This window comes from Ceratotherium simum, chromosome 2, assembly GCF_057802395.1.
Source record: "Ceratotherium simum simum isolate JZ-2026a chromosome 2, ASM5780239v1, whole genome shotgun sequence".
NCBI classification, from domain to species: Eukaryota; Metazoa; Chordata; class Mammalia; order Perissodactyla; family Rhinocerotidae; genus Ceratotherium; species Ceratotherium simum.
In genome coordinates this window covers 63,855,076-63,927,164 of record NC_141901.1, presented here as the reverse complement: position 1 = coordinate 63,927,164, position 72,089 = coordinate 63,855,076, and the positions used below count along the sequence as shown (strand labels likewise).

Here is a 72,089-nt window from a genome sequence, read left to right as displayed (position 1 = left end):
TGTTTATATTTGCAATAGTCTAATTTAATTTCCTTTCCTTTCTCTTAGAGAGTAAAATATTAAAATCTTTCCTGGGGGGGTAGGGGAAGGTAAGGAAAAGAGTGCGTGACATCTAGAGTCTGATCTAAATCATTCGTGTAGACCAGCCTGTGAAATACAGTTGCTGCTGCTTCCAGGCAGTTTTACAGACACAAGAGATCTAAATTTTACATAACTGTGAAAATAAATTAGGGCCTTCTCCAGATGAGGCTCCCTGAACTATAAATCTCCTTTGCAGTTTCAAATTCTATCTAAACAACTTGGCATTAAAATTCATTCACTAAGGTAAGCTGGGCTAGAGCAGGTGCAAGCAATGATCACGATTAATATAAAGAGGCTAGAGAGAAAGAGAGAAAACGGGAACAACAGAAACAGAATGAGGAAGCTGGAGAGTTAGAGGACAAAATGAAAATGATGCCTGAGAATGATCTACATGAAGAATTTGGTTAAAAAAAAAAAAGATAGAGATGAGAACTCACAGTTTTAAATCAGATTTCCTTATATGCATCACAGTGAACATCAAGGCCCTTAAGAGGGATTTCAGCTAAAAAAGTAGACAATGACAGAAGAGAGTTTGACAGAAGGTTTATCATTGTTTCCAAAATTATTATTATCTCAACAAAACACTCATTTATTGCATCAAGACCAAAATTGAGGTACTTGAAGCAAAGACGAGACTCAGAGCATTGAAACCAAGCTTTACCATCTAGCTCTCTGAGCTTAGACTAGTGGTTCTCAGGTTTTAGCCCAAATTGAATCATATAGAGGACTTTTAAAAAACAAATTCTCAGGCCTCAACCTGGAGTTTCTTTTTTTTATTTATTTTTATTTTTTATTTATTTATTTTTTAATTTATTTTCTTTCCCCCAAAGCCCCAGTAGATAGTTGTATGTCATAGCTGCACATCCTTCCAGCTGCTGCATGTGGGACGTGGCCTCAGCATGGCTGGAGAAGCAGTGCATCGGTTTGCCCCCGGGATCCGAACCAGGGCTGCCAGCAGCGGAACACATTCACCCAACCGCTAAGCCACAGGGCTGGCCCCGGAGTTTCTGATTCAGTAGTTCTTGGGGAAGGGCATGAGGATTTGCCTTTATGACAAGTTCCCATGTGATGTTGATGACTGGAGGCCATACTTTGTGAACCATGGGGTTAGGTCATCATTGGGACCTATGTGAGGCTCATTTTTCTCAGGCATAGAATGTGACTGAAGACTGTCTACCACCATAGTATTTATGTCTGAGAAGTCTTTTAGAAGTATAAATTTTTTAAAAAAAATTTCTTTCAGCTACATTCTAGGACTATTCCACTGATTTGGCCTACTTTATTGGGAACATAATCCAATTATTCTAGCATGTCAAGACTGTCACTGGTAAATTCTAGTGTCTTCCTGTATGTTTTGTATTATCAAAAAATGGACATAATTTTTATTTATTTATTTTAAGGAGGTGGAATATTGGCTCTTATGCCTTTTATGATGGCTCATCTCTGACTATGCTTTCCTCTTGCTTTCTGATATCTTTTGACAGGAAAATGGAAAACATTTCCTTTTGAAACAAATTCTGGAAATAACACTTCCACAGATCGTTGATAATACACTTTTTTTTTTTTGCTGAGGAAGATTCACCCTGAGCTAACTTCTGTGCCAGTATTTCTCTATTTTGTATGTGGGTCACCACCACAGCATGGCTGCTGACAAGTGGTGTAGGTTTGCATGCAGGAACGAAACCTGGGGCAGCCAAAGTGGAGCCCACTGAACTTAACCACTAGGCCCTGGGGCTGGCATCAGGAATACACTTTTCAACTTCTCAGAATTCCAGGTCACCGACAAGTAAGTACTACCTCTTTCTATAGTGTTATGTTTTATACTCATATGCTAATTTGTAAGCCCAAACACTTTACAAATGACCCATGGAGACCCCTAATTTAGAGAGTGGCTAACCTGAATTATGCGCAGTTCTAAAGGACAAAAATGTTATTAATCAAAAGTAGTGGTGATTTGAATATTTTATAACTCAGTCCTCAATCTTCTACATAGTTACATAAATAAGGAGAGACATTTCAGACTTTGGGGAAATTAAATTATTATTTGCCATTTTGGAGGAATCTTCTACATGTTTAAACAAACATTTTGAGTCATACTATGTTCTAGGCACTACGCCAATTGCTGGAGAAACACATTTAAATGAAGAATTGATCCTAGCTTTTAAGAAGCTTACAATATATGAGGAAGACAACGTACAAATAAATAATTACATATATTGCAATGTGAAATGTTGCAATGGGAGTATGTATAAAATAGTATGAGAACAGATACAAGAGAATAAAAAGTACAGTATAAGTGGGAAATCATTTCTAGAAAGACATACTTCATAAGTTACCAAATAAGCCTCTAAAATTATTTAGGCTATTCAAAACCATAAAGTCTATTACTTTGGTGAGGCTAAGCAGCAGAAATTTCTAAGGGATTCTTATTTTGCATATTATTGAGGGCTAAATTAGGATACTCATACTTTGATTACTGTGTCTTTGTATCCATCCTTCCATCCTTCTAAATAATTTTAATGATTCACTGTATTTTAAATACATGACCATTTGCTGATGAGTAAAAGAAGGATATCCTGATGGTGACTATAATTTACCACTATTCCTTAAATACATATATTGAAGTGCTCATAATCTTTTAGTCATAGATATTCTTGAATCTAGGTTTAATAATAAAAGTTGAAGCTGGAAGGGAAAGAGGTTATATGTATTTCTTAAGGTTATATACTGTCATTGAATGTCAGAGCTAAAACTAAAATTTTGATTTATAATATGAATGAAATTTCTCCCATATGGTATTGCTTCCCTTTGAAGGCTGAAATAGAGCTGTGTTTTGAATATACTCAAAGAGGAGTGGGCTTCAAATGAGGAGTTTCCTAGGCCTGCAGTGACAATTGTGTTGGTAAATGGGTCTGGGTGGCAAAGTAAATTGAAAAGTGGAACTTGAATTAATGTTTAGCAGTGAACCATGGAATTAGCTTCCTTTTAAGGTAATAAAGACTTTTTTTTATTTTAAATTTATATGTATTTTTGGAATGTTAAATTATATGTCCTTTCTGATCAGAGTCATTCCTGTGTGTATGGGGGTTCCTGGACATGTCAGTGGGTCTTTTTCTTCTATTTCATTGACTAAGATGGAAATTACTTGTTATGGAGTGAATTGTGTTTCCTCAAAATTCATATGTTTAAGCCTTAACCTCCAATATGACTGTATTTGGAGGTGGGGTCTTTAAGTTAAACAAGATCATAAGGGTAGGGCCCTAATCTGATAAGACTGGTGCCCTTAGAAGAAGAGGAAGAGACACCAAAAATCTCTCTCTTTCTATGTGTGCACAGAGGAAAGGCCACGTGAGGACATAGCAAGAAGGCAGCCATCTGCAAGCCAAGGATGGAGAGGACAGAAACCAACCCTGCTGGTACCTTGATCTTGGACTTCTAGCCTCCAAAACTATGAGAAAATAAATTTCTATTATTTAAGCCACCCAGTCTGTGGTATTCTATTTATGGCAGCCTGAGCTGACTAATACATTACTTAACAATAAGAAATAGCCTAATCTTGATTCTACCCACTTGACCTTATTGGTCTCAACATTTATACATTATGTGATTAGATGGGACTAGAAGTTACTTTATTCTAAATGGATTTTTCTAAAAATATTATTTTTTACAAAGGTTTATAGGCCCATGGTAGAAAAATTAGAAAGCAATGCTAAGAAACTGCCTTATGGCAAAGCTGGGATGATTCTATATAATAATTTAATATGTTAATGAGTTTTTTGCCCTTGAAAATGTCTAAATAATCATCCTCTGGAAATGACTATTCTTTGATATATTTTAACTTTGTTTGCTCAAGACGCTTCTTAAATTCGTGTAGGGCATGTACTGTGACTAATGCAAATAGAGCAGCCATCAGATCCATTTCATTAAGAAAAGATTAGGTAGAGATTCTGAAAATTTCCCATGAAACTTTGATGCACAATTCATTCCTTAATTAAAAGCAAACAGTCTTGCTTTCTGAGATTAGGCTACCTAATTATGTAAAAAGAGAGAAAGAATATGTTGATAAAGAGCATTTGAATAAAAAGGGAAGAAAAGACCACCAGAATTTGCCCCAAATGAATGTCATCCTAGAAAGTGGGATACAAGAATGAAAATCAAAAGCATTTTTGAATAATCTATACTTCAAATTACCCCAGCTTGTAAAGAATTAAAATCGCCAATATTCCAGTGACAAGCAGGAGTGGAGCTGATGAGACTTTGGGGAAAAGTGCAAATACTGAGATATTGTTGATCCAGACTGTAGAGAACAATCTGCCTGAGATTTCAGAGTTTATTCTGACCTCTACTACTAACTCACTGTGTAACCACAGGCAAGTGAGTTAATCTTTCTGTGACTTGTTTATGCCTTTGTCAAATGGAAATAATAATACCTACTTCATGGGAGTATTTGGAAGTTTAATTAAATTAGTGCTTTGAGCTTCTGAGATGAAAGTTGCTATAGAAATGCAAAGGGCAGTTATTGAAGTCATTTTTCCTTTTCCTGTATGGAACATGATGACTGAAACACATTTATTTTAATTGGAAAATTGACTAATTGCCTAAAGAAACCCTTCCTCCTGGCATGTGATACATCTGACAAGAGGTCAAACCTCTTTAAAATAAATTGGATCATAATCTAATTCTTAATTTAACGATAGAAAATCTAATCTGTGGCAAAAGATATAGTTATTTCAAGAATCATTCAACATGTAAAATTCTAATACCTTGAGGTAACAGCAATGGAATCTGGTTTATAGTCTGGTCCAGAAATGTAGTGTCTCTCATACCACCATCTATAGGTTTGATTCAGTTCCTCAGTTCTTTTTATGGTGAATTCATTACTTTTTGGTAAAAAAAAAAAAAGCAGTACTCTTTAAGTAAGGAGGATACCAACTTTCTAAAGAGAGAAAGTTTCCACGAGAAAAACAGTTTGTGTATGCACACTCTTTGTATATACACACTCTTGTCTGGAGTATGACCATGTGAGCACGTGGCTCAGGATAAGGTCCCTGGTAGAGAGGAGGTCAAGGAATTGAGAGGCTCCAGTATTGGAAGGTCATCTACAGTAGTAGTGGTGGGGAGAGTAAAGATGAGCCAGGATGCAAAATGCTGAAAAAAAGGAGTGGGATCTGAGGGTCTATAGATGATTCTACAAAGAGTTGCAATGAGTGGTGAAACTTGATGACAAGAGATTCAAAACTGAGTTGTACACTGTTAGGATGAATGGACAATAAGTGGCAATGAAGAGCAGAGATGACCCAAACTGACCTGCACACCCAGGTGTATGAGGGTCATTGGGAGAGGAAATCATGCTCTTTTGACAGGGGAAGTCATGTCCTTCAGGAAGAACTAGGTTTCCATTAGACTCAGCAGAGGTTCTCAGCACTGACTGTGTACTAGAGTCTCCTCAAAAACCTTAAAAGCAATTCTCTTGCTGGGCCTCATTTCAGACCAGTTGAATCAGGATCTACGGGGGAGAATCCCAGAGAACAGAATGAAAAAGCAAACGAAAAACCAAGAAACATCTCTCCAAGAAATTTAGCTGGGTTTAAAAACTACTACTGTGGGCAGGTTTCAATAGATCAAGAAGGCAAAGGGAGCATTAAGAGTGAAGGTTAGAAAGGTAGATTTTGCTTGTGAAGGATTTTGAGTTCTAGAGCAAATTCTGAGTGGGAGTCAGAAGTCTGAAAGTGGATGTGCAATGCCATAATGGATTAGAGTGACCTACGGTCCTAGGCTTCTTGGACCATAAAGAGGTTAGACTTGATGACCTCACACTGTAAACTTCGGATAGTGGGATGAGGAGTCACGGAGTTCTTGTCATGAGCACACAGAATTATCTGGCTTCCCTTTCTTTACCATTAGATTCAAGGAGGACAGGAGAGGGGAAAAACTTTATTCTTAGCCAGAAAGGCCCCCTTTTGACCTGGTCTAATTGGAGTAGTGATGAGTATAAACCACAATCCAGATTACATTTTTTGTTTGCTTTATTTTTCATTTTTTTGGATAGATACCCAAAACATCAGCCTTGTTGTGTATCACTGTTTTTAAAAATATCATTGGTTAATAAATCTTATAAAGGATTGTGAATTCGTGTTTCATGGTCATTTCTTATGCTTAGAAAAACCTGTATCTGATGCAGGTGAACACCTTAGGCTTTGATGAATGAGGGTTCAATACTAACTAGTTTGTAGATGGCATTCAATAAAAGGAAAATAGTCTTGACTCAGCCTGCTTGTTAATGACGGGAAAGGTAGAAGCAGTTCTCTCTGCTGGGGACTAAAACTCAGCATGATTCTCCTGAGGATTAAATTCTGCAGACTGGCCACTTGAATATCTGTAAGTTTCTGGTAAAATGAGACTTTACAACTCCTGTGGGTCTGAGGGTCTAAGTTATAGAAAAGAAAAATCTACAACATCAACATGAACTGAAGACTCTATATGGTTTGATTTAAGAATTTGGAAGTCAATATAGTGAACATAGCAATTATAGGTAGAGGATAACTTTTTGGAACTTAACTTTTCTTATTCTCTTTTTATACTGTAATACTTCTGCGGCATTTAGGGAAAACAGAACTTACACAGAATGGGAACATCAACAAGTGGCCCAACACATCTAATTTAATCAGAATTAGTGACTATGACATTTGTAGCACTGCAAACTTTATGCCTTCTTTTCTCAACTGTATTCTGTTCCTTAGACCATTACATCACTCTCACAAGGCATTTATTTTATTTTTCTAGTTGAAGCAGTGGGTGTAGGCAAAGCTGTGCAGGATGTTCTGGGAAGGCTCTAAAGGCAAGTTACTTATGACTGCAACAGATGTTGATGATTTTTAGGGAAATGCTGACTTTATTGTGAATCTCTCTCTCTTAGGGAAAAATAAGGAGTTTCCAATTGCCTGCTAACTATAAGAACAGAAGGGCTAAATAACCTAGCTATAAAAGTGGAACACTGAAATTCTTACAAGGTATAAATAATACTGAAGAAATCTCGGTTCTTATTAGGAAGCAAATTTCTCTCTCAATAGTTCATTATTTGGTTATGGCTCCACAGATATGATTAAAGGAATAGATAAAAAATTTAACCCTAAATTTCAAAATACTTGGCTCTGTTATCTGATTTAGAAGAAAAAAACGGCTGACCACAGAAGTGCAAACAAATATCATTAATTAATCTTCCCTACTGTGGTTAGTCTAGCATTGCTAGCAGTAACAGTAGTAGTTATAGTAAAAGTAGTTATAGAAAGTCTTATAATAAGCATACTGTTCCACTATTATCTCTTGACAGGTAAAAAATTGAGATATTTGGCTTGTGTTACTGGAGACTCAAAACTTAACCAGCTACTTAATCTCTGTGTTTAAACAAACAAATATTTAATCCTGTTATGAATATAAATATAAAAATATCCAAATCCCTTCCAAAGCCAATGAGGAAATGAGCAGCTAAACATTAGACATTGAGATGTACAATCTGGAGTTCTTACTGAGATAATTATCGATTCCTTAACAATTGATTGCTTCATTCATTCAACAGTTATTTATTGTGATACTACTATATTCCAGGAACTAATTTAGGCACTGCAGATAAAATCATGTGTAAGACAACTATCATCCCTGAAATGCTGGAGCTTACTTGCTGTTCCTCAGTGCATGAAAGTTAGAGAAGATAAGCAGATTCCCTGACATGAAATTGAATCTTGCAGCTGAATGTGATCCAAAAGCATTTAATAAAGTGGTCAATGTCTGCCTCCTGCTCTTATGAAATTCAAGGTGCCTCGTCAAGTACTATGGACTGCAAAGTTCATAAAAACAATCCCTAAGTCTGCCTTTAATTAATTTCTGTGTCCACAGTTACTAGTACCTAGCTTATTTAGTAGATATGCCTGGTATTTCATAGATATACCATAAATATTTGCTGAATGAAGGAATGGATTGTCTCAGCTCAGAGACAACTTGTGTATAACCCTAACTTCTTGTTTTCTCACTGAAATCTTTATCTTCTCATATTTTGGTTTCGTTCTTCATTACACATTCTGATCCAAACTGGTCTCTGTTGTTTTGGGGGAATTGAAATATTAGGGTTTCAAGAAGTTTTCATTGGACATAAGAAGTTTCAAAATCAGCCTAAAGAAAGCCCCTGGGAGGTTAAAGTCCCCAAGGAGGAATTTTAGTGTAGTCCAAACCTTTTTGTACTGTAACAAATACTCCAATTTCCTTTGGGGATTTATTAGAGGAGGTTCTATTTCTTAGAACCACTAGAAATGTATCATTCCTTCAGAGTAACATACCCAATGTGAGTTGCAACAAAATGGTTCAAATATGGGGTTTATTTGAGAAGATTTTATAGCATCATTAGTCAGCTTCCGACAGAAGTTGGTCTAACAAAACAGCTCACACATGTTTGGGAAAGTGATTAATGGGATAGGGTCAAGGGCAAGGATTTATATCTGTTTGTTTTATAAGTGTGTGACCTAGTTCTTCTCCGAAAATCATTTCACCAAATCAGTATATACTCCTGCAGAGACAAACGACACGTTTCCTTGCAAATTTGTCTGACTCTTGTTCTCCCTTACTTTTTGATGTTGGTGTTCCATATGGAATTATTTGGACTGAGTAGACTTTACATTGGGCCAAGAAGCATAAGCAAAGAATTTGGTAACAAGAGAGGAATGAGAACATTCAGAATGTTGATATAAGCTTAGAGGAAAGAAGGCTTATATATATATTTTTTTTAAAGATTTTATTTATTTATTTTTTCCCCCAAAGCCCCAGCAGATAGTTGTATGTCATAGCTGCACATCCTTCTAGTTGCTGCATGTGGGACGCGGCCTCAGCATGGCCGGAGAAGCGGTGCCTCGGGGCGCTCCCGGGATCCGAACCCGGGCCGCCAGCATCAGAGCGCGCGCACTTAACCGCTAAGCCACGGAGCCGGCCCTCTCCCTTACTTTTTGATGTTGGTGTTCCATATGGAATTATTTGGACTGAGTAGACTTTACATTGGGCCAAGAAGCATAAGCAAAGAATTTGGTAACAAGAGAGGAATGAGAACATTCAGAATGTTGATATAAGCTTAGAGGAAAGAAGGCTTATATTATACATGTAAATTTGATGACTGGACTAAAGGAATTAGGTTGGGTAATAATGGAAAAAATTTTTAAATGTCAGGTGGATTCAGTTGCAGAAGCCTGAAATTGATGTAACAGAAAGCTACGGTTTGTTAATGAACAGGGAGTGTTATAATGCTTTATTGAGATGAACCTGATGGAAGAATGCAGGTTAGATTTTACGAGAAGATATTGGAGACAGTGATACCTGCCAGCAGCATTTTGCGATACATTTTGCGTGTAGAAAATGGTGAGACTTTGTATCACTTGTGGCAATGGGGTGAGTCAGTAAGATGGAGGAAAAAAATCTTTTGAAAGAAGAAACAACAGATTTTTGCATTTTAGTGAGAGCTTGGACATAGGGAAGGGTTAAATATGTCTAGAAGAGTAGTGATATTATTGATGAAGTACAGTGGTTTGGCAGATCAAGCCAGCAACATAGAGAACCTACAGTTTACCAGGGAATACTATGCTAGTATAGTGACCCCAGGAGACTCATAGTCCAAGGTGGGAGGCAGAGAAGTAAACAGATACTTACTTGTAGCAGAAGTGCTATGACTAAGGCAAGTACAAGGTAATAAGACAGCACAAAAAGGCAAATAGCACAGCTGAGGGAATAGTTAGGAAAGCTTTCCAGAAGTAAAATCTAAGCTCATCTTTGAAACATGGGCAAGAGTTAACCAGATAAGAAAGATACTACAGATAGTGCTATAGGTAGAAGGAATTGCAGGGGAAGAAAGATGAGGAGTGAAACCTACCCATTTATTTATTGAGGATGATGGAGAGCTGTGTGTATTGTGTTAAGGAGATTAGACTTTATCTCCTAGGGAAGCTAGTATAAAAAATGATTAGTTCATTCATGGATATGTTGCCTTTAAATTGATGGAGGCTTTGCATATAGATGTTGCTTAGATAGCTAGAAATTCTGAACTTGAAAACATGAAATGGATTTGGAAGTCATTCAGTAATAGTTGAAGCCATGTGAGAGGATGAGTTCTTAAAAGGAGTGTAGAGAGGAAAGGACCATGGATTTTGAACTGAGTTATGGAGGGTGGTATCCCTAGTTAGGTAGCAAGTTTTAGTCAAGTAATAGAGACCAATATGAAATGTTTGTCTTGGTTTTAACATAATATAGGTAACTCGCTAGAAACTACTTGAAAACTGTTGGAAACTGAAATCAGTAAACTTTCATTTTATCTTTCCTTTCCCCCTGGTATTTTCCCTTTCCATCTGAGCTATGCAAGCATCTGAGTCCTAGTTCATGCACAGCTGTTATTGATCTTTTAGAGTAACAGATTAGGAGAAGGGTAGAGATGAGAGAACCCTTGGGGACTATCTAGTTAAGTGGTTTTCATACTTCTTTTTTTTTTAAACAACAAAAAATATTTTCTGACATTTAATAAGTAGATAAAAGTGAGGTTGCCCTCATTGGAGGTGGTGGGGCAGAGTTTGTGGTTCATTGTCCCACCTCAATTAAGCTCCTCTATTTCTTTGTGGTAGATTCTGAGGGATCCCTGTAGAACCCTCAAGCTCTAAAGGGTGGCTTTTGAAAACTACTGATAGACTCCAATGCTTTCGTTTACAGAAACTAGGAAACTTGCTCAAAGACATATAGTTAGATCTAATTTTAGAACAAATATTCTGCCTTATGGAAGAGTTGCTTGCACTGAAGAACTGATCTTCACTAATGTTACTTAGAAGGCATTACCAGCTGCATTCACTTAGAATCATTGACAGGTTAATGAACATCAGATTTCTTGTTGGTGTACCCCTTGAAAACACAGGGTAAGGAAGGAGGGTAATGCATGAAAGGGGGAGGAATGGCTTCTATATTTTTCCGTGGTCTGGTAGCACATGCCCCTTTGATAAAACCCTGTCTGTGCTGCCAAAGTATATTTGTAAGAGAAGTCTTTGCTTACAGGGGAAAAAAGGCAAACTAGGGAACCAAAAGTTGAATGGGTGAACATTTAAATGCTTTTTCCTTTTAAAAAATTAGTGTTAAGGAAAGAAATAATGCAAATAACTATGGTAGCTCTTCAAATAAAATTTACTGTGGAATAAGTCTGAAATAAAATTTACTCTGTCATGGAGAGACTAATTTACTCAGGAGAGTAAATAAAGCCCAATTTTGTCTTCTTGACACTTTTTATATTTAGAATCTTACTTTAGTAAGAAATTTATTTACAGTAAAATAAATTTGAAAAAGTTAATTTCTCATGACGATTTCAGAATGGAACAGTTTTTAGTATTTTTAGATATGGAAAGGTGTTTACTTTATCACTCGGTCTTACACTTTGGTTATTAACGTTTACTGTGGGATTATTCTGTGTCAGACACTGTGCCAAGATATATAAGGAAAATAACTCATTGCTTCTATTCTTGAGGAGTCCACATTAACTTGGAGAAAACAAATAATTACAATGTGATGTGATGATTTTGACAATACAAGATCAATACTTTGGGAACACAAAAGAATGAGTTTTTTACAGGCTTCAGAAATAAGGTGATATTTTAAGTGAATTTTGAACGATGAATAGGAATTTAATGAAAGCGAGTAAGAGGTCAACCTTAAATGTGAATTTTGAGGGAAGGTATAAATCCTATCATTTAATCTGATTTAGAAAGTCAGGTCTTTCTTTGTCAGAGAACATTCCATAAATCCATAGCTGGTGGAAATGGCCTTTGGCCAAAGCAAAAGGTAAAGCTGATCATTTAGCAGACAAACCAGAGGTCAGTAAACAAAAGAAACATTTCCAAATGGGACTCTCAATTCTGGGCGTAGAGATGGAGATTAGAGGGTTGATTGAATACAGCAGGAAACAGTGAGTGAACAGAACAAATTGGAAGATAACCGTTGAGAACAAATATTTGGAATAGGCATTGATTTAGATGTTAGATATGATTAGATGTTATTTATTTATCATGAAAATCTGATAATGGGAGGGACGGTACGTTTAGAGAGCCAAAGATGTGGTAGAAAGCAAGGCTGAAAATGGGATGATATTTTTGTTAACTGAGGTTGGAAGGAAACGTAGATCGGGGGGCAGGTGAGGGAAAGATAAAGATTTTGGTTTGGAATATACTGAGTGTAAGGTGCCTGTGGAATATCTATGGAGAAATATAAACAATGAAACATAAATGTTCTGTTTTCTTATTTATAAAATAGAGATGATAATATTTGCCATCCCTACTCCGTAAGATTGTTGTAAGGCCTTAACATGAAAGAATGTAAATGAAATAGCTTTGAAAAATGGAAAGCAGCATACAACGGAAAGAGTTCCTTTGGTTATATTTGTTTAGTGCACATTTTCTAAGGAAGAATGGCGAGAAAAACTAATTATAAATTAATCATGCATTTTAACCACTTTGCTGGGCCAAACTTTACCTGAGGGGCGAGAACGTTATTTGAATATAAGAACTTATTACTTATATAAAAACATGTTCAACTTCTTTTTCAATGCATACTTCATATCCAAGAGTAGTTTCTAATGGAGTGTAATGAAGACACTGGAGAGAACATGAAAATACTTATTTTTATTATTTTTCGTTCACATTGGAGTGGAAGCTAATGAATGTCTTCTCAAGTTCTTTGGGGGAAAAAGAAATCAAAGAAAATATCACTGACAGAAGCAGCCTCAATTCTTTACTCAGCATGACCTCATCTGCATAAATGTGACCAGAGTTATTTTTTTAACAAAAAATCTTTTTATTTATTTTCTGCAGCTGTAGATTACATGCATATCAACTGCAATAGGTTCTAAACCAAGACAAGTGTTATAACCTTTCTTTTGGCTATTGATGTGTTGCCACGGTAGCTACTGTCAGAAGAGGAGTTTGCAGTTAAATTTGATGGAGCACACCACATCTGCTCAATTCCAGTCAGATTCTAATGGTGCTGCCAAAAGGTTGTGTTAGAATTATAAGAGAATGTTCTCTAGGCTCAAATAGATGTGAGACAGGCCTCATGGTAGAGACTCTTGGGTCACCGAATCTGGCAAGAATGTACCCTAAAGACTGGATCACAGAAAAATAATTGGACTTGGTACAAATATAAAAAAATCCCTTTAGAGTTTTTTACAGGGGACAACTTAGTTTTGAGTTCCTCTGAAGAAAAAAATTACTTATAATACAAGGATGTTAAATTCTTTCCTCTTTGAAGCAAGCTGAAATTCTTGAGTATTACAAGACAGAAGACAGGCGTTCAGTGCTCGTCATAAAGATGTTTAATAAATTTGGGATTAAAATAGATTGCATTGACTTAGTGGTGATCTTTTGGGTCATGGCTTTCTTTGAGAATGTGATGAAAGCTGTAAATCCTCTACATGAAAAAATGTACAACCACATATACACACTAAATTTAGCATATATTTTCAGGGAGCTCAGCCATCCTTAGAAGTGTATCCTTGAACTCCAAGTTAAAAAAAAAAACACCTCTCCAATGGAGAAATATTAAGAAATATTTGATTCATGGATTTCTAGGAACAGAAAGAAAAAGGTCAAATTTTTTATGTGGATCAGATGGTGATATTCCATTCCTTGATTAAATTTACCATGGAAGGCTGCTTCTTAGAGAAACTTCCCTTGACATCCTCTCTAAACATTGGTTCCTACCCCACTCTGCCCCTAGCAAACGCCTAGTCACTCTTTATGATATAGACTTGTTTATTTCCTTCACAATAATTAATACAATCAGAACTTATTCTTCATTAATATTTTTTGTTACAAACTGTTCTCACTAGAATGTAAGCACATGAAGACCTTATTTATCTGTTGACAGCTATATTCCTAGCATGTAGAAATCTTCTGGCACATAGTTTTGCTCAGAGATTACTTTTTGAATAAATAATACAGTATTATCTAGTTGGAAGGCCCATCCACTATCCAGTGGTAACATACATGAATTCAGAAGTCAAGAATGGCATAGACAAAGAGCTGGCTGGATATATATTACCAAGATCAGCAGTATGATATATTTCTATAACATGCTTAAACTTAAAATGGCTAATGCTTCTTTTAGTCGACTTGTTTCTTGCTCCATTTTCAGGACCTTTGTTGTGTAATATTTATTTTCTGGAAAGTCTGCTGATTTGTGATATTTCCAAGTCTGAATTGTGATAGGGAATGATATATTATGGCAGTATTTCAGTTACTTTTTAAAAGACGTATGCAAGCTCTCTGGGCACACTATAGCTTTGGTAGGGATACAACTTGGAACTCAACTACATGTGTGTATATAGTTTACCAGCAAACTTCTGCAGCACTAAAATATTCCTGAGAACTGTTCCATATTCACGATATTGCTTCACATCTCTAACTAGGAATAATGTTTTAAGATGCTTATAGTTATGAAAGGTACTATGTACTTTTGGCAAGGTACAACTTTTTGTCTTTTTTTATGTATTTTCAAGTAATATTCAATAATAAACATTTGTAGAATGTTTTAGCAATTGATGAACTGAGCTTCAAAGGGAATAAGTTTTCTGCCAACTGGTTTGACATTTTGGAGAAAAGGCAGGCTCCAAACAGGATTAAAATTCCACTAAGCCTGACAGACTAGTTCAACCAAAAGGGATAAACTGTATAACATAATTTTAAGAGGTGAGTCAGATAAATCAGCTTGGTAAAGTCAGTTTGAGGAGTATTTCTTTCTGATTGGTTAAACAGTAGAGTCAACAGTTTTCTATTCTTTATTCAAGAGATTGTCATCAATTGAATTCATTATTTCATAGAAACATAATTAAAAGAGTTTGGTGAAGTTGGTTTTTCTTCCATAAGCTAATGTTTTCATTGTATTTTTTCTAATACAAGTTCAATAATTCAAAAGAACATATTTTATTAATCCCGATACCTTTTCTGAAGAGTCACTGAATATGACAAATTATTAGCTAGGAGATTTACACTGAGCTTACTTAATTTTAGAAACAGAAACCATTCCATGATCTTGATTTCAGTACGGATACAACCTATATCGAACTGAATGATATTTAGTGCCTCTGAGTCTTTCTAGATATGACTGTTTCTAGCTATGAGCAGTCAGAGATTACGGCTTTGTGTCATCTTATAGCATCTAACTTTTAATTAATTTTCCCTGCCTATAGTGCTACATAGACAACTTTATAGTAGCTCTTCTCATGGTCCGCTTGCTATGTGATGATGGAGAAGGCGAAGTATGCTTTGTCTGTGAATGCTCATTCTTTTATGTCATAGGAACTCATGTTGTATGTTTAGTAAAGGATATAATCATACTTACCTCATCAATCAGCAAGATGCCATTTTTGATTCTGTTTTCATAAGTATCTATATTACTAGAAGGCTTGGCTTTTAGAAACTCTGCAATGTCTATAATTTTTCATATTTGCTCTTCTTGAAGGGATACTTTTAATTTTGCTATCAATTGCATTCAAATTTAGCATTTGCAGAAACAATTTGGTAATCCTGAGTGCTAAGGAAAACTAGATAGTGTTTTTTTTGAAAATCTATTCTTGAAGGAGAATAAAGTTCAAGGATTATTATATGTAAAACTTACTTTAGTAGGAAAATAACTGGTTTTATTTTTAGCTTGAACATAAGTACAATTTTATATAGTTACATTTTAAAAGTAATTCTTGTGTTTGAAAAATTTGTACTTGTAATTTTGGTAGTGATTTTCAGATATAAAGACCATTTTCTTATTAAGACTAAGAATCAATTTTCTGAAGATAAGATTTCATCAGAGAGAATTCTACGGTTTATAAAGATGAAATGACTTTATGAGTATAGTGATAGGAACCAGGGATTATTAATTTATGGTAAATCTTTAGGAACCAGGGATTATTAATTTATGGTAAATCCTATCTAATCACCTGTAATGTTGCATATAGACATCTGCCATTATTTTCTCTTTTATCTCTACACACTGGTAATGCATTGAAATACTATCATTTTCTAAACTCACAGGTATAAGTGTAGGCACAAGTAATAAATATTGTGATTCAAGTGCCACAAATACAAATGTCACACAAACACAATCAGACCATGATCATACTATTATTTGAATGACATGGAAGTTTGCTAATGATCTGGTTAATTCTCAAAATACAAGTTATACAGTTCACTTAGGATTAAGACTTTCTGAGTTTGGATGTCTTTACTGATTGGATTATGTGGATGATTTTAAAATGATTATTATTTTCCTGCTAAGATTTATTTTATTTGTTTGAGATTTAAAAAGAAAACAGTTTTTAGAGTAAGTTCTTATTTATTTCAGGCACAAAACTGATAATAATTTATTAAGAAAAATGCTTTTAAACTGTAAATGTTTAATGCAAGTCACATTTTTAAACTCATGTTACCCCCACTTCTGGTGACAATAATAAAATCTGTTCTTGCTCTAGCAGCACATACACTATGAATTGGATATGGTGATGAAACCTTACAGAGAAAACAATCAAGTGCTTTACAAGCTGCACATCTCACAAAAAAGCTGTGATCATCCAGGTTTTGAATGTACGTGATACCATATTACATATTATTTTTTAAAAATCAAGTAATGAAGACCCAGATATCCATTAGAGGCCATCTACTAAAAATTCATTCATTTCTGAAATTGACTTTCTTTCTTCATAGAAACTCTTGGTATACAAAGTATTGGCTGTGGTATTATTTCTGTGGTGTGTGTAAAATGAGAAGTGAATCCCCTAAATTTTCTAACTCTCAAAAGCAAAGGAGAACTTATATAAATGTTTTAAAAGGGAAGACAACATTACAAAAGGACACAGAGTGGTCATTAAATCATACTAACTTTTTGTAGGCAAAAAAAGAAATCTTTGTTAAACTTCTTTAACAATTTCAAGATTGGGTTATTTAATTCCACAATTTTGATGGTGGTGAGATATTTGAGAGTGATGTTTTACTTGTCACATTAGAAATGAATTACTCTTACGTATAAGTATTTCTTTACACAATGCTTTATCTGAATTATTGTATCCTTACTTTACAAAGGAAATCATGATATTATGTATGCGTGAAACTAAACATTTATAACAATTTAAGTCATATAATATTTATTATAGCATATACTTTTTAAATTATAAAACCGACCCATACTAGTTTCTGTAAAACTGCCTTAGGTAAGTATTTTTAATATATGGAAAGCACATTCAAACCCAATGACATGTTTGATATATACTGAATATATATTTTTGGGTTTATTAACATAAAATATTATTAAAGCTTTATTTTTTGGTTACTTTATTTCTGCACACACAATGAATCAGGGAAAAAAGGGGTTGCTTTCCCATCTTGTTTTCTGAATTGGTTATTTGCACATTTAAATCCCACAGACAACGTCCAAGTTTTCCTATCAATTTCTTTTGCACAAATCTTACCAATAACACTCTAGAGTTTATAATATAAATCTAGATGACATTACGGAAATTTTCAAGAGTTTTTATATGTGCTTCGTGTACTTTAGAGTAGTGACACAAGGAATTACATTATTGCAAGTTGTGTGTAAAATATAAGTTAAAACACTAATATACTTAATTATGAAGAACAAAATTTGTTTTGTTGTATAATAATTGAGTAGAGTCAACTCCAATTCACTTTTTGTGACTCTCCTGCATCTTTGCAAACAACTATATGAGTTGCTTTCGGTGGAGTGAGCAGACCAATTCATCCATTCTAAATAAGTTTTAGCATTCAGTGTCAGTGGTCCAGTAAACTTGGGGCAAAATAAAGATTCTATATAAGGGATCTGGTTTGAGTTTCTTTTTAGTTTGTAATGCTTATGTAAAGGGGTAAGCCTAGAAGATACTTCCTTCTTGATCACACTTGAAAATTGACCCATAATAATTACTGACATTAAACTTCAGTGTATTTTATAAAAAATATTACTTACTTTCACAGAAGTGAAGAGATACAATTGTACAATGGTGGTTACAATGGTAGAAATACATATTGCCAATAAAATGTTAGCAAGAGATTTAAAAATGACTGTACAGCACCGCATCAGAGAATTGTATAACAGCAAAATGATTAATATTATTTTTTCATATTAATAAAATCTTTAAATATTTTTTAGAAATAAATGGAGGGAAAGTGCTTTTTTTTCCCTAATTCCTACCAAAATATTTCCTGATGTGGAGCAAAAGACAGTTAAAAATGACAGATTTAAAAAAAAAGACATTCATGCATTTAAGCCACCATTAGTCTCTGACTCTAATATAAGGCAGATCATTAATCTTTTGCAAAACCATGACTTTAGCCACTTAAGCTCTTTTTAGTGCTTTTCATGACAAGGACATGATAGGCCTTGTAAATTTAGGAGTTAAGATGTGTTTCTGACACGTTAATTTAGACAGGCTCAGCTGTTTTTGAAACACTAACTTTATAATAAAAAGTGCTTTGGAGAAATGATGAAAGTTACAATAAAGAAAAAACAGAAGGGGTTCTGTAGAGTTTATCACAAATGACACTGTTTAGATCAATGAAAACAAATTACACTTGCTTATGTGTCATCCTCAGTCTTAATGATATGGAATAGGGTGACATTGAAGAGGACCTGGTGACCATTGTTCCAGGCATAAAGAGCTCTATCTCTTGCATTGTAGTCAAGCATAGATATGTGAAAGTATTGATTATGAAAGGGAATGTCTGTGTACTCATATGTTGAGGTTTTGGTGGAATAGGAATAATACACCTTGGCTCCAGTTAAGTGAGAGTTGGTAACATACAGTGTCCCACAGATCATGAAAGATTCCCCTGCACTTCTCTTGGGATAGCCAGTGCTCCAGCTCTTCATCACCTCCAAGGTATCTTGGTTGAGTTGGCTGATGACAATATTGCCTGCATTCTGGTTAGTTGCATACACAGCCCACAGCCCAATTTCATCAGCCATTAGGTCGATGTCAGAGAATCCACCCCACGTGTAGGGGTAAACATTGTGAAAGCCAGCATACTCCAGGCTTCTTTGGGCAAGCACTCTCCCCATATCAAAGCTGTATTTGATGATGATATTACTCTGATATTTGTTAAAATAGAGTGAGCCATTGTAGACAACATGGTTAGTTCCTGCCCATTTGAAAGGGAGGTTGTATGTCCTTGATTCAGCCCCACTGACAAAGTCTGCAATTGATTTGTACTCACGGACAATTTTATTGTTAGTATAACTGTCCATGTACCAGACCTGGAAAGAAGGAAAAAAAAAAAAAAATGGAGTGACTAAATGCTGTACTTTTCTGAGAATTCCAAAATAAAGACAGTGAGAAGCAGCACGTATTAATATCACCATTCTCAGGCTCTGGAAGCCACATTATCTTACAGCTGACCTGCTGCAATGTGATAGTACTGCAGGCTTTTGCAAAAATAGTGTCATGGTCTATGTGGAAAGGAAACAACTAAATTTGCTGCTTTGAAGTTGATTTGCTTTTTGTCTTCTCTTTTTCAGTTTTATATTTTTGACCATTCAGTGCACATCACTGAGTGAACCAATCATATATCAATGCAAATCACATCACTTTGTTCAGTCACCTGATAGATTGATGCAATCAGTGATAACTGCAAAAAATATCACCTTCAGCAAATTTATTTATTCTATTTCTTGCTCTGAAAAATGTATGGTCTAATTTTACGCATTCAACTTACTTCTCCTTTACGGATACCACAGAACCTTCTAGTAGTACTTGTTCATTGGATCAGTTTATAGGTACAACTACCTTTTAATGAAACCATTTTACTTATTTAGCTACTAATCTCATTTGGATGTAACCTTTGAGAATCTTAATGTATACTGAGTTCTGTAATAGAACATAAACAGAGCTATGGTAAGTTTCCAATATATTGATTTACATAATACAGGCATTGCCAACTCATGAAAATACTCCCCAAAAGTTTCAGTGTTATTTCTTTTGAAATTATTTCTGGACTCCAGGGATATTTTAGCTTGTTTAGTGAATTGGTTAGCTCTTGAGTTTTTAACTTATTTAGTGTTAGTTTTTTTTCACCCCAAGGAGCAAGTTTTAGAGGGAGTATACAGAGAATTTTGTATACTTGTAAGTAGCCCCTTTCAAGCATAAATAACATTAAAACCAATAAAAATTAGACTCACTGGTGCATTACAGAGTGGAACATTTTGCTAAAATAAATTTGCTATGTATCAGTAGATATGTTAATATTATCAAACTGAAAATATTTGTAAACAATGTAACACTTTTCAAGTTGAAAGTAATATTCCTGAAAAAAAAAAAAGAATAATCCAGTAGACATAAAGTGTAAATAAAACATAATTCTAAGCAAATTTGTTTGTGGAAGCAACATACTCTGTTATTTTTTTCAGATGCTAATGGATCTGTCATCCAAGCGCCAAATCTGGTTCCAGATGTCTTGACTGTAATTGGGCCTGTGATTTTCATCAATTTGCCACATGCTGAAATTAGAGAAACATAAAGATGTTGGGTGAACATGGCTAGTGATTCCAACACACACACTCATACCAAGAGCAAAGAAAGGGATCCTAAAACAAAGCAAATCCATGGGATTAATATCAAGTATTCTGAATGAATGATCATTCAAATTGGATACTGTGAAATGCACAGTTAAATAACTATAATTAGTTATATAGTTAATATAACTATTAGTTATATATAGTTAATATAACTATATAGTTATATATAGTTAATATAACTATATAGTTATATATAGTTAAATAACTATAATTTGAACCATGAGTAGTTGCTTTTTCAATACTCTAAATCTAAAGTGTGGAATTTTAAAATGGGAAATGATTTGTACAATCTAGAAAGAAATAAGTAAGGAAAGTCGTTATTACTATACCAATTCAGCAGCTGCTTCTTCTAAGCAGTCAAAAAAATTAAATCGTCCGTGGACCTGTTTACCTGATCACTGGCTCCTCGGCCCCTGTCCTTTCCCTGCCCCCGTGCTTCGAAACTTTGGAGAACTCATGCAAGCCAGAAAGAACTCTATAAGCTAATTTTCAGTTTGTATTTGTGAATGAGTAGCTCCTGGGAAAGATATCTTTACAGAATATAACAATAGAAGTAAAAACATATGTCCACAGAAATACTTGAACATATCTGGCAGCATTATTCATCAAAGGCATAAACAAAAGCAAATTTTCAGCAATGAGTGAATGGGTAATCAATCTTTTCTCCCTGGCCTTAGACCCGACAACCACTGATTTGCATTCTGTCACTTGAGTTTTGCCATTTGTTGATTTTCATATAAATGGAGTCATGCTATAAAAAAAACAATTCAATCAGTCTACTGGAAAATGCCTTGTGCAGGAAGTAGGCCTGATAGAGCAGCCATGAAGATGCGATGAAAAAAAAGCCCAAAAAACTTAAGCCCTCAGACCCTGTAGTCACATGCAGCGAAAGATGTGGAGCACCAATCAATGTAATACATGATGAAAAATTAATGACTTTCTTGAAAAATTGTAGTACTTTTTATCATTCTAGTTGTGAACAAGATCTTAGGAAAAGCCTGGACTTCATAAATGCCAAAACCTAACCCAAGCGGAAACCTAGCATTTTGTGAAATTTTTAAACAGCAAAATTTAAAAGTGATTTGTTATACACATTGTGGAAGGCAATATAAGTTCCTATAAATGTTGACCTTTTGTCTAAACAAAGGAATTTTTTTCCTATCCATTTATATTCCTTTTTACTTTCTGTTCTTTCTTTAAAAAAATTTTGTCCTATATGTTCCATGTTTCTTAGATTCTCCTCTGCCTATCCCTAGAATTGACAAATTTCTATTTAGTTCCTATTAGTTCCTGTGTGTTTGGAAGGGAAAGAACAGATCCCCAAAGCAAATGCAAAACTAATTCTAACTTGGAGCTTATTTTGGATCATTTTTCTCTATATATGTTCCTCATAAGAATAATTTGTAACTGGCCAAATACTAAGCTGTGCAATTAGGAAGACAACAAATGATAACATTCTATTGTATTATTACTTCAGTGATAATTACACATTTAGTAATTTCTAGCATTCCATGAAACCTGAATTGTATACATTTTTTTCTCCTTTTGTGAAAGAAACTAGATGTGATGGCATCTTTATATACTTTATATAAAGGAATTACTTTATAATTTCCTCAAACCTGATAAACCTGGCAAATAATTCAGAAGACTTTATGGCATTATCTGTATTGAATAGCAAGACCTTGGGTTAAACCTATTTAAAATGTATCAGCTCAACTTGGTATAAATACATGAACAATATATGAGTAAAGTTGTATCAACTTGAACTAGAAAAAGCAAATGTATTCTGAATGAATCTAGTTGAGTATATTCTCTGAATGCACAACAAGTGAAAGTAATATGATCCTTAATGATGTTCTACATAAGTATTTCTAAATTCACAGATGGTAAGTGCATGGAAATTTCAAGTCTAAGTATATTGAAATAAATAGAAAAACATCCCCCCCTCCTGAAAAACACTGCAAAACAAAATTGTGATTTTTATTAGGCATGGATAATAAATTCTTTTGTTGAACAGAATACAAATAGCAAAATTAGGTAAAGTAGGAAAAGTAATTGGCTTAGGATCATGGACTAATATGTGGTTTTATCTTCTTTGTTTCCCAAGATATCATTAAAATGGTAGCTAAAGAGTAAAACATGAGGGAAAAAAAAAAAACCCAAAGCAAAGAGAATGGTACAAGAGTCATTAGTGGAGAAGAAACTAACAAATTTCTAGAAGGCAAAAGGTGATGGAGAGTGGTAATTAAAGATGTAGGATCAAATAAGATGCATCTTATGTGTCTGTGCAGAGAAGACAAGAGCTGAGGTGGGAGCTGTTCTGCCTTAAGGAAGAGAAGTAGGGGACTCAGAAACATAGGTGTAAAGGATTTTGGGAGAGAGATAGGGCGCTGGAAACAGGAACACCATTGAAGGCATGCCTTAAGAGCGATTGATCCCATCTTCACCCCTAGATGCAGGATCCCAGAAGTCACATAAAAAAAAATCTACAAAACTCTGTTAATGACCTGAAAAGACTTAGGGCAACCAATGTAGGCATTGGAGCTCTAGAACAAAGGCTCCTGCATTCTGCATTTGATAGTCTCCTTGTCTGCTCACCAAGGAATGAAGTGTCAAGCCCTATCTAAATACACAGAGTTTCCAAGCAGATTGATTGTTCAAATCTTTAAAAATGACTGGATAACCAAGAATTAGCATATATTTTCAAAAACCTTACAATATGAATGACCAAAGTAAATGGGCAGAAAAACCAAGCTACCACAAAAAGAGAGAAAATTCAGAGAGCAGAAGAGGTCCTACTATCTTTAGAGAGTTTTGTATATTATAGACTGTGTACTGTGAAAGGAAAACACAAAAGAGCTATTGGAAATGAAAAATATGATTACATTTTTATTTTTTTCATTTTATTATTTTTTTTAATTTTTTTTTAATTTTTTCCCTCCAAAGCCCCAGTAGATAGTTGTCTGTCATAGTTGCACATCCTTCTGTTGCTGTATGTGGGACGTGGCCTCAGCATGGCTGGAGAAGCGGTGCGTTAGTGCGCGCCCGGATCCAAACCTGGGCTGCCAGCAGCAGAGCGCGCGCACTTAACCGCTAAGCCACTGGGCCGGCCCCTGATTGCATTTTTAAAAAAAATTAATAAGTTGCAAGATAAAAAGAGTTATTCAGAAAACTAAAAAGATAAAAATGAAAATAAGAGAAAAAATATGGATCCATGTAGGATAATCCAGAAGCTCCAGCATCTGAAGAGCAAGTGTCCAAAAAGAGAGGAGAGAGAAAAAGAGTAGAGATAATTATCAAAGAAATTATTCTGGGTATTTTCCCAGTTACAAAAACCTAAATAATCAGATTAAAAGGGCACACACTATAATGAACAAAAAAGATTTACTCCTAAAGAAATTTACTGTGAAATTTAGAAGATTTGGAATAAAGAGAAAAACTGGATCTTTTCAGAGAAAGCGTGTGACCTGGTCACGTGCAAATGGATAAGAATTAGACTGTCATTGCGTTTCTCATCATCAGGACTGGATGCTGGAAGGCAATAATCAGTGCGTTTATATTTAGGAAGAAAAATCAGAAGATAGAACAAGGATATTTTCTGACACGCAAACTTTCCAAAGTTCACCTACAATGTGCTGTTTCTTAAGAAGTTGCTTGAGGATATACTGCAGCAAAATAAGCAAGTAAACCAAGACGGGAGAAGACATGAGATTGGGAAAACTGACTTCTTGTCCCAGAATGACAACTGTGCAGTACACCTCGAGAGCCGTTAGTTCAGAATGGACAGACATCTCAAGGAGGGAGGTCTCAGAAGTTAGAGACATTGATCTATAGAAATACTGTATGAGCTCTCTAGGAAAAACTGGGTATAATGAAGGCAGTTATTGAAATACGTAAAGGGAGACTTCATTTGAATTTAACTCTAGTAATAGTCTCCTTTGAGTGGCACAGATGTTGTCACGTCGGACTTACAGAGGAAGGGAATACATTGGAGTCCACTGCTTAGCTCCAAAAGAACGATATAAGCATAGTCATAATAATGTTTTACTTGTAGAATCAGCCTGTAAACTAATTACAGAATACTTAAAAGACATTTTATCTGCTCTGTGGTTGCAGAAAAGACAAAATGCTTCTAACCATGATAACATAGAAGAATAGGTAAAGTTCACACTGTGAGAGAATTAAAAATTAGAAGAGATGAAAGAAAGATGGAATTGAAAGTGTCTTCATATTTAAAAATATGATACTGAGAGAATTGTTGTCTAATTAATAAAAAAATAATAAAGACTTAAATATGAGGTTTGAAGTTGCAAGGTTGATAAGGGTTGAACTGTGACTAGTCATAAAAGCATATTATGAGGAAACAAGAAAGAAAGGGGCTTTGGCTAAGTGGTCTAAATCCTCATTTTTGCAGGGCAGAAAGTCAGTAAACAATGTCTAAAATTGGTAAACCAAAAAAAATAGTGGAAAAATAAGCACCTTGTTAGAGAGATGGATTTAACCACCGGAAGCCCCAAAATTAAACTTTAATGTGGTTGTCTCTGGAAAGCAGAGCTGAAGGAGAAGACTCGTGCTTTTTATTCTAATTTTTTTTTATTCTAAGCATGTAATTTTATAGCCATGTGCATACAATATTTAAATTATAATTTTAAAAGTTAAAATAGCTACAAAACCTTAGTATCAGCTATTAAATTTAAAAAGCAAAAATCACATTTATATATTGCCTATTGAAAAATCATTTCCAGGTTTTTCTATGCCATGCTTCCTTGCAGGTCTAGAAATAGGTGGAAATTGAAGATGTAAATAGTCTCCAGAAATGGAAGTTGTGAATATTCTGAGTTTTAATTTGGTTTCAGTCCTGTAAGGACAAGTTTGAAATTGTGTTCTTTAAACTTCCAGCTTTATCTTAAAATTGACACGGCAATCTCTCTTTCTTTAATTCTTTCAACTTTAAAAAAATTAGAATTCTCATTATGAATGATAACATTTATTGTTATTTCATATAGATGTTAAGAAAAGCTATAGGTGATTACATTGGTTAGTACACATGTAGGAGCTATACTAAAAGATATTATGCATGTGATTCAAGTAGCAATGCTGTGCATTTTATTTCAAAGTAGCAAGTGATTACGACCTTGGAAAAACATGCTCCTCTTGAAGACCCACTTTCTACAGGAGGAAAAATTAGGCTAAAGTTTTTGAAAAATATCTTTTAAAGATGAATGATCCTTCATGATCATTTGAAAAAAAAAGATATGTGGAATCTTAGAAGTTAGTTTAAATTTGTTCTGGATATAGATCAATATAATGTCCCAAATATGAAACATAAACATAATACAATGTTCATCCCCACAAAACTTTATACCCAGAGGAAATGGCCAAATTGAAATACAATCAGTAAGAAATTATGGTGACCTCAAGTTGTTTTGATACTGAGAGCGATTAGAAATTTTGTAGTTATGGAATTTGACTTAACATTTTAGATAGTTCAACTATACATTTGAACCTCAAAATAAGGTTTTTAACTTGCCTTACCAGCAAAATTGGCCCCTTTGCTATAGGTAGCCTCTATTGCCTGAAGACTGAAGCATAGTTTGGACAAAGCAAGAAGACGCAAAGTTCATATTTCTCTCAGACGTATGCATATTTCAGATGTTGATTCGTTTTCTGGGTTTAAATGATCTTCTGGATTCAGTTTATGCAGATATAACTTTAATATGAATTGAGTTGGATGGATTAGTTAAAACCTGCATAAGAACTATCTTTGGGACTAAGAAACATACCATGAATCTTTTGTAATCAACATTTCCAAAAACCAACAGCACATCACGGCTTGGGTCTCTTGGCTTTTGTGGTGTTTGGATCAAACTCAGCATTGTATCCATATGGCAAAGGGATACTGCTGAGCCTTAGATTGTTTAGACCCAGAATTAAGACAGGAATTACACCAAGGGTTAAAAGTTTCTGACACCTAAACTAAAAATTATTTTGCTTTCTTCTTGTAGCACTGGGCATTTTCTCTGAAATATGTTAGAGCGTAAAACCAGTAGTTGCTATTTGAATATAAAATATCTAATTTACGTATTCATTTCACAATCATTTACTGAGGACTGATTATGTACCAGCACTATGCTAGGTGCTGGGAATGTAAGGTGAGCAGAGAGACAAGATAGGTCCATATGTTGTAGCTTCTCAAAATACCATTGCTTGTACTTATCCTTTCCATTTCTTTTTTTCGGCTGCTTCTTTTTCTTTTTTTAAATCTCCTGGCAAGAAAAGTTAAGTGAAGAAGTTATTTCAGACCAAATCTATATTGAGAAGAAAAGGAGGTAACACTGAGTGCACTGAATGTCTGTTGATATTAAATAAAAATTATAGAAATTCAGGCCTAAGTACTATAATAAATAATAGCACCTCTTCCATTAAGACAACTTCCTTAGATAACTTGAAATTTACCTATTTTTAAGCCACATTTTACCTCTACTCTTCTACAAAGCATACCCATAAACTGTCAAACATAGAAAGACACAAGCAAATTCAACTAATTTCCTATGTTTAGTTTTCTATAAAAAATTAATGTGAGGGTCTAGAAAGAACAAGTTAATGCAGTTATTAATGAGCATGAATATTAGGTCTCACTGATTTGGTCCTGCATAGGTATCTTAATGGTACGTGTCCTGTCTGTGTGAAGGAAACTTAACTCTATAATCAAGTAAATCAATATAATTTTGCAAACTGTAACTCTGTGAGATTTCAGTGAATGGCTTTTAAGTTAGATGTAAACCATTTTCAAAATAGGCATGTGAAACTATGTGAGCTCTGGTTCCAAATAAAGATATTTCGTATCTAGTCTCTGGCCAGGGAAGATTCTATGAACTTTATCATCTTTACATTTTGCATTCTTTGATTCTCCTATGTATATTCCTCTCCCCATCATTTTCTTCCATGTCTGAAAATTCTTCACTTGAAGTGAAGAATTAATGACCCAAAGTATTAACAATTTAAATAATATCTACATCTTAAATGAATCCCTCAGTTTCTTAATCTGAAATAGTGAGTACATCGAGGATTTTGGACTCCATGGCAATAAACTTGCTTAAAACTCAAAGTAGGTCTATGATAATCATGTATGGAAATGTCCTTTACTCTTCACTGAGTTGTGGATAAGTTGCTTTACATCAAGCTCCTCCACACTGGTTGATCCAGGTGGAGCGGTCTATGGGTTAATTGACTCTTTTACCATCTACCTGGTTTGGTAGGAGTAATTGATTCTTATTCCAGTCAGTTCTACCTCAGAAAGCAGACCCTGAGGTGCTAAAAGAAGGGCTTTTAGATGTGGTCTTCAGACAGGGGTGTTTAATTCACTTATTCATTTATTCATTCATCCAGCATCAATTTAATTTAATGAGCATGAAGCACTATTCTTGCTACTAGAATTACAATAGTGTGCAAGACATGACACCTCTGTTCCGGTGAATCTTACATTTTGATAGGAAGAGAGAGGGAATAAATAAACAAATAAGCAAACAAGCTAGAAGTATCATGTAGAAATAAATCTAATGCAGGTATTTAAATAGTGCAATTTGACAAAGAGTGACTTGGAAGCTTCTTTAGACTGGGTGAGTAAGGAAGACCTCTCAGAGAGGGTGAAATTTAATCTGAGATCTAATTGGCAAGGAGTCAGCCATGGACCCGTAAGTTGAAAGGAAGGACATTCAGGCAGTGAATCAGCCAGGGGAAGGCAGCATTTTCAAGTCACTGGAGGGGTGGGTTAAGGAGTCTGACTGCCTGGATTTGGATCCTGATTCTATCACTTATCCTCATGGGACCTTGAACAATATTTAACCTTTCAGTGTGTCATGGGTAACAACAGTAATAATATCTATCTCACAGTGTTATGGGAAGATTAAATAAGAAATATATGCTAAGAGTGTAGAATAGTGTTTGGTACACAGTTAAGTATTTAATAAATCTTAGCTATTATTGTTGTTCTGGATGTGCTTGGTGAGTTAAAAGAAACAGAAATAAAAATAAAGAAAGCCAGTGTGTCTAGAATACACTTGGAAAAGTAGAAGATGAGGTTGGAGAGATGAATGGTCTAGATAATGAAGCTTTGTAAAATCAGAGTATTTGGATTTTATTCTAGCTAATGGAGGATTTCAAGAAGATGGGGAGAGTGACAGAATGTAAGCTACATTTTAAAAAGATTACTCTAGCTACTATGTGGAAAATTAATTGTAGATGAGTAGGCAGAGAGAGAGACCAGAGGCAGAGAGACCAGTTAAAAGGTTATCACATTGGTCCAGGTGAGAGATGATGGAAGCAGTGACAGAGATGGAGAAAAGTAGATAGATTTGGGTTATGTTTCTTTTTGGATAAAGTTGACAGGACTAGGCTTTTGATTAGATGTTAAGATGGAAAGTAAAAAGAGGAATCAAAGAAAATCTCCAAATAAAAATAATCTAGGATAACATGCAGACTTTTGTTTTGTTCAGCTGGGCAAATTGTAGTGTCAGATACTCAGATGAAATGACAAAGGAAGGAGGGGATTTGGAAGGAAAAGTCAAGAATTCAGTATGGGTTATTTTAAATTGTTCATGACTATTATACATGGCAGTGGAGATGTGGAGAAGATAGTCTACAAATTTAGGTAGCAGACACCCTTTTGAGACATAGTTTTGATAGTCTTCAGCACAATGATGATAGTGAAAGCCAGAGGCTAAATATTGCCTTAAAGACAGGGCATACCCAGAGAAGAGAAAGCCATCTACAACAGAGCTCTGGGGCATCACAGTGTTTATAGGACCCAGCAAAAGAGCCCGATAAGAAGCTCTGAATGGGATAGAAAAAATAGTGTGTTGTTAAGAAATCCAAAAGAAGAGAGCATTTTAAGAAGGATGAAGTAATGACCTGTGGGGAATACCACTGAGGTGTCTAGATAAAATAGATAGATAAAGAGAAATCTAGATAAAATACATAGACAAAAGATAAATGACCATGGAATTTGGCAGCAAGAAGTCATGGATGATCACAAGAATCAAATGGAGAGAATGTTGAGATCAGAAGCTGGATTGGAGCAGGTTTTGAAAAGACTGAACCAAAACAGCAGCTATAGAAGATTCTTTCAAGGGAGAAGAAGCCGGGAGATGGGGGTGGAGAAATATGGGGTTGTGGGTGTGCTGATGTTATTGTTGTTTATGAATGGTTTGTTTGCCTTTAGGAATAATCTAGTAGAGAGGGAAAAGCTGATGATGTGAAAGAGAGAATAATTAAATAAATGACCCCCACGAGCAGATGGTAGTTTAATCTACTTAGTAACCATGAATAACCATGCCTCTGTCTGTCCTTTTATATGATTTTTTGGTTTCTCTGTTCATCCACAATTTCCCAGGAAATGTTCTTTGTGTGGTATATTCGATCCAAGTTAGAATACTGAGGTGAGTGTTAGGAGATCTGGTTTCTAATCTAAGCTACAACGTTAAATCCTCATATAATATTGGGTAATGGACTTATTCTCTGGGATGGAATTTCCTCATCTATAAAATGGAAGTTCTGAAGCTTGACATTTTGTTATTCTAAGAGAACAGTGAATGGATAGGGGATCAATAAACCTTTATATGCTAATGGGGAGAAAATGTTATTTGTGGTTGTGGTGAAACAAACACACACACACCATCGGGGTGATCATGATCACGGTCATCATCATTATCTACCCTTATTCTTGGGAAGCAAAAAACAGACAGGAAGATCTCTCAATGTTGATTTCTACCTGGTAGAAATTTCTCTTACAAATTGTTATTGTATTCCAAAGCTAAAATTCATCTTGTCAAACGAAATTAGTAAAATTAAAGTTGTGGGAATTTATAAAACTGGCTGCTTTTTTAGTTATAATTTTGTAGATCTTAATGTTAAGTAAACACAAGTATTAGATTCTGATGGAGTACAGAAATTGTAAAAATAAAATAAAATGAACAATAAAATTTATTTCTATTTCTCGGCTCCCCAAAACTAGCTTTGGTTCAAATAAATGATTGTCTTTTTCATTTCACTCTCACTTTCCATGAGGACAAGGGAAGTCAGACAGAAAGGATAATTTCCCCAAATGCCTGGAAGACAAATGTGCCTGCAAAAGTGAATGGCAAAGAAGGAAGCTGAGAGTCTTGCTTCATTGATTTTCTCCTGCGATGCTCTTTTGTCTGCAGTGAGACACACGAAAATTTTAGCATTTTATAAAATATTGTATGTGTATGGTTCTGTATATCAGGAAATATACTGAATAGGTAGTTGAAGAATGTAATCATTTTATTTCTCTGATGACTTTTAGACATTAAATTTTTTATGATTAGTTACAATCCATATTTATCAATCAATAGCTCAAAAAAGGATATCATTTGGGATTCAGCAGGAAGATCACTTGTTTGGATCAACGAAGCAGAAAAACCATCTGTCTTCTCTTTTGTTTATTTCTTTAATGTATAATTGTACCTTGCAATATCCTGGACTAACAGCTTCTAGATTTGAATCCTAAGGCCATGCCCATATAAGTAAATTAAATGGAGTAGTGAATACGTTTATGACAAAATGTTATTTCTTTTTACTTAAGGGCATTGGAGAACTCATGTAGCAAGAAGTAGATATGATTTGATCATTAAAGTGTATCTATTAAAGATACTTAAAATAAGTTTGCCTCTACCACACACTTGATAGTAAAATCTGTTTCTACTGTTTAACCTTTTATTTGCAGGTCTAATCTTACCAACTATACTGCTGAGGGCAAGGTGGTGATAAGGATGGACATAGATGCCATATTGGATAGGCACTAGAATGAGTTCTCAGCGAATGTTTGGTAAATGAGATCAAGAACAATATGTGTCTAAATACATTTATTTTCCAAAATTAACATAACTTCACCCTTAAATTATTTAAAAAACTGGCTCAACTTTTTCTGGGATAAAGCTTATATATGAACATGGTTTTAGGGATAAGGCTATTTAACATCCAAACTGAATGGAGCAGAATTGTATTGTGAAATCTAAAATAATTTGGCAATTCATACTTGCCTCTGAAGACACAGGTTTTCTATTCTTAAAAGGCTTATAATTTAATTGTAATATAGGAAAATATGGGACATAAAAAGAAAGATAAATGATAAATCAATTTATGGTAAAATATACTAATTCCCAAAAAATGTGCTAAAATAACTCAGGTTCTAGGGTTCTGGAAGAATTAATCATCATTAAGTGCTTGGACACTGTAGAAACTATATTTTATATTACAATCTGGAATTTTAGGGAGAGTAGGACTGTCTTTGATAAATGAAAATTTCAATTTAATTTGAGCAGATATTCTTATAAATTTCCCCTATTATATTTCCAGGTTAAATCTTACTCCTCTCTATCCCAGACACACAGTTTGACTTTTCTATTAATTCCTGCTTTCACTAAGATTTTCAGTGTCTCTCATTTTAAGTGCTAAGTAGAGCCAAATATCAGGTGTTTTGGAATGAAATATTGCATTGCCATTGAAGAAAGAACAGCACATTGTTTTTTCCCAAAAGATTTTTGGTTCTGTAAAAGATATAGATGTTTTATATTTGACATACACTGATTTATTTCTTGAAAGCAACATAAAGCTTGTTATTTTAAAAATAAATATTTGCTCTCAAAGACTCTTTAGACACTAATTTTTACTTTTTATATTTAAAATGTTTTATGATAGTCTACAAAGATTCTACTGGAACAAGACTCAGTTGGTCCCAAACCCCTCAGAACAAGGACAGCTCATCTATAAGGGGGTAAAGATTTAAAAAAAAAAAAGCAAACAGGCATTTTCTGTAAAATGTGCTAAGTGTCATGGGGTAGTGAGTGGGAGGCTATGGGAGACCATACCAGGAGAGTCCACCCATGTTAAGGAGAGATCAGAGAAAGCTCATAGAAAAGTTGGTATCTGGTATGTAAAATGAAAAATCATCAGAATTCAGATAGATAAGGAGAGGAGGAAAAGTGTTCCATGAAAGGTGAGAGGAAGTTCAATGCCCAGGAGGTGAAGAAAGCATGCACGATTGAGGAAGTGAAAGATTAAAATGGCTAAAGCTTAGAGTGAGTGCATGGTGAGAAGTTGAGAGAAAAGGCTAGAGTATTAGGCAGAATCCATGTCACCCAGATAAACCATATAAAGCTATTGGGATTTAGTTTTAAAGGAAAAATCATTTAAACGCATGTAAATGATTAGATTTGCATTTGGAAAAGATTACTCTGAATACCTAGTGTGGTGGAGAGGGAGTGGCTTCAGGTAAGGGGAGTGGTTAGGAGGTCATTGCAGTAATCCAACTGAGAGATGATGAACGCTGCTCTGGATTTTGGTGGTGGCAGTGAGGATGCAGAAAAGAGGTGGTTTTGAGAGATCAGTTTGGAGGGGGGGAAGACGTGGTGCTTGCATGTGAGTGAAGTTCAGGGAAGAATCAAAAATGACTCTCTGGCTTCTTTCTTTCTACAGCAATGGGGTTCTATTCACTGAATTAAACTTATCGAGGTGCCCAGGGCATTTCTCTATTACTGTATGGACCCAACAAAAGACATCATGTGTGGGGAAGAAATCTCAGTCTTTAAACTCAGGACTTGAGTTTAAAGTTGTTACTTCTAACATGTACCTTTGGCAAATTAATTTAAACTGTCTAAGCATTTGTTTTCAATAAATTGCCAATAATAATGCCTAATCCAGAGTTCTTGCAGCAATTAGAACTAACACGTGAAAAGAGCTGGCATAGTGCGTCTCAAGCAGTAGGCTCTCAGCATTGCTGTCGTTACATACTTATACACTTGCTGTCCCCACTAAAGTGCAATCTTCTTGACAGTAGAGGGAGACTGTCTGCTACTCGTCTTTGTATCCCCAAATACCTGGCAAGTGCTGGCACATACTGAGGAGTCAATAAATACCTGTTGAATGTGCAAAGAAGACAATTATCACATAGACAATTTGATTTCCCTTTTAAAACTAATTTGGCACACACATGGTAAAAACAATCACCCAAGTTTCATAACTTGTGACCTTAAGTTTCGAATGCTACTGATACTTCTGTGAAACATGAAGCCTCAAAACTGTGTTAATAAAAAGTTGCATCCTGTACTTCACTAGATGGCACCAAACCATTGCCCTAAAATGTAACTAACAAGAGGCAGTGAGGGGTAGAGGACTGAAAAGCTCGAAAGCCTGATCATAATACACATTAAATATCTATTGCTGATCTCAGGGGGTATGCAAGAGCTTTAACTGTGCTTTGTCAGTCAAATTCTCACATGCATATAATTATATTTTGCATATCTAGGAATGTGATATTATTTAATTAAGCACAGGGGACTTTATTCTATTCAGTCTCTCATAGGAAAAAATTAAGCACTTAGGAAAGAGCATTACTGTACCTCACTTGGGCCACTGGGGTGTATTGCTGTTGAAGCATTTCTTCTAATTTCTGTTTTCTCCAAAACTTTAATTCTCTAGTAGAAATAAGCTCACTGGCGCCCTAGTGGTCTCAATGACTTGTAACTCCTTCAGCGCCTTATTTACTATTTGGGAGTAACAGACCTTGCAGGCAACGAGGCTAGTTTGTTTTTTTGGTATCTTAAAATTCATGTAAACTACACTGTGGCATTTTCCCTCAGAGCAAATCCACTGGAAAGGTGAGTGGAAATGCATTCATCATTGTTACAGTTTTATTCTCTTTCCTCTATCCATTTCTACCCTCTGCTAATTGGCTGTGTATGCCGAGAGGCTTTTGTGAAGAGTGAAGATGCCATTGATGGATGAGCCTTCTTGCTCCTGTTACTACACTGCTGATACCATAATTATCCAATGTCCCACTCAAGATCTGAGCAGCAGAGCAACTGGATTTTAGACCTCTTTGGAACATTGAACCCCTGATATGTTTTTTTTCCTCTACGTTTTCTGTTAATGGTCCTGCTATCTTATTTTCTGACTTCATGTGTTCTGATGTTTTGATATTTGGGCACTTACTTTTGAGATAATACTAGGCATGGAATTAAAAGTGTTCACAGAGATAATTTGATCCAATCTGCACCAATTCCCAGGAAGTGTAAATACTAAGTAAGATGTTACTTAAACTATAACTTAGTGCTACACTCAAAATTATGTGTTTGCATTGTCTTCTGCAAATATATATATCTTATCAGATACCCTCTTTTCAAATTAGATTAATTTTTTTTTTTTTTGTGAGGAAGATCAGCCCTGAGCTAACATCCATGCTAATCCTCCTCTTTTTGCTGAGGAAGACCGGCTCTGAGCTAACATCTATTGCCAATCCTCCTCCTTTTTTTTTCCACCCCCAAAGCCCCAGTAGATAGTTGTACATCGTAGTTGCACATCCTTCTAGTTGCTGTACGTGGGACGTGGCCTCAGCATGGCCGGAGAAGCGGTGCGTCGGTGCGCGCCCGGGATCCAAACCCGTGCCGCCAGTAGCGGAGCGCGCACACTCAACCGCCAAGCCACGGGCCGGCCCGGATTAATTCTTTTTTTTGATGGAAAATATAAAGACATTTATTTTTTCAAGGACCATGTGGCTTCATACTTTACAGTATTAGGGCTGTCTGTCTTTACCTGGACGTGTTTTCTACACTGTAATTCAGGGTTGTGATCCAGTTGATAAATATCTCCTCTGCTCAGGAGTCTCTCAATAAGTGGTTTTGATTAATTGACATAAATATGGTGTGATGGAGAAAAGTACCCAGTTCTTGGGACAAAATGTATAAATGAGTTAGAGTCATTATTTATGGCACTGGCCTCTCTACTAAGTAAATAGGGATCTGAAGGCCTCTAATAATCTAGAAAGAGTTTATGACATGTGAAAACTATTTTCAATATCTTGTAAGGTCCTATCAATTAACTCAAATAGCAACCATCTCATTAAATAAGAAAGCTGAATATGAGTTTTATTGCTGTTTGATATCTATATTGGTTGCTAGATTTTATGTTTTTGATTGGTTAAAATAAAAATAAATATTAGCTAATTAGTGCAGTTTGACAGTCTCATTCTTTTAAACTTTGTGGTCCATGGGGGAAAATTAATAAAAAGAGCGTGATAATATTATGGTTCACAGTCCTAAGGCCTAAGGACACCACAGAAACATTATCTATGGTTCAGTAAGAAGAAATAAGATGAATTTGTTAATCTAATTTCTTGGATTAACCCTCTTTGTCTCAAATATAATTTTCAATATTGGAGGATATTGTGTGTGTGAGGGGGAGTTATGTGTGGATTAGAAAAAACAAACTGGGGGTTATGAAAGAGCTGAGAGGAGTGTATAATTACCTAACTGCAGTAGACATTATTTCCGGCTAAGTAAACTCAGAGAGAATATATGTTAGAAGTGAAGTTCATTTCTAAAATTGAGCAAATCCTAAGTTTTCCATGTTAATCCCTCAAAAACATAACTGGTACATTTTAAGGTTCAAGGTGTTTACTAGGGTAGAACCGTTCTATTGACTGTCCTTGCTTTAGTAGAGCCCATTTGTACTTAGCAGACACCTGGTCTCAGCATACAAAGCCTATGGCTTGGGTTCATTGTGATATGCTAGGAATGACAGAGTGAATTGATTCTCAGAGTCTGGAATGGTTCGTCTATAACATACGGACCTCTTCCAAAGCAAGTCAGGGCCCTACACAGACCAGACCTGTGTACTGTCATTTACAGAAAATCTTTAACCAGATATTTTATGGGCTAATAAAATATGCGTGTGGATACTTCTTTGTAACCCCTAAAGTAAATTAGATATTGAGGGTACTCAAACAATTCTTGGTTTGAGATTTTCTTCTTATCTTATTTGGTGGAGACATCATCTGGCAAGCTATGTAACTAATATGTGCCTCAAACTAAAGGTATTTCTTGATTAAAAAGTATAAAATATATTGGGGCCGGCCTGGTGGCACAGCAGTTAGGTGCGCGCGCTCCACTGTGGCGGCCCAGGGTTTGCAGGTTCGGATCCCGTGCGTGCACCAACGCACCACTTGCTTAAGCCACGCTGTGGCGGCATCCCACATAAAGTAGAGGAGGATGGGCACAGATGTTAGCCCAGGGCCAATCTTCCTCAAGAAAAAAAATGGGAGGATTGGCATCAGATGTTAGCTCAGCACTAGTCCTCCTCACACACACACAAAAAAGTATAAAATATAACAGCAGAATTTCTTTATGTCAGTAATGTTTACCTATTTGATATTAACAATAAACTCCACAACTTAAATTGTAGAAGCAAAGCATATAAAGGAGGTATTTAAGTACTATATCAAATAAATAACTTTTCCCTTGCTTAGTCTTAATCAGTCTTATGCCATCCTGACTTAAATATGTGGCTAAAAAGATCCTTTTTTTTTTTTTTTTAACAAGTAAAACAGATTGTTCTCTGCCACTTGAAATATCTGATATTTACTCTATTTAGTAAACTAAAATTTAGTACACTATTTACAAAGTTTAGACATTATTATTATGACTCCTTACAGAATTAATTTATTCAGCAAATATTTATTGAGCAATTTCTCTTTGTCAGGTAGTTTTGTAGGCATTGGGAAATACAAGGTTTAGAGTGAATATCATAGGCATTGTTCGTGTTCTCATGAAATGAAAGTCTAGCAAGAGAGACATCCAATTACACACACAATGATAATGAAACATGAAAAGTCCAATCACTGGTGAAATATCAGGGTTTGAGAGCACCCAGCAGGGACGCATGGGACACATAGGCAGGGCAATGAAGGATTCTGGCAAGACATGACATTTAAACTGAGACCTGAAGAATGAATAGGAGTTTGTCACATGTAGCAGGCGCAAGCGTGTTGCTAGAGAAAGAGTAAACAGGGGAAAGAATGTTTCAGAAGAAGGAACGAACAGCGTCTCACAGCATCCTGTGGTAGAGAGTGTAGAGCACATGTGACTGGGACATAGCGTGTAAGGGGAGAAGGGGCAGGACCTAAGACAGGAGATGTAGGGAGTGCCATGCATTAAGGGCCTCATAAGCCGTCGACTGTATCCTAGGACACAAGGAATTCTTAGGAGACTTTAGGTAGAGTGAAATAATATTGGATTTATTGTATTTAAAAAATCCCTTTGACAATAATGTGGACAGTGAGTGGAAAGGAGCAAGAACAGGGGTCCTGGAATCTACTGGAATCATGATTGTTAGAACAGTTATAGATGAAAAAGTGTGGACATTTTCTGATGAGGAATAAGGAGCTGAGGATTCCTGCACATGCCGTTAGCCATAGGATTTACATTATTACCTTCCAGTTAATTTTGTTGGATTCTCTTGGAAATCTTGGGATGACTGCAGTGGGGCCTCTGATGTGGCAATTCCCCACGTTGTTTTGAGGCTGTGGTTAGTGAATGCAACTTTTTGTACTTTAGCTCTCTTTTTATCATTTAAATCACATTTGTAAAATGAGTAAGCCGTTCAAATTTTATTTTAAACACTGACATTTATTTTCTGAACTTTTCTTTACTAGAAATTGATTAATGTTTTCCAAATTCTTTACTCTTCTTCCCAGTTTACTTCCTATTCTGGAAAAGTTTTTCTTTTCTCTGGTTATTGCGTTGCCCTCCCTGTCATGTCACATCATGTCAACAAGTAAAATACTGTTCCTAAATGGACTTACAACCCCCTTTATTCAATTCATGACCACTTATTTATTTCACATTAAGTTACAGACTAGTCCCACGATGACTTCAATTGAATAATTAGCTCATGGATGCAATGGAAGAATTTGCAAACTCAGACCAGGTTGAACCACACATTTTGTAAGTCAAGAAATAGAGCCCATAACCCATGTCACATGCTTGGTTTCCTTTAGAATAGTGAATATCTATTTGAGTAGGCGTCCTTTTCTGTCTTTAGTGGGTCAGAGCAGCTGATGGCAACTCTGCATCTCTATTATGCAGAGTTGTTTTGGTTTGCTTTAATCGTTGCTGTTTCACATTTGGTCCCAGGTAAACTTGCTTTTCCCGGCCCTTTAACTTTCTCCACTACAAAAAAGGCCTCCCCTCTTCCCCTAGCCAAGCAATAATTGGCCATCACATATTATCTGTCTGTAATAAAACTTATTTCCATTATTGTAGACAATGGAATTGACTGTATTTTCCACACTACTTATTTCAAGCCATCAAATGGTAATAGGGTACTCTGAAAATCAGGCAACTGTTAATCAAATAAGACTGAGTACCCAGGCATACTTAAGCCATGAGGGAACACTTACCTTACATTTAAAAAGCAGGCACTGATTTCCCTGTAATTAGGTATTTATGAATATTTGCAAAATGTGATAATGCAGTTTTCATTGAAACTACTTAAAAATACAACTTAAACAAATGGAATTGTTCTACTCACTTAGCTTTTTCATGCAGTCACGAAGTCTGGTTTCCAAGCTAAGCACCCTTTGATGTAGTTCCTCGTAGTCATAGGCACCGATTTCCTCCTGAATCCCAGTGAGGACAGCAGACAGATTCCGGATTTCTTCCTTGAACTGGGTGATTAATTTGGCATCTGTTTTGTACTGTTCCAGCACGGGGATCAAGGGCAGGAGCTCGTCCATCTTCTCTTTTAACTCCTGTGAAAAGCAGCCGATTGTTCCTGAGAGTCGTTTAAACAGATCAAGCAGCCATGTTCTTTTTAATGTGATGCTTAAAGGAGATTATTAAAACAGACTCAAATTCCCTTTAAAAAATTTTTTTTAATTTATTTTTCTGTGAATGTACAATTGACATATATTAGTTTCAGGTGTACAACATAATGATTTGATATTTATATATCAAAATTCCTTACTGATTTTTAATTGAAATTAGGAATTTTGTGAGAATGTAAGTGGCCACATGATCACTAGTAGTAAATCCATTTATCTCAGCTTTTCGGTGTAAGAACCTCTCTTTAAATGGTTACATGATTTTCTATAAAACAAATTGATCCTTGTCATAATTACAAAAACATCTTATGGTAGCAATTAAGGGTTTATGTATTATCTCACTTTCTGGTAGCATTCTATAAAGTGAATAATGCATTATGTAGTTAGGAAATATAAGCAGGGTCCATCTTCTAATTTTGAGTTATTAGGAATAGGTCAAATTTCTTATGCCTGTGTAGTTAAGTCTAATTACCCATTTATTGATTGTCTATGTTATAGGGGTACTTACAGGAAACTTTGGATCCTGGAACAGCTTTTCCCTAACATTTTGAATTTTTCCAATTATGGCCTACCACCACTCTGTCCTTCCACTGTGTTTGGGTGTGCCTTCTCTTTTTAATATCCATCTTAGCACAGCATCATTAGGAAGGTAAGTTCAGCAAATATGATAAATCATGCAAAGCCTTTCAAAGCTCAAAGAAATGTATGTTGCTGTTTACCATTTTGAATCATTGCCCACGCTCTGACTCCATTTGCCTCAGCATAGATAATTTAGAGCTCTTTATGTAAGGTGGAGTTGCTCATCCATGTAGTGAATTAACTCTTCCAGGGACAAAGATGCTCATAGTTTACGTGACAAAAGAGCTAGTTACACAGAATTGTTTGAAACTGAAACATCAGTTTTCATCTAAGGATCAAGAAGTGTATGTGGCCAAAATAACGCCCCTCACTCCAAGCATCACAGGATTGAGCCACACCTGCAGTTTCACTTTCAATTTCCAGACATGTCACCTTTTCTTCTTTTCCTTTAACTTGGTGGTGGTGGTCACTGAAAATATTTCATGAGTTTTATTCAGTTGGAGTTTATTGCAGATGATGTAATTTGTGGAAAGAGCTGCCACTGTTATGATCACTTGAGAATAATCCATAGGTGCTGTCAGAAACCATGCTGTACACTAACTAATTTAAGGAGATGAAAATTATATTTTAAAATTACATTTAGAAGATGTTATCACTATAAATGCATTAAAATAGCAGGAACTCCCATTGCTACCCTGAATAGGGGTTTATGTTCCTTGTAGGGAAATTTCCACTTGTGTAAGCTCGGAATTCTTTGAATTTGTCTAAATGTCCATGTTGAATGGGAAGGTAAAGAGTCTTAATAATGAGAAAGATTCATAAATATTACAGTCAAAAGGCAGAATTGCAGAGCTTTGCTTATCTTGAAATAAACTTATTAGTCTGAGCATCTTATGGCATCCCTAAAGGAAGACACAATTGCTTCATTAGGATTTTAATGAGAAGAGTTCTATCAGTACCATTTGTCGCATATTATAGCAACTGTTACAATGAAGAGTTTTACATTTTACTATGGGAATATCAAAAAGAGAGCATTAAATGTCACAATTTTGGTGGCATTTTTTCCCGTGAATTAAAAAAATAGGTATTTATATTTTTAGATCTTTTCAAAAATCCATAGTTTGATTATTGGTAGTCAATCTTGAAACACTGGAAACTTGTCAAAGAACAGTGGAAAGTCCAACCAATGTATATATCAAATACTTAAAAGATTAAAGTAGAATAGCACAGATTTGTGCTTGCTAATCCCTTTTAGAATTTCGCTTTCTACTCTGTTGCTCTTATAGCTGAGGTTGTATATAGCTAGACTATCTTGCCCAATAGTGATCTCTTCATATAAGAATCATAGTCTCAAGTATGATAACTAGAAAAGCTTTTCATCTTAAAGAATGTAGAAGACAAGACCTACTTAGGGTTTTTGGTAAGTTGAAAATGGTGTGCCAGAAAAGGATTTTGTTTGGATTTAGAAGTATTCTTTGATGTTAAGCTTACTTTTGGAATATTCCATTTCTTCTCAAATATGGCACCTCAGCACCTAGAATAAAATCTGACTCATAGTAGGACTCAGTGAACAAATAAAGTCAACAAATGTATACTGAACATCTAATTTTTATTATTATTTTTATAGCAGAGAGCTGCAGTCTACTCCAAGAGGCAATGTGTCACTGGTATTAGGATGCTTAACTTAGGAGCTAGACTTTGTGGTTCTGATACTTATTAGGTGTACGACCTTGGGCAAAGTGATCAACATTTTTGTGCATCAGTTTCCTCATCTGAATGATGGGGATAAAAATAGTGCCTACCTCCGAGGATTGTTGTGAGGATTAAATTAGTTAATATATATTTAAAGTGCCCAGAAGTATGTGCTAGATAAGTGAAATTCTTCAGAAAAATAATGTCATTATAATTATTGCTATTTGGATTTTGACATATAATTTCAGTATCTATTTGGGTTACATGAACTAGGAAAATCAAAATCATTATGTCATCTGGTGCTGCCTGAAAATTCAGTTTTCTTGTTCGTAGCCTGCCTGCTGCTGGGCCAACATGGAATAGGCAAATTATTTCCTTGTGTTTCTCTCAGCTTGGTAGTTTTTTATTTCTTTGTTTGCTTTCTTCTCCCAAGAGTTTCCATAGATGCATATTTGTTGTCATGTGTCCCTGGCCCTGCCAGCCCTGGCATCCTCAAGCTGTCCGTCTGAACTTAAATGATTTTCACTCCACGCCAGAGACCCTGAGCTCCTCTCCTTCTCTCCCTCTTCTTTTCCAGGAATGCTTCCCCTGCACTGTAAGTGCCAGCTTACCATTTCCTATTTTGTTGATGGCTTCAGCATCAGGCTCACATTATTGCTCTGCAGTTTACATCCTAACTTTGAACGTTGAAAATTGACATTGAAAACCTTTTGGTTTCCTTGATCTCCTCTGTGATTTAGTTTTTTTGGGGGGAGGGAGTGGTTGGGCACTAGTCCAAACTGCTTTCTTGAATATTGCCAAACCTGGAAACTCTTCCCCTGATCTTCTCTAAACAAAATTAAACAAAATTAACTACTCTTCTCTTCGTGCTGTTAAGTAATATTTATGCCTCGATTTACTATCAATTTTATCTGCCTATTTGTTAGTTGTCTTTAGAGATGAGAGATTACATATTATATATCCAGCAGCGGGCTCAACACTGCCTTGCACACAGTACGTGCTCAATAAATATTGGTTAAAATTCATTCATTTGTTTCTCATCCTTATATTCTTCTCTGTTTACCATTCTCCCATAAATTCTCTATTTGTCCAGTTCACTCATTCTCACACTTCCAATAATGTTTAAATATATTGTATCTTCTAGGTCTTGTTCTAATTTCTTAATCTCCTGGCTTTGTTTACTTCTCTCTTCAACTTAAACTTTGTGATTCATCACTTCAGCCCCTTCTCTTATCAATACCCTCAACTTTCTTACCCTCTGTTCCTTCTGTTGTGCCTTTCTGGTAAAACTTTAAAACCGGTTAAGTACAAGACTGTTTTCTACACTTCTTTACTCAGGCGTTTCAGCACCACTGAAGACAATCACAAATTGTCTTTTCAATTTCACAATTGAAAATTTCCGCCACATTAAAATGTGCTGTGCAGAGATCCCGTTGCATGTCCTTGACTAGCTCTCTGCTCATCACCCTTATGTGTGAAAAGCACTTCTAATGCTTGACCAAGAGCTTGAATTCAGGCCCACTCTCTCATCATCAGCAGTCAACCTCATTTACTAATTGGCAGGGAAAACAGAGGCTATTATTTTTATAAAACCACAGTGTGTCTTATAAACTATGTGCTATATCTTTGTAAGGCAGATTATTTCTTTTTAATAGAGGCTCAAATGGCATTACCATGGTCAGATGTTTTTTTAAATCTATGACACTTGTCATAAATAGTTAATAATTAAGTCTACATAGCATGCTTAAAGCATTATTTTCAGTGTTTCTAGATAATTGCAATAAACAAAGTCTAAAAGAAGACTTTATTTGTGTCAAATTATGAAACAACCCTCTTTTTATATTTTCTTAATAATGGTATTATTGCTTCTTTTAATAATTTATATTCTCTAGATTTCTCCTCATATTAGCTGAGCATAAAGTCATCAGAAAAACGTTGAAAAATTTAATTATTAATTTTCCTTGAGATTTCCCCTTGTCTTAGATATTGAAGTGCCTGTAAATCTATCTAGAAACTCCACCCAATTCTAGGAGGATGAGGCTATTTTTACAGCAAGTCTTCCATGCATTCCTACCAGCTAATGGTCAGTTTCAGTAGAGAGATGATTGACATCTCCAGTGAGTCTTTAACCTTGCATGTATGGGCCAATGCACAGTTATTTCTAGCTGAGTGCTGTGTCGCTGTCCATCGCTCTCAGTGTCTCATTTGGATTGACAAGATCGCAGAAGTCAAACCTACTTGAAAATGCTTGGTCATTAGTGTCTTCCGATCATCTTCAATCTGCCGAAACTTGGCCTTCAGCCCTTTCATTTGGGTTTCCATTTTTAGAACATATTGGAAATCTCTCTGAGTTCTCAAGTTTAAGACTTCAATAGACTGGGACATGTTCTGAACCTGTTAAAGAAGAACATTGGCTGTACATTATTGTCTGTTTACAAGTATATACAATCACCACTGAAGGAACAAAAATGACACTAACATAGAGAACTGGAAGTGCCAAATTCATTATTGCATTTCCACGCAACATATTTCCAGAAGGATAATTCTTCATGATAAGCATTCAAAAAATTCAGCAATAGAAAATTAAACCTAGGCAAGAAATAATAAAACGGACATTCTACCATTAGAGATGACTAAATATAAATAAGAATTTAATATATCAGAAAAATAAATTTTAAAAATAGAATTTTCATTCCAGGGCTTTGTAAGCTTATACTGCCCCATTCTGTTAAATGTTAAACTAAGTTATTTCTATAAGTATTAACTCTGACTTCTTCAAGATCTGGGATACTTAGCAATTGTGGATGGTAACAAAGTATCCAATAGACCAAAATACGTTCATTGCTGTGCAGTTACGTCAAGCTGCACCTTAAGGACTCCCAGGGGTGAGACTGACTTGAGCAAGAGGAGTGGTGGTAGTGCTGGGACACTTCCTAACTGGGAGAGCCTACTGTTTAAGAGATCTGGTAAACGGCAACTGTTATCAAGTGTTGAGTAAATAGGCAATAAACGCGTGTTAAGCTGATGGCACCATCCCGGGTTCATTGAACCCCATACTCTTTAGAAGTAGGAAATAGGTGACCTATAAAACATGTAGAAATGAGGAAAGAGAGGCTGCTCTAATTTTTGTGGCAGTAAAAACCTGAAAACAAAGTGAAAGCCTCTAATACTAGGAGAGCTGTTAAATGAATTGAGGAATGGAATACGAATAAACTATTTTAAAGATTAAGATAGATCTCTATACCTTTGCCACTCAAAGTATCGTCTACAGAGCAACAACTTTGGCATCACCTGTGAGCTTGTCAGAAATACAGAATCTTGAGGCCCACCCCAGAGCTACTGAGCTAGAATCTGCATTTTATAAAGGTCCCCAAATGATTCCTATGTTTATTAAATTTTGAGAAACACTGGTCAACATGGAGGAATTTCCATGAGAAAAGCAAGTGAGAAGAGCAAATGTAAAGATCTTTATATAATTTGATTCTTTTATTGTAAAGCAAATTCTCTCTCTGTCTTTTTCTCTTTCTCTCACCCCACCCCAACATACATGCACACATATATGTAAAAGAAAATGGAGTACATAAGCAAAAAATCATGGAGAAAGGTATGGAAGGATTAGAAGGCTACATATTAGGGTGTTGACATTAGTTTTCTGGTGAGGGGTGAGGTGTGGGTGAGACAAGAAGTAGCAAAATAAACATTGTAGAAAAGGGTCCCTGGTAAATATTATATATATAAATCTATCTGCATAGAATTATATTTTATTTGCATAAATGAATACATAAAAGCATGGACACCAAAAAAATGGTAGTGGGATTTCAGGTGAGTTTTACTTTGTTTATATTTTTTTGTGTGTTATTCCACTTCTTTTAATAAACATGTATTATTTATGTTATAAGTAAAAAGTTATTTTCATTGCAAAACTTGAAAGTTACAAATAATGAAGGGAAGATTTGTTCAGAGACAGATTTTTGTCATCAGGTAAAGTCACAAAGCTTAGTGGACCAGCTAGCTATAAAGAGCCCCTTGTTAATACATTCCTCAGAACTGGAACATTCAGAAAAGGCAGTGAATTCTGCTGCCTTGGCTTGCCTCAGTTCCTCCACTTTTCTTGTCAGAGAAGGTCACATTTTCTTGTTTCTTTTTCTGCTGTCTTGATCCATAGTCCTACCCTTTACAAATCCTCTCTTTTCAGGACATATTACAGTCAAGCTTATTGTAAAACTAATTATGGAATGTGTGTGTTGGATGGCAACAGAGAAGTGGCTGCCCTTCTGTGAGCTCCATGAGGTTAGAAACTGTGTCTTATTCATACCTTTTATTTCCAAGGCCTTACATAGAACCAGGCACAGAATAAATTGCTCAATGAATATCTGTTGGGTAAAATTATCTTAGGCTTCCAATAGTAGTAATAGGTAATTAGTATTTTAATATTTTAAACAGTTTCCTCCTCCTGTCATTGGTTAGGCTATAGCATTACATGACTCCCAAATATTTCTTAATTTCCTATCATTCCTACATTCAGAAAGCTTCACTTTTTTAATTTTTAGTGCAGCACAAAATTACTGAGACAATATTGAAAGCACGGTAACTGCATCTTGGATAAATGCAAAGCTTTCAAAATAATTTTCAACTCCATTATGGTTAAGCATGAGTAAAGAAAAGCCATTTGAGTTAAAGAAGCTGTCTATACATTTGAATATGGCATTTGTCTGTGAAGACACCCATCACTGGTACGGCCAATATTCTTCTAGGAATTCTATGTACCTGGGCAGAGTCTGTACAATTAAAAAATGATAGGCAAGTGAGGTATTCTAAATAAAATTAAAAAGTCTCTCTTTTATTTTGTCTCTGACTTACCCTGTCAAGTTAATTTTCAACTTTATTTGTCTTGTGGCAAAACACACTGAGAGAATTTTTGCTGAGACTTGATTGTGACCTTCTATATTGTAGAATCATGTATAATTATAAGAGCTGCATTTGGGGTAATGGCTAGGGGTAATGGAGCTGTCTAATTGGAAAGGATTTGGCTCTGGGTTGCCCTTTGCTTTTCCTGCTGGCTGTACCTAGGACTATTTAGTCTCCCACTGGTTACAGAGACCCACTAAGCATCAGTTTCCTGATAATACCAGAGATTGGATCTCCACAATTACACTTGTAGGAAGGAGATCCATCTACTGTGGCTCCTCTTTTAGTCTGCTTGTCTCTTATGTTCTGCAATTCAGCTTTCCATACGTGTCCCTGGGCTTTAGACCCTCTCCACATAGTTTGGCAAGCTCGTGGTCCCCCTTAATTGATAATTGTTTTGAACTCTTTATTTATCCTGGTTCTTTGTATAAATAAAATATCCAGGGGGCCGGCCCGGTGGCATAGTGGTTGAGTTGAGTTCATACCTTCCACTTTGGTGGCCCAGGGTTTGCAGGTTTGGAACCCCAGGAACAGACCTACACACTGCTTATTAAGCCATGATGTGGTGGTGTCCCATTTAAAGCAGAGGAAGATGGGCATGGATGTTAGCCCAGGGCCAGTCTTCCTCAGCAAAAAGAGGAGGATTGGCAACAGATGTTAGCTCAGGGCTAATCTTTCTCACAAAAACAAAAATAAAAAGAAAAAAAAAATGTCTGAGACCTTTCTGAACTTAAACACACATTAACTTCGATTTCACTCTCATTCATAATTAGTGTGGAAGCTACTTGGAAAAAAAAAAGTCCTATGGTTCAATATGTTTGGATAGCCTTGGAGTTAACAAAAATAAACAGAGATTTCTTTACTGTAGGTCTTCACAGAAACTTTAGTGTTAAACTCTGTGATGGAAATCTTCGAGAGTGAAGTATATGTATAATGTTTCTTAAATTTCATTTTTTGGTGAGGAAAATTAGCCGTGAGCTAACATCTGTTGCTAATCCTCCTCTTTTTGCTGAGGAAGATTGGCACTGAGCTAACATTTGTGCCCATCTTCCTTCATTTTATGTGAGATGCCTGCTACAGAATGGCTTGATAAACAATGCATAGGTCTGCGCCCAGGATCCGAACCTGGGAACCCCAGGCTGTTTGCAAAAGCAGAGCACGTGAACTTCACCACCACACCACCAGGCCCACCCCTCTTAAAATTATTTTATTGGGAGGATGTTGTTGACATCCTATTCCAAAAAATCACGCTTTAGGAAATATTGACCTAGACAATGCAGGACATCTTCAACTGTACAGGGAAGCTATGTAGCTAACAAATAAACTTTTTTTTTTAAGTGAGTATTTTTAGTTTGGGCATACTAAGACCTGAAATATTGTGAAACCAATTGTATTTTTTCTAATATTCAGCAATATAACTACTTGTTAAAAATATTTGACAGAACACCAGTTAAACAGTTGTGGGTACCACCAGCGGCATTCTGGATGACACTGACATGGTGTTGAGAAAACGCAAAACTGATCTGGAATAGCTCCACAGTCTACTGATTGAGTGACATTGATAGGTTTTTTAATCTGAAAAAGCACAAGTTTCCTTTTATATAAACTTAGATGGACAACTACCTCTGCTGTGAGGATTGAATGGAGTGGATACAAATATAATAGATGAAAACTGTTGTCATTAATATCATTATTATTAACAATATTCCCTTTTTCTATGACCAAATCAATCCTTTGGTTAATGGTGAATTGGCTGCTTAAAGGTCATGCTTCTGTTTGCCACCTGGTACCTTGGATTTACGTGAAACTATAGAGAAGTCAGCAAGAACTGGCTCAGAGTGAAGAAGGAATGCTTGTTTCAGATGTTACGTCTTCGGCTCAGTGCAGCAGACCAGTCTTCAGGCCACTCTGAGTAGTGCACACAATTTACTATTCCTCTGTTGGCATAACACTACCAAATGGCAAATTTGATAAATCTAACTTGTGGTGACTTTGATTTTATTAATACATTTTATTTGTTTTTGTCACTTAGGTATTGATGAATTTGTAAAGACGTGATTTTCTAGAGAATTTCTTTAAAACATCAAACAAGTTGCATATTGGATAGAGTGGTTGTATAAATGTCAGTGATTGTTTTCAATCAACCTCCGTGGTTGTAGTTTTTTGCCTTACTCATCTTTGCTAAGTCTTGGTTTTATCATAGCTCTGGAATACATTTGGCTTTGGACCTGTAGAGGGTATTATCCATTTTTTGATATTCATACTTTATTTGAATTTTTTCAACTGATTTTTGAAGAAACGTCTGAGCCTATGTGTGGGTTTGTGTATGCAGTGCTGTACTGAAAAACAGTAACACGAATAAGGTTGTGATGTGTAAGAAAATGTTTTTCACCATCATTGATGTAGAAAAAACGATATTTTTACATAGAAAAGAAGATTGGAGCAGAAAGTCAGTAATTTGGGGGGAAATACAATTTACTAGAAAAGCAAAATTGGATTTAAAAGATTAAATCTTTTACCAATATAATGAATTTCCCTAGTAACCAAACAATATTAAACTATATATTTGATTTTTTTTATAGAAATAAAGAAAATCAAGATTGGAAAACAATACCTGTGAATAATTATAGTTCATATGTCATGATTTCTAACAGTTGAGAGGCACATTAGCTAGAGTCATTAACTTGAATGAAAATGACATTTGCTCTTGTCTGGTGGACAGATATTGAAGGAGCAGGGAAGATGGGATCTTATTTAAAAAAATAAACTTAAGAAGAGAGAGCCAACAGATGATGATAGCTGCAAGAAGAGGGGGAGGAAAAAGAGACTAATCTTTGTAAAAAAAAAAACATGAAAATGTCTTCTTAAAGTCTTAGAACATCAATAGACTTCCAAATAATGTACACAGAGGAAGTTCATTTTCATTATATGGCAGTGGAAGAAAGTTATTGTGGTTAGGCTTGAAATTGCATAAACTATGAATGCTTGTATTAACAAGTTTGACGCTTTCATTTTTCTAGTTTCTCTTAATTTTCTGTACAAGTTCCTATTCAATGTGATAATTGTGTGGATGATCACGGAAATGACATTGCACAGAGTGAATTGTTGACCGTGATATCCTCTAAAAGCACACGCTACCTAATTTATCTTATTATCCCTGAAGGTACTTAAAATTCAAACATGTTGTCATCCTTCCGTCAGTCTGGCCACCCCAGCTGTCCTACTGTATTCAGAGCCCAACACAGTGAAAGTCTGAATGAGAATAATTGAAAGAAACATTCATTGGTTTTTTTCCTCCCCAAACTAAACATAAATAACCTTTCATGCGCTGACTTTTATCTGTAAAAGAAATAAATCAAGGACATTCTGCATTTGATTGTTGTAGATCCGGCTTAAGCAAATTATATGGAGAGAATGCTTTTGAATGAAATTGAGGAGCTTAATGTTCAAAGGAATGACTTGGAGAATGATGATAAATACATGGAATTATTCATTGTCTGTTCAGATAGCTTGCAGATTGCATGCCATTATTTTAACTTCCTTGCAAGGTTGTTAATGGGATACAAAACTATGAGCTCACAGAACCTAGTATGAACCTGAGAGTTGAGGCTAAATTTCTGGCCTCCGAATAAGACTTCTTGTTTTTTTTTCTCTTAAGGAGAGACCGACTGGATGTTAAGATACATGATAGGGAGCCAGTCTTAGGAAAGCAAGATTGGGAAAAGTAAAAAGTCATATAAGCAGAACAATAGAGTAGGAAGCTTGAGGTTCTCCTTTCAAGGAAAGGGAAAAAGTTTATCTAAAAGGAACAAAAATTGGAAGGACCCTACTCACCCTTGCCTACTTGCTTTCCCTTATTTTTTTAAAAAAAGAATGGTAGTTTTCAATAAAACTACTCACGGGGGGCACAAGACACTTACCTTTTCCAGCAGTTGGCGAAGCTGCCTGCTTTTGGCATCCCGGGAACACAGGTTTTGTTCTGGAGCAACCACTGTGCAAATGCATCGTCCATCAGGGTCCTGAGCTGAGCTGTACACTTGCCACCCTTCTTTGGGACTAATCTGAGTCTGAGGAAACCAATGGCAAACACACAAAACACAGACCCCCGTTATAGGATAAAGAGAATTTGGGTTTGTAGCATTTTAAGCAAAGCATCTTTTTTGATAATGTTTGTGTTTTTATTCTTTAAAGTTAAAAAGAAAGACTAGACAGTTTACATAGGCAGCAGAGCTTCATTTAGTTACACCTTCCTTATCAATGCACAGAAGGAGAATCTTTCTCTTTCTTTAGGTTCCATATTATTAACAATTTATTGATCCTACATCACTTCCTAATGCTTTTTGTCATATATGGACATTTTAATACAACTTTAGAAGCATCTGATAACAACTTAGTCACATATCACCACTCTTTCTACATCAGATCTGTTAGATTGTCTTTCTCAACAGTAAATAGTACTTAGTAGCATATTTTTTTCTGATTATTATTCACGTGTGATATTCTGAAGCAAACCTCTATCTCAAGGAGCTTCGCATGTATGGAAGGGCCAATTATTAATAAAGCTGGAAAGGTATCATATGAGAATATAGGGTAAAAATAATTAGATCAGCATTGTTTTGCAAAGGATGCAGAGTCCCAGAGGAGCTAAGGAAAGTATTTTGGCATAGTCTGCCAAATTGATCTTCCCAGATTATTTCTTTGCACTTATCACCCTACCTTCCTAGAACTCTGGCTTAAAGTGGCATTCCAGTTCTGCTGCAGTCTGCCTCCTATTTATGTGTCTAATCTTGCCTCCCTCATCTTCCTACAGGAAACTTTTCTCCAACCAAATTGGTCTATGTGCGTGCTGAAAGCATGCTGCCTTGATTCATATCTTTGTATGTTACTCATTTTGTTTCTCCTGCTTAGAATACCTCCTTTATAAACCTTTAATTTATTCAGCCCTCATAGTTTCTACCTGTTCTAAAGGACCGTCTGTACTATTCATTAGGCATTTAATCTATATTGTCTAGTATGGTTGTCTTTCATATGTCTTATTTCAACAATTACTTTACACTCAGCTGCTAGATATATTGGATGTTTCCTATCTGCCATATCAAATTCATTCTATCAAGTACAAAGATAAGTATCCTCACTTTTTTGTCTAGTTATTTTTCAGGAAGAACTGTACTTCGAATATAACGCTCTCTATTGTACAAAGAGAAGTTGTGGGTGCCATGATGCACTTCCCATAGAGGCACTCAGTCATTTCTCCAGCTGCTGCGAGTATCAGTGGCTCGACTCTCAGTTGAGTTTCTCTTTGGGGATTGCCTAGTCAAGAACACTGCCCACTCAAGGTCAGGCCCTATTCCAAGAGACAGCTCACATCCACTGAGTTGCTGACGCAAGGGTAGAAAGAAGCATCTAAGAAGCAGGAATTATTCTTATTCTCATTTCACAGAGCAGAAAATTAGTTAACCTGCCTGAGAACGCACAGCTTGGATGCAGTAGAGCTATGCATGAGGCCAGACAGTATGCTCCAGAGCAGTGCTGCCCAACATAATATAATGAAAGCCTCTTGTGTAACTTTAAATTTTCTAGTAGCCACGTTTAAAAAAGTAAAAAGAAACAAGTGAAATTAATTTTAACAATATATTTTATTATATATTATTTGTTATAAAAACAATATATTTTATTTAACTCAGTATATCCAAAATGTTATCATTTCAACATGTAATCAGTATAAAAATTATTCACGTGGTACTTTACATTCTGGTTTTTTCTCCTTTTTTGGGTACTGCCTTTGAAATTGAGTGCATTTTAACACTTAAGGCACACCTCAACTCGGGCTGGCCACATCTCAAGTGCTCAAGAGCCACACGCGGCCTCCTGGTTGGCTGGTGCAGCTCCCGAGTCCTGCTTTTAATTCCAATGCTTTGGCCATATCAATATGATGCTGAACATACACATAATTGTTTTTAAAGGTCAATCATATGAATATTGAAAAAAACTACCTAACAGATGTTACATAGACAAACCACCCAATTTGCATCTGAATTTGTTTTTCCTGTGGAAATATCAGATGAATCAATGGGGCTCCTTCTAGGTAATCTGTGGCTTACTTCTACAACTGAAATCTGAAATACTTCAGCCTTCCTCTATCTTTCCTTCTGTCGTTTCCGGGGATTCAGCAGACAGGGAGGTATTTCTTGTATGATCAGAAGAGGGAGATGAATTTAGTCTAGAAAAGAAGATATTTATGGAATCAGGCTGGAGGGGCCAGGCTGAGGAAGGGTGAGAGAAGGGCTGAGGGCCAGGAACTGAGATGGGGTTAGGAACAAGGAGGTGAATGGACATCAGCAGAGAACTATCTTGCAAAATGCCTAGTGTTACTGGGCTGGTCTGTTTGCCTGTAGACTTGAGTGCTTTGCTGGGTTGGAAGCAAAAGGACTAAACTAGGCTGACTTCTCTTTCCATGTATCTACTGTAGTCTGTAGGATCTTCTGTCTCCAGAATTCACAGCAGAACAGAGTTAATCTCCTCCTTATTCTATCCCAGGCCCCAGCTCATCACACCACCAACCAACACAATTCTTTTTCTTTTCAAGGGCTTTAGCAACAATCATACAGGGTGCTGATAGGCATTCCAACAGCAGTCATGAACAAATATTGGGGAAGCTATAAATTATAAACTCAAGAAACTCATGAAGATGTCATAGTCCTTGTCTTTGATCTACAACGAAAAGCAAACGGTGTCAAACCTATCTTTTTAGTCTCCTTTTTCAGATAGTTCATGGAAGTGTCCTGTGCTGCCTTTTGTTTCTGGGGTGGTGGATTCATTACCATTCTTTTCTTTTTCACTCCCCTCATCCCTTCTTTCTAGCATTTATGCCTGAATATCCAGTTAGGATAGAATGATGTACTTAGAATCATATATTGTTAGAATCAGATAGGATCTTAAAGATTATTGTGTTATCTTCTTTTTATTACAGAAGAAAAAATGAAGAGATTATCTGCAGAATGGAAATAGGAACAGTTTAGCAGAGTAGTTTCAATGATATAATTAAAGGTTTAAGCTGAGTAACTGTACGGGATTTATATATCTAGACATAGCTTCCGTAGTTTCAGCTAGGTTTCTCCTAACATTCAACACATAGCTCAAATGTGTCAGAAAATTAAAGCTTGTCACTAGAATAAATTTAGCTTCATATAATTATATATATAACTTTATATAATTGGGCCACCCAATTATAATGTTAAAATATCTTTAACAGCAGTGTAAACACTGATTATTAAACCTGGCAGCATTAATATTGATGTTCACTAGCCAAGTGTTTGGCTAACTAGTGAGGAGCTTATCCTTATGCCCATCACAGGGCAAGGTGTCAGTTGCTCTCTAGAATGAGGGAAGTGGGAAAAGTGAATAAGGTTTGATGTTCATTTAGCATTCTCCCTGCAGTGTCAGCTTAATAAAAGTAGACTCCAGCCTTATTTGTACTTCCAATTGTCTTCTTGTAAGAATCACTGAAAAGAGCCGTGACCTTACCTACTACAGAGTTAGTCTGAATGATCTCAACTATAACAAGTTACCTCTTTGGCAAGAAAAAAGTAACTGGAAAGAGAAAAAAGCTAATATAAAAGATGAGAGCCTGACAGTCCTGTGGGTTTTGATAGAGACCTCTGTGTCAGGGTCAATGATAAATAAAGGAAGCTTTGTGAGCATTTCTACTGTTCTCTTTTAGGGCACCCATACTGGAATTGAAAAGAGAATCACAAAAAAAAAAACAACTAAGACCTCAGATGGAAGGAAATATTTAGATAGTTTTTGGATACCAATGAAAAACAACTTGCTCCCATTTTAACTTATAAGAGCAATTATTCAGGTGTCAATAAAATCCACGTATTAATAATAGCAAAGAGCTCTAGCCATTACTTGGCAGTTCACATGTGTTGTTGCCTTTGAATATCACAATAACCCTATGGACTAGGTGATGTTATTCTGCTCATTTTATAGGTCAGGAAACTAGACTTAAAGACAGTAATGAACTTGCTCCAGGTCATGCATGGGGTAATCAGAGCTGGGATTTGTACTTGCACAGTCCGATTTCAGATCCTGAAAGTTTAACCTCCACGTGACACCGCCAGTTATCTGAAATTCCCTTTTGTATATGATGAAAATAACCCGGATAGCATTTTCTGAGCTACTGTGAAGCCCAATAGTTGGACCTGGAGGGTGCATGTAGTTTATTACCATCCAAACTATTGTTAATCACAGTGATTACTGATGCAGTTCTCTTTGAACCTTTTGTGTTAATTAGAACTAAATGAACTATTTAGCAGTTTTTAATATTACGAAACTCATGAAATATTTAAGAATGCTCTAAATAGGAGAATTAAAATGATAATTTTAACAATTGGATTTCAAGTCTGAATTCTTTGCTTATAATTTAATTACAAATCTCTGCTTTATAAATACAAAGCTACTGTGTGAGAGTTCTCCCAAAACTTCAGAGGCTTTGTACAAGAAAAGATAGATCCTAAGGACTGGGGTAAAAGTAGAAATAAATAAAAATGTCTTATATTTCAGTATTTTTTTTGTTTATAAAAATCCCTTCTCTGTATTAGTCTCAATTCTTTTGAACCAACTACCCTTAGAAATAGACATCATCTTATTTTAATGATGAGGAAACGGAAACTCAAAGAACTTAAGCAGTTTTTTTCCAAGTCACCCATTTAGTAAATGTTATATATTGGACTTCTACCATTTTTCTCCAACTTTCAGCCCAGAGCTCTTTACTATCATCCTCTGTAGATAAATACAGATGGATGGTCTATGTCTATTCACCAATAGCCAAAAACTGTGCTTAAGAGGAGATGCACACAGGCAGGTGGAGGGCATTATCCAAACAGTATTGAAATAAGTAGCAACTGGCACCCCAGAGGAGTAGTTAGCAGTAAAAGCTTAGCAAGACACAACTGGCTATTTCTGTGGAAGGCTCTGCAATCAATTATCAGGGGCCACGTGGAGGGCCAGGCAAAAGGACAGAATTCTGATCCTTAGAAGAGAACAAAATCAGCTGGTTGGACATTGTTAGGTCTTCTGTTTGATGTTGAGTTTCTGGGCATTTCAAAAAAAGTACAAACTGAGGCAAAAAGGAATAAAGGATCTAGCTACTGAAAGTGGTGTACAAGATAAGAAAATAAAGCAGAAAAAAATCCATTTATTAAAACCTATTCGACTTAGAGTGGAGATACCTAAGTGATGAAAACCCCTTGTAAATTTTCTGTCTGAGATTAGGTTTTGTCTCAGAGAGTGAAATGTGGTTTAGCATGCTAATGGCTTTAGTTGTGAAGAGAGGAGAAATGTGAGGACAGGAATTAGAGAGATGTTGACAGATCACGCTAAAAGAAGCTGTGTTCTAGATGATGTGTTAATAAAGATGTCACTGCATAGTAGTTTTATTTCCATTTCTTATTAGACTGGTTGGAACTGAAATAAGAAATGCATATTCTTCACTTGAGAAAACCTCAAGGTTCTAAGAAAAACAACTATAAAAACAAAAAAACAAATAAAAAAAAACTGAAGATATCATCAAATTTAGGTTGGTTGGTCACCTCTGCTCATATTCTGGAAATCACAATGACAGAGTTGGGAGGGACTTAGAAGTCATATCTGGTCCTATGTCTTTCCACTCAATAGCACTTCTCCTGTATGTTCTCCCTGTGTTTCCACATGATAGGAATTTCACTGCTTCATAGGTAGCGCCCTCCATTGGTGGAAAGCTGTGGGGCTAGATCTGAACTTCTCTGTACTCTTCCCCTTTGGCCCTACTTCTACTTTAAGTACTTAAACAAGAATAAATCTACTCTCTTATTCACGTCACAATTTTACTTTAAAAAGCCAATTATCACTTGCTCTGTGGCTCTCAAGATTTGCCATTCTGTTCTCTCATCCATCTCCCACTCCTTAGTTTGCTTAGTTACTCTATTACAAAATGGACATTGCCTAAGGATTTGGGGAAGAAAAACAGTCATACAGGACAGAGAAGTCAGATATCTTCATCCAGGACTAAAAGGAGTCGGTGAGGTGAGGATAAGAAACTTAGTATTGAGTTTGTATCAGGGTATTCTACTCGTTTTACAGAACTTAAAACTAACTCATTGAAGTAGTTATGAGGAGAAGCAGCTAGATATTTGAAAATGTAGCAAAACAAATCTCTTATGCCCACGGGTCTCTGGGAGGCCTCCATCGTGGTAGCAGTCAGACTGACTGAGAACAGCTGGTGTCTGCGGAACGTCCTCCGCTTGTTTAATTACTCTTTTCCAGGTTCTTCCTGGTGTAGAGCCTACAGTGTGGGGGATTTCTCAGAAGCTCAGCCTCCAGGGGGAGTCACTCTGTACCAGAGAGACGTGCCGGAGGGAGCCTGAGCTTTCTCAGAGCCGAGGCTTCGTCTCTGCTGACACCAGCTCCTCCAAAGGCTATGGGCCCAGTGATGGATTAGAAGGAAAAAAAGAAAGAAAATAGGACTAACGAGGAGATAAAGGAATGTTTCAACATTCTAAAAAAAACAAGAGGAAGCTTATTCCCCTAATAAGGAGCTGTATTTAACTACTTACTAACAAAACTATCTTGGAAATTTAAAAACCACTTTCAGCTTTTGAGATAATCAAATGTACACTGCCTATTTCACAGACACCTCCCATAAATAGATTTAATTGCCGTTTAATGATTAAAACCCTACCTTATTTTTGTTTTTGTTTTTTTCAGGTCATTTGAAACTCCCTTCTAAGGAGAGACTATGTTCATATTTGTGTAAATCTGTGCTTATCATTTGCACATTCCACAAACAGTCATAAAACGAATTTTAAGACCTACTTTTTTTTTGGCATATATAGAATTGCAGGCTCATCACATTCATACTATCTAAAGTGAGAACATAGAGTGAGAAAGTTGAGAAGGGCTGGACATCATAACTGTACCTACTGGGAAGGAAACTGTTAACCCTATCATCTAAAGGGAGGGGAGTCCAGGATCATGGGAAACCACATGAGCAGGGCAGAGAGAAACTAGTGTGGCACCAGGGGCCAGGGGGGGCAAGGACTAGCACAGGTGGGTGAGATGACTTCCCCGGTCAGGACTGTAGTCTGGTGACTTGCTTCCACCCTTGGCTCTGTCATTAACCACGTGGGGGAAATCTATTTAGTCACTTACACATTTCAGGTCAATCTTCCCACTTGCAGAATGAGGAGGTTGGATTAGATCAGTCATATTTCCAGCTAAGCTCTTGAGAGCTCTAAGGTTTCTGTGGAGGTATCTTGACTAGGGCAAGGGGTTGATTGTGTGAGGAGGTAGCAGAAGGTGGAGGCCCAGTAAATGTCTTCCTCATCATTTATTATTTGACCCACGACCTGTTTTACATATTGGATTTCCACTTCAAGTTTCATTCAACAAGTATTTATTCAGCATATATTATATAAGACTTAATTTGGGAAAAAAAAGGGGGTGGGCACTGCTGCCAAAAGTAGTGTGAAAATAACTGGCCTGGGTGGTTTCTAAGATCCTCTCCAGCATTAACATTTCGTGATCTTAATCTAGGAAATACAGATTCATTCATTTTTCATCATGGAAATCCTAAGGTAGGAGCAATTATCTTGAATAATTAAGGTGGGGAAATGTCATAGACATTGTTCTTCTGTAAAGTGTGCCACTTCTGTAAAGCATGCCAAAAAAAAAAAGAAAGAAAAGAAAAAGGCTTTTGCAACCTGGTTTCTTCATTCCAGTGAATATCATAGTGCAAACTTTCCTGTGCTGTTTTTTTTTTTTTAAATCACTCAGAGGAAGATTTGGTTGTGTCAGAACATTCATAGACCATAGCAATGCTTTATATTTTTCAACCAACAGATTATCGTCAAAAAGTAAAGAAAATAAATTTACTTTAAACTTACAAGGTAAGTAGAAGTCCTAAAAGAATTGTGCATAATTTTGGAAATTGGACTCTCTTCCATCAACAACAAAAGGAAATAACCAAACCAATGTCTATATACACAAAAAATATGCATCTCAGAATCAAGGTACCACGTTTGAAATATAACACATTCACGAATTTCTTAGTTTAGATTCATTTTTTTGAAAGAGTTAATTCAACCACTATGTTGTTACAAACCATCAAGTACTTGAATGTTGGGAAAATTTGGCTCAGTAAATATTAAATAATGTAAATGTCTTTTTTGTGTAATTATTTACTGATGACACATTACACTTTCTTTATAACTACAAATCTCTTGTACATCTCTCCCACCGTACACATCATGCAGGTAAGGAAGGGAATCTCAATAACGGAGGCGCTGAGGGTACCATAAGTAACTGAAGGGGGGTGAAAATGTAAAAGCAGGTCAAAGTGTGCCTCATGTGCTGTGCTGGTGCTCTAAGCACTGGGTGAATCTGACAAATTACGTAATTAATTTGATCTAACTCTACTCAGTTAATTACACATTGATTGATAGATTATTATTAGCAACTGCAAGCAAGCCTTGAAAATGAAGGGTTACTTTTGTTTTAGTATCTGACTGTTTTTGATCTACTGTAGTAATCCGGTGATAAAAACAGATAAAGATAAAAAGATGAAGAGCTCTAAATACTAATTGTTTCTGTACCTTTTATTTGATAGCAGGGAAATTCTTTTTCCAGGGTATTCTTTCTATTTGAATTTGTAAATTTCTATTGAAAAAAACCAATGGTTTTCGTCTTCATTTGAAACGTATTAGAGTATTGCCACCTAAACTATGTTTCAAACTATCAGAAAAGACTTGGTTATAATGTGGGAAGGGTTAAAAAGCCATTAATTTTTGGAGAATGAAGACTACAGGAGTCAGACTTGTGATGGGGAAAGTCTTTATAAAAAATTAAATACAGGGAAATGATTTTATCAAGTAAGTTTTCTATTGTTCATGTTTCTTAGTTCTCTTAAAGGTCTTTTTGGCAGGCTTTAAATTGCTGACATTTTTAATTCATTTATTTATTTATTTTTTCATTTATGTTTTAAAGAGATTGATTTCTCTGACAGAATGCATTGCAAACAGTCACAGGAATTGAATTCCAAGGAAGAACCTGCTATAGTAAAACTAGATTAGATAGAATATACTCTGTAGCATACTCTGTAGGAAAAATTATGGAGATTTCACAGACATTGAAAGAAGTAAACATATTTCTTATAAGAATCCTTCCAAACCTCAGATTAAAATAGTTAAGTTAAAGCTTTTCACTCTTAAGAATTTCATGAGTCTAGTATTTCCTTTCACAGCCAGTTTCTCAGGCAGTCCATTTATTTTTTTGGTGTAACTTTAAAGTGTTTACAAAGAAATATCCATGACTAAAGTTACCACATAAATATTATATCTTTGAAGCAGAATTGTGAATAGAGAAGCAACAGCTCAGCCATTGCAATTTACAAAATAAAGCCCACTGGTTTAATGCACTTACTCGCCCAGACGGCCAAACCCCGGGAGTGACTTACTAAAGTCTCTGGCGTCGACAGCCTCGTGGTGTTCAGTCCTACCAAGGATGGGAGAGTTTGGGACATCCAGTTTGAGATCATTGCCATGGTACTAAGCACAGCGCCAAGCTTCAGCAGTGGAGGACTCATTGCTGTGGAGCTAATGAGTTTTCATAGTGAATGATTAAGATCCCGGTGCTGGGCTGGCAGCGGGAGGCGTGACTGCAGCACGCCACATCTACAGCATGAAAAGAGATCAACTTCCCCAGCTCTCATCACACAGGAAAGCTCACAGAACCTCTTTCCCCCACCCTCAAGGAAAGTGCCCTGCCCTTCCTTCTCTTCGCTTACTGGGCACTTTGCTGGACCATCAGACAAAATATTCTTGATAGGATTTGGTTGGTAATTATCAGAGCAGAGGTGGGAGGGAGGGAGAAACTTGAGCTTTTCCTGCTCCACTGTAGTGAGTTACCATCAACAGAGTCCATTTCCTCTGGGGTTTCTGTGAATATATAATCAGCTGATCTGTATCCTTCATAAAAAATACACCTTTAAATGGAGTTCCGCCAAAGTGAACATTTCAAACACTAAACAATATCTAGAGATCTCTCTGGGCATGGACAGAGTGCATTTAGGTAGAGCATGAAAATAAAGTCTGCAAAGAATTTCCAAGATGATTAGATAATGAGAGTAAGAGATTATTTTTTTAAGCAGTAACCTAAAATTAGCACTGTCACCTCTAAAAAAAATAGTCAAAGATTAATAGCCGCTGCCTGTGGAGCGCTAAGCATCTTATGTGTGAATAGAGGAAAAGGCAGCCTTGAAGAGAAGCTTCTGTTGTTTCCAGTTTTGAATTCATGAAATTTCATGTTTCCAGTTTTGCTTTTACGAATGAGTGCCTCTAGTTGCTCAGGAACCTGGCAAACTCAGTTACCTCTATTTTCACCTTGTGAGGCATGACAGACTGATACCGGAAGTTGATGTCATGAGATAACATGTGATTTATCTAAAAAGAGCACAGAACTTGGACTCAGGATGTCTGAGGGTTTAGTCCTTATTCTCTTCTAGTTTCGTGACTGGCCAATGACTTAAAATTCCTTGGTTTCGTTTTTTTCCTACAATATATAGGGGTTGGGCTTCATGCTCTCCAAGGCCACATCCAGCTTTAAAATTCAAGGTTCTCTTTATTAGAGTTCTGTTGGCAAATGTGTATATTGAGTTTGGGTCTTATGGGTAATTTTATTATATTATGATACTCTTTTACAAATATTACAAATTGCCCACATCCAAATCTCAGGTCCCAAACGGAATAAATCAGGGGCCATTGTCTTGTACAATATACGTGGTTTAAAATAAAAATACAGAGAGAAGACATGAAGAGAAATACGGCTGAATGAAAATTAAATGAAAAGGAATCTGGTGTAAAAAGGAAAAATATTGTTTCGATTCTTTAGAAGAATTCTGGAATAGTTTGTATCTGGAATTTTCAGCCAAAGATATATATTTTTATTAAACAGTTTTGGCAGGAGAAATAAAGAAAACATCTTTAATGAAATTGAAAGAGAGATGTATTTATAGAGATGCGTGTGCCCTTTATTCTCAAAAACAGCTTTAAACTGGGGTGAATACTGAGAGACTCCTCAGATCTTCTCTGCATCTATCAACAGGCTATACATTTTCTCCTTCAGAATACATCCAAATGATTTCAGTTGACTCTTATTTTTTAACCACAGTGCCTGGAAAATTAAATATTAATTATTTTTGTCTTTCAAAAATCATATGAGAAACGAATAAGGTTATATGCACAGTAGTTTATATATTAAACTTAGCGTTAAATAACAAAGTATTCATAGAAAGGACTGTGAAGTTTTACATTAGTGTTACAATGTGGCAATAACAAAAAACAAAATGAAGTTACAAATCTAATTCTTTGAAAAATACACCTGGAACTCTACCTGACAAAGGAGGGGAGTATATTTGCAAGAGCTTAATTTCCAAAATTGAAAACTAATATACATGCAATTACTGAATAATTTAAGATGCAACATGGCAGATGGTAATTATACTTATTAATGAACTACCAGTCAGTAAAATAATTGCATGTTTAGAAGAATATAGGATTGAATGTCAGGGGAAACTAATGCTTTTCTTTGCAAATTAAACAGAAAGGAAGAAATAAAGAAAACTACAACACAAATGGAATGTTTCTTGCAATTTCCCAGAGATGCAAAACTACAGTAAAGAACTGAAAGAGAACAATAGTGAAAGTTTGTGATTTGATGATGTTTATGAACAGCATAAAAGCTATAATGTGTTGTTTCTGGCACAGGTTTAAATAGCACACATTGAAATAGAAAAGCTCAAATTATAATGATTATTTGTTGTGGGAAATAAAAATAACTTTGATTTGTAAAGAGCTCAATAGTTTGCAGTGCTCTTATAATCTAGTGAAGTGATCATCACTATAATTTCCATTCAAGAAGTTGAGTTCTAGTTTGCAGCTGGGGGAGGTGATTATTTCATGTAAAAGTAGCAACCTGTGTTCAGGGCAAGAAATCCAGTGGTTACAGAAGTTCCACAAGGATAGTAGAAATAGTGATGGAGTAAGTGGCAAGTGATGAGGCTGGAAATACTAGCAGCGACCAGCTCCCAGGGCTTCAGGGTCACCCAAAGTTGTTTGGACATTATCTTGTATGTAATTCAAGAATTTTAAGCAAAGCAGTGAAGTCATTAGTTTTATGTGTCGAATTATTACTTGGCTTTTTATGATGCTGGATAGACAGATGGGTGTTGCAGGAACAGTAAAGCATATCAGCGATATGAAGGTCGCTTAGAAACATATACTCATAGTTTAGGCAAGAGATGATGAGATCCTGAAATGAGAAACTGTCAGTGGAGTTCAAAAGGATGGATTCCATAAAGATTTGTGGTAGAACTGACAGCACTTAGTGATTGAATAGATGTTAGAAGTGAGGGAGAGGAAGTTACCAGGGGAAATTTCCAGGTTTTGGGTTTGGATGGTGAATGTTGTTCATCAGGATAAGAAATACAAGGAGAAGTATGACTTCAGGGAGCAGAGAGAGTTCATTGTCACATGCCGGATGTGAGTTGTCTGTGGTAGAGAGAGTCCCTGGATGGTAATGTACCCAAATATGGTGTTCAAAAAAGAGTTAATTTCACTAGATCACATAACCTTAATGGTCTAGTAAAATAATGTGTCCTACATAGATGACAAAAATGGTTAACTTAGGAACACAGCCTTAAAACTACCAAGGATTTTATTTAGACTTTAATTCAAGATACTTTGTAGATTTAATTACCTATAGTACATAATTACCTATACAATTTTCTTTAAAAATAACAAAGAAAAACAACTTTTTATCACTAGTAAATAGTGAAAATGTACTAAATCTACTCATCTCACAGAAAATGTGACTTGACTACACACTTTCTTTTTAGAATCTCAATGTGGATCAAAAACTATAAAACCTACAACGGTGCATTATTGCTCATGGAATGCTGAAAGATATTAATATATTTATTCATTAGATTTTTTATGGTAGGCTTTTTATTACTCAGAGAGTATTTCATGATAAACCTATAAAATAAATAAATAATAAGCAAATAAATATTGACTGAGAGAGACTTACAGGTGATCTTACATAAGATTGGTATATTCTGTCATAGGAATTTTATTTTTTCCTTGATTTGGAGCACAACAGTTTAACATTGCTTTAATGCTCAATACACTTTCTAGTTTGGGGGCTATTTGTGTGGTAGGTGTGTGTGGGTTTCTGGAGAACCCAGCTTAGGCAAATATGAAAAAGTCAAACACATAAAAAGACGCAGTGCCCAATAAAATATGGAAAAAACCCATATTTTAAAAGCCAAAAGTTTGACTTTAGGAAAAATGAGAAAAGAGACTGAGATTACTTGTTAAACAATAGAAAATTTAAGGAATAGTCTACATGCTCTTTATTTTTGTAATTTAAAACATTTCAACTTTGTGGATGGTTTGAAGTAAAAAAGGAAAATGTCATATTAGATATAATTGTAAAAACACAACTGTAGGGCTGAAGAAATTATTGACGAAGAAGAAGGAGTGAAAGGAGGAGGAGCAGGAAGGAGAGATGGAAAAGGAGGAGGAAGGTAGCAATTGGGTGGAATACTGAAAGATGAATTGTATTGATGGGCTAAAAGAACAGTTAAACCAAAGTGACCTCTAGAAAAACAAAGTGGATTCTTGTCAGCAAGTTACGTAGGAAGAGTGGCATAAAATAAAGGAAGGTAGGCGAGTGCTTGTGTTGAACCCAGGCTGATGAGGTAAGAACACTGAATCTTAACCACTAGACCACCAGGGTTGCCTATTAGTTCTAGCACAGGGCCAACTAAGTTGCATTTCTGACAATCTCCCAGCTGACACTCAGGCTGCCATTCGTGGACCACCTTTTGAGTAGACTACCCTTGATCAAATCCATCTCACCTACTCAAAGACAATTCTCATAATTCTTTCCTCTCTTTCTGACATCAATACATCTTCCCTAATGAATCTTTCCCAGCAGGATACAAACACTCCCTATATCACATATTTTAAACACAAACAAACAAACAATACTTTCTTGATCCTACTTTCTTTCCATTTATTCCTTATTTCTCACTGTCCCTTTTACAGCATGCCTTCTTGAAAGAGTTGTCTATACTCACAATTTTCATTTTCTTTCTTCCTAATTAGGTTTTTGTCTACACTTCCCCATTCCACCAATACTACTTTTATCAAGCCTACTAATGACCTCACATTGCTAAATCTAGCAGTTAATTCTCAGTCCTCAAGGTTTGGACCTATGAGCAGCATTCATCACATTTTTACTTTCTCTTCCTTGAAAGAATTTCTTCACATGGCTTCTAGGATCCCTCATTCACCTAGTTTTCCTCCTACTTTCTGATCCATCTTTCTCAGTCTCTTTCGTTGATTCTTCTTTATCTATGTGCTAATGATTCCCAAATTCATTTTTTCCCTGCAGACCTCTCTATCAATTCAGATCTGTATATCCAATTATCTACTTGACATCTCCACTTGGATGTTTAATAGATATCTTAAACTGACATGTTAAAAAATGAGCTCCTGATGTGCTTTCACCGTCTCCAGCAAACCAAACCAAACCAAACAACTAAAAGGAATAGAAACCATGTACGTATAGCCATTCCTATAGTTTTCCCCATTTCAACTCCATGGTTCAGTTTGTCAGGCCAAAAAAGTTAGATTTCAACCTTAACTTCGTTTTTTTTTTTTTCTTTTTCATATCTCTTATTAATTCCATCAGCAGGTCTTCTAGTCTCTACTTTCAAAATAGATCCAGCTTTCTACCGTTTTACACAACCCCCACTGCCACCATGCTGCTCCAAGTCACCATCATCTCTCACCTGGTTTATTACAAAAGCCCCCAGTTATTGACCTTATACCACTTTAGTCAATTTTTAAGCCCCCCAGACAGAATGATCCTGTTAAAATATGTCAGATTATGTTATTCCTCTGCTTAAAACTCTTTAAGAGATTACCATCTCACTCATGGTAAAAGTCAAAATATTTAGCATGAACTGTAAGGTTCTACATAATTTGGCCTCCTCTTATCTCTCTGATCTAATATCTTATGACCCTTCCCTTTGTTCACTTCACTAGAGCCACTGTGGTTCCTCAAAGATGTAAGATAATCTTCTACCTCAGGGCCATTGGACTTGCTCTTTTCTGATGGAATTCCAATCTCCCAAATATCTTCTCACTTCCTTTTTTTTTTTGATTCAAAGGTCACCTTCTCATATGGTCTTTGCTCACCACGCCATTTCAAATTTCTACTCTTTTCATCTAGTTACTTCATTATTGTCTTTTGCTGCTTTACTTTTTTTCTCCTTAGAACTTATAACAAGTTAGCATCCTGTGTATCTTAATTTATTCATTTTGTTTATTATTTGTTTTCTTCACTGGAAATAAAGCTCCATGAAGGCAGGAATGTTACTTGTTTTGTTTACTGGGGTATTCTCAATGCCTAGGAGAGTGCCTAGCACATAGTAGTTTCTCAATAAATATTTATTAAGTGAATGAATAAATGCATATGTTACTGTGTTGTTTCTGACCTGCTCTCAGTTTTAAAAAAGAGACCATTTTCAGTGCGAAATTACCAACAGAGCCTATTTTTTTGCAAAATAAGCCAGTATAATATATTGTAACTTGCATGTGTGTTTTTATGTGTGCATGATGGATGTCTAGTCGTCCCTGAGTTCCATGGGGGATTGGTTTCAGGAATCCCCACAGATAACCAAAATCCATGGATGCTCAAATCCCTTATATGATAACTACAGCCAGCCCTTCATATCCGTGGGTTTTGCAACTGCAGATTCAACCAACTGCAGAGGCACAACTGTATATGTGAATAAAAGGATAGTGTAAAATATTGAAACATTATGCTTATAGTTAAGAATATTTTTAATTCCAAATTTCAGATTTAAATTGCAAACACTTTTGGTCTAAGCCAAGAAGTACTGTCTCCTAATCTTGTTCTGTCTTCTCCTGATAAGCCTCAAGTCACTGGAACCCTAAATAAATATGGAAGCAGTCTCCTCTTCCTCTTGCCTTTGGCTAATGAATTTTGTCTCTAATAACATAGGCAAGGTGTAAAAGACCTCAGGCTATGGAAAAGGTGAGTTCAAATAAAATGAATTAGAGGAGATAGAGATCTGAGTGTCCATTCACCCAGTTCCCCTTCATTTAGCCCTTCACAATCAATTAGGGAACACTTATAGCTCCTAGAATTCAGTACTTTGCCATTTTTGCCTTGAGTTTCAGGGTTGTCTTAAAAGTGGTCACTAATAAAAGAATGAAATTAGAGTGAAAAACATTAGCAAAGTTCTTGAAAGGAGGGATTTCTGTTTTTTCATCTTTGCCTTCATCTTTGAAGCTGACTGATGCTCTGTAAGCCCGGGGGGATCTTCTGTTGGCAGCTGTTGTTGCTACTTCAAAGGAGAAAAAATGGATGTGTGGGGGAGGAATATATTCGGGGCAAACTTTTTTTTTTTTTCCCCCTGACTTTCTACTCAAAACTGAAGAAGTGGGAAGATATAAATCCAAGATTAAGCTAGAGGAAAGGAGGATGCAGAGTGGTGTGACAGACATATCGTCAGACTATAAGGCAAAAGACTTAGATTTTGCATCGGCTTAGTCACTGCTCTAACTTGCTCTAAGTTCTTCAACTGGGAAATGAAGATATTGAACTGAATTTCCTGTATAGTCTGTTCCATAACGTAACGCCACACTGAAGAGCCCAGCTTCCTTCCTTGCAGTCACACAGACACCTGCTCACTCTCTGCTCTGACGCTACTAGAATTCTAGCTGTGTGACCTCCCAGAGCCTCGGTTTCTCTTTGTGTAAATTGGAGATAATAAGACATTAGGCATTTGTGAAGATGAAATAAACTTCCACATATAAAGCACTTGTCACAGGACCTGGCAAACAAGGAGCTCTCAATCAATGTTAGTCATCGTTATTCTAGTGCAAAAGATGTTCATGTACCTTTTCCCATCTTTGTGGAAGAAAGAAGAGAGATAGAAATTGTTAGTGATAAAGAAATGGAGATCATCAAACTTTGGGGTTAATTACTAATATAAAGGCTTCTCTTTAAGAGTTTTAAAAGTGCAAAATATTTTTGTTTCTAATATGGTTGTTTCATAGGTATTGACTGCTAACGGTATCCTAGAAAGGTTCTAAAACATGCCCATCCCACAGGGCAGCCTCGAGGAGCTGCCTAATTAAGCCCGTGTTTCCAGCACTGTTCTAAGAACTTGACTAGTTTAATTCTCACACAAACCCTATGAGGTTGATATTGTTGCTATACCCAGTTTATAGATAAGGAACTGAGGCACTGAGAGGTTAAATAAGCTAGCTGAGGTCACACAGCGAATAAATGGCAAGGCCAATATTTGAACCCCAACAGTCACATTCTAAGTATGCTCTTAACTATTACACACACACTCACACACACGCTAACAATATTATAGCAAATATTGATTCCAAACTTTGTCTTCTTTAAGTAATTGGAATTATTGGGGGTAAGCATTACAGTTTAGTCACTGCATGCTCTTGGTCAATGAATGCTTAAGGCTGAGCACAAAAATTGAAAGTAACGTGTCTTCTTTTATTGAGTTTATCTTTGAACATGACAGAGCAAAACTTTCACGAGGGGGACACTGACTCAGGTCAGTGTTCAGCCCCTCCTTCATTTTCATTGGAATCTATTTTCAGACATTTCTAATTCACCCAACTCACCAGCATAGACTGAAAGTGTTAAATTATTGCCAAAAGCTTTTCTGGAAGAAATTGTTTAGGAAGAGAAATCTCAAAGAGGTTGGAAAATTGCCTGGTGATCAGAAAGAAGACTGTTTCAGTGGTAGCGTGAAAGAATAAAATTGGATCTTCAAATGTGCGGTTTTCTGAAAAGTTGTTGTAAGTTGTTTCATAAAGCTTATTTCCCGCATGAAATTTGAAATGTTATGCTTAACAGGAACGAAAAATCTGGTGGTAGTAAATAGATCCAAATATTGAAGTGTGAAAGAAGATTACATTTGTAGCCTGCTTTTTAACAAATTCACACAAATAGCAAGAGAGCGGCACAATTAATTTTTATGTAGTAGCATATTATTTGTCAGAATTGTCCCCTCATCAGTATGTGTCGTCAAGGTTGTTTTGTGATTCGAAAGCTCCAGGCAGACAAACATAGTTAGACATAAATGTCTGAAGATCTAGACTTGAAACAAGTTAGGCATGCTTGTCACTAAAGTATCATAAGAGTTAATGCAGTTTTATAAAAGAGGGTCAGAAAACAGTTAAGTCCCAGTCATTAAAACAATCACCGCATAGATGAAGCTGTACAAACTCATCACCTCATTCCCTTGTCTTTTTTTGTTTCAATGCAATTAAGAACTATTAACTTTATAAACATAATGTTTATAAGGTATATAACTTATAAAAATAGTTTTAGGAGACCATAAGTAACTTGACTTAGAAACAACTCCCTTTGTGAATACTCATCTAAAAGGGGTCCAATGACATATAGAAATATGAACTTGACAATGGATAAGTAAAGGAAAAAAGTTTTGACAAAAATTGTCTCTTGTTATTGAATTAAATAGATGATTTTTTTGCTTCTTAATATTTTTTGTTCTCTCCACATTTTTCAGCTTAATTATGTTTTATTTTCTGTTGTTAGAAAAACATAAGTAGAAGTATGCTGTTAGTCTCTCATTGACCTTTAAAGGCCTTGATCTATTAAACATTTATTAAGTGCATTCTCTGGGCCAGAAATTATACTATATTGAAAAATGCAAGATTAATGATACAGCCTCATTTTTTGAGTAATTATCAATCTGGGAATGCAATATAATATAAACAATTATGTACATTTGAGCTGAATAGTTCCTATCTTATAAGTATAGAGATACAGTGGAGGTTACTATTATGTGGTGAAATGGTTAGGAAAAACTTCATCGGAAAAAGATAGTGCTTGAGCTAGTTTTAAAGCTAGTCTTAATTCTCTTAATTTTTAACTCACTCAGGGAAATGGACAGTGTAATTTACTATGGGCCTTAAAATAAGATAAAATTTAAGGCATAAAGAGTTTGGTTGTGTGCTTCAAATAATAGAAGTTTATGTACTTCAGCCCTTCCTCTGTCAATATGCATTTTCTGTCCTAGTCCTTTACATTTTGACCTCTCTTTTGATTAATAAAATAAAATCATGATATTTACCTAAACTATAATATAGAGCTATTGGGTTTAAAGAGACTATGAAAAGGAAATGAACATTATTATGAAAACAGCATTTTTTTTGAGAAGGAAGGGTGACGCATAAAAATTTCAGAGCTCCTGAAGGACCTTGCATTATCATGAAAACAGTATTCAAAATTACATGCACATGTCAACAAGGAGTAGTTTGAATTCTAATATTTACACGTAATCTGAGTCCTAAAGTACATGGCTAAAAATCTAACTCTAGGATAGAGGCTTCTTGTCAGGACTCTGCAAAAAGGTATGTAGACACATTAAAACTTGAGGAGTGTTGAGATATTTGTCATTATTGAAGGTGAATTGTCTTTGCAATGCATTCTCTCTCCCCGCTCCTTTTTCTTTGCCTTCTCTCTCTTTCTTCCTTACTTCTTTTCTTCCACCCTTCCTTCCATCCTCCTTTCTTCTTTCCTTCCTCTCTCTCCTTTCCTTTTTTCTCCTCCTTTTCTCCCTTTTTCTCTTTCACTTTCACCAAACTTGATTGAGCCTTTCTGGGTGTCCTGCACTGAGGTAGGATCTGAGTATGGTTTGCAAGGGATCCCCAGGTAATTCTGATGTGTTCCCCATTTTTAACTACTGTCTAGGCTGTATGGCTGCAATTTAAGCATGAATAAGTCTAATATTTTGCACTTTAAATTTGGAAGTTTCATGTTTTACCTCTTCACTCATTCAACACTATTTAAAATAAAACAAAATAAGCAAAAGTTCCCTCTTCTTAACACTTAAGCATGCATACTTGGGCTACAATTTACCTCCTATTATAGTCCACAAGGTTTTCAAGAAGTTATTGAATTTAAAACTAGGAACTGCTCATAACTACTGTTCTGTAACGGTGGCACAACATTAATGTGAACCTCATTAATAGTTTTTCTTCCAAGAGTGATAAATAAATATGTCAGTGATAAAAAAATGTTTCCTCTCATATATATTTTCCCTTTCAATAATATATTTATTATCTATCAAAATACACACTATAAGTTAGTCAATATTCTTCTACAAAAATTATATTTAGAATCATTTGAGGAGCAAGGTTTGTTTCATGGTGAATCATTTATGCATTCAACAAGGATTTATTGATCACCCTCTATATACTAAATACTAGAGATCAAAGATTAATAAAATTCACTCTCATTCAAGATCTCATGTTTTAGTGAGGTACTGACAAGAGCAAGGAAGAAATATATTTGTAAAAATTATTTCAATATAGTGTGATATGTAGGGTATACAAAATGCATGAAATATAAACAGGTTAGCAATTAATTCTGTTTGGGTGGGATAGGAAAGGCTTCAGGGGACAGGGAGTTTAGGTCGCTTCAGTAGAATTTTTGAAATAGATCAGGAAGGAGAGGCCATTCTGCCTTGGGGACATAATGTGAAAATGTAGCACTGAGGTGTGAGAGATCACATGTTATTTAGGAAGCTCTAAGTAGCTTGGAGTGGGTCCAAGGAAGAGTGCATAGTGGAGTGGGGGAGAGAGGAGATAGGGTTGGAGAGGTAGCAGGAACCAGCAGGCACTAGTGGCTCTCCAAGGAGATTGGATCTTCTTACAACTAGACTTTCAGGAATTGCAGGAAGGTGAATTAAAAGGGACTCTTTTGTTATTTAGAGGAAGATCACTCAGAAAAGATGCAATGAATATTGGGGAGAGGGGTGAAGAGGAGAAGGAGAGCTGAAAGAGCAGTTAGGGGCACTTTTGGTGCCTTGGTAAGAATTAAGAAAAAGACAGAGGAGGGATGAGACATGGGCTGACAGGCACTTTGTACAGAACTTTGTGAATTATTCAATGTAGAGGCAAGAAAAAGAAGAGTGACCTCTAGATTTCACAAAATTGAAGAAAAAGTGATTGGGAGTCTTCTAGAACAGTGCTTCTTAAACATTAAGGTGCATATGAATCACTTGGGGCCCTTGTTAAAATGTAGATTTTGTTTCAGAGGTTGGGGGCAAGGCATGAGCTTCTGCATTTTTAACAAGCTCCCAGGTGATACAGACATGGCTGGTCTATAGGCCACAATTTGAATAGAAGGGGCCATGGAAGCCAACTCAGAGACGGTAGAAATAAGTGAAGGGCTGATGTGTATGGACAACGTTAAGGAAGCACAATAGAGGAAAGAGAAAAAAGAAAGTCCAGCTCTGGAAGAGAAGTGAGAGTGAGGATTCCCAAGCACAAGCATGCTTCTCACCCAGAAAGGGGTTCAGGAGTTCTCATCCGGAGACAACCGTTGACAG

The 72,089-nt window shown here is 35.8% G+C and overlaps 1 protein-coding gene across 2 annotated transcripts; it reads right to left on the bottom strand.

The window, feature by feature from the left end:
• Positions 1 to 18,411: 18,411 nt before the first annotated feature.
• Positions 18,412 to 60,185, bottom strand: OLFM3 (olfactomedin 3). 2 transcript variants are annotated; one of them, XM_087419948.1, is made up of 7 exons: positions 60,057 to 60,185; positions 59,092 to 59,105; positions 50,485 to 50,620; positions 43,895 to 44,050; positions 39,094 to 39,313; positions 20,525 to 20,631; positions 18,412 to 19,392 (listed from the first exon to the last, which is right to left on the bottom strand). In XM_087419948.1, exons 1-7 carry the CDS (start codon positions 60,183 to 60,185, stop codon positions 18,715 to 18,717), a joined length of 1,440 nt encoding a protein of 479 aa, XP_087276074.1. In that variant the 3' UTR covers positions 18,412 to 18,714. The 2 variants fall into 2 exon arrangements, with proteins under 2 accessions (XP_087276074.1, XP_004420823.1); XM_004420766.3 differs by lacking the exon at positions 59,092 to 59,105 and having other exon boundaries at positions 50,485 to 50,631.
• Between the last annotated feature and the right edge of the window lie 11,904 nt (positions 60,186 to 72,089).

Coding starts and splice junctions, on each gene's coding strand:
- OLFM3 (XM_087419948.1), bottom strand. CDS start 60,185: ATGAGTCCTCCACTGCTGAAGCTTGGCGCTGTGCTTAGTACCATGGCA. Junction 44,051..50,484: donor TTCGCCAACTGCTGGAAAAG/GTAAGTGTCTTG, acceptor CTTCTTTAACAG/GTTCAGAACATGTCCCAGTC. Junction 19,393..20,524: donor CATCTGAAAAAAATAACAGA/GTATGTTGCTTC, acceptor CCTTCTTTCCAG/GTCTGGTACATGGACAGTTA.